Source organism: Phoenix dactylifera, chromosome 15 (assembly GCF_051530095.1).
Source record: "Phoenix dactylifera cultivar Ajwa chromosome 15, Ajwa_hap1_PhDact_Kaust_v1.1, whole genome shotgun sequence".
NCBI classification, from domain to species: domain Eukaryota; kingdom Viridiplantae; phylum Streptophyta; class Magnoliopsida; order Arecales; family Arecaceae; genus Phoenix; species Phoenix dactylifera.
The window spans coordinates 18,376,352-18,428,801 of NC_143204.1; the positions used below are offsets into that span (position 1 = coordinate 18,376,352).

A 52,450-nucleotide genomic window follows, 5' to 3' on the forward strand; every position below is an offset into this window, starting at 1 on the left:
ACCAACCAATATGTCAAATATCACATTTCGCGACCCTGAAAACAACCAGAAAAGAACCATGTCCCGCCATTCCAAATACAAGATAACAATATATAGCCGACTTGCATTAAAAATAACATCACTGAAAAGTCAAGAAATGCATGGCTAACCTCTCCTGAAGTGCTGTACTTAATAATCATTCTAGGTTTAAAAATATATGGTTCGTGGAAGTTGTGTGGTTCTTTAGCTACTCTACCAAAGAAAATTCCAGTGTATGCCATAGGCACCTCTCATAATACTTTATATTGAACAAAGAAACCTGCAGTGTATAAAACTCTTTATACAGAAAATTCTCATTTAGAAGATTTGAAGACCCAAGTATTGGAACGTCGCTTTCAGTTCTTGGAGATGCATAGGTCATGGATTCAAAAGCTTAACAAGCCAGGAAAAATGCGCCCTATAACACCATGCAAGAAAGACCTCATTGTCATGACTGGTTCCCCCTTTCGAACTAGAAAATCCTCTTTCCCCTATAACCCCCTTTCACTCAAATAATGAAATTCCAAGAACAACCTCCTTTAGAGTCCTTGGTTAAATTCTTGTATTCTTTCACTCAACCTTGGCTACGGTTCTTCAGGCCCAACTGCTCTTTTGGCTTGTTATAGTTTAACCCCGGCTCCTATGGTCTATGATTTCTCTTCTTAAGACCCGACCACTAGGTTCATTTGAGAGGCCGGGCATGGTTCCGCTTGGGGGGCTTCTGCAATAAATATGGAAACACCTGACTATTTTTTTGGGTTTTCTGACACACAAGCTACTATCTTATAAGAGGACAGCACCAACACCACCAGTGTCATAAATGCTACTATATATTGAATCCTCTAGAAGTATATATGCAGAAATTTAAAAAAAAATGTTGAGTTCAGTTATCTTTTAGGTTGAACATATATGAAACATTTTCTTGATTCAGCAATGATCATAATCTAACTCATAGTTGAGTTCACAATTTACCACAGAAACCTTTCACCAAGGGTACAAGACATCCTAACTGAATATCCATTATAAAGGAGAACATAACTGTTGTGACCTAATTCAAGTGTGTATCTAAACTGAATAGACAGCCAATACTTTCTGTTCTTATGTGCAACAAAAGGCTAGAGAACAACTTCCCATAGCATCTGTCAAAAACTGGAAAACATCATATAAAAAATAAGTTTCCAAACATTTTTTTTCTCGCAATAAAAAAAACTTTGCATAGATGAATAAACATAATACCATTCAGTTTACAGTCACAATTTCACAATGAGATCAAATCAAAAATTATTATCCTCAATATGTTTCGAGCTTTGAATCAATGCCCACCGACTTCAGAAATTACACAGACAAACTCTACCACAGTTAAAACCTGATTTGGAGGACATCTCAGTTAAAGTGAAGAAACATAAATATCAGCAGAACAACAGTTGAATTCTATAAAGAATCCAACACACAATCGGTGTAATTTAAATAAGGCACCTGTTTTATTCAATTCGGACTATCATATAATTCATATACTTGAATTTGCAAATCTCCTCAAAGAAATCATCAGCACTTTCATGGCAGTTCTTCATCTGAGAAATTCTAATAACCATGTGGCGCAGCTTTGCACTGTACATAACCAATGACTCTAGAGTGTTTAGTTTTTGCTCTGCATTCAGTGGTGATCTCACCGTGATGAGAACCTCCTCCAAGCAAGGAATCACAAATCGCGAATCCAGCTGCAATAGGAGAAGAGGGAGAAGTTTTTTTTAAAAAAAAAATCATAATTACCTCCCATCACTAACCAATTTAATTCAAAAGCAGTCCATATTGGAAATGCGCAATTGCTCACATTTCTTAGGCTGTTCTTTTGGCACAGTGCAGCAAACATTGCTCCATGGATCTCAAAGTTACGCAGCTTTGGATGGTTGTTGAAGAACTCAACCAAGTCAATCTCTGGAAAAGGTTGGAGTGTGTCGAAATCCCCACAAAATTCAATCTTCATAACAAGGTGTTTCACCTCATTTGCACACTGAAGGACAGAATGTATTGCACTCCAGCTCCATTGGACCCCTCTGAGGGACAAGTAGTCCAGGTCTGGAAGCTTTCCCACATCCACCTTGTAGACCCTACCTAAAGAAATTTCAACGCAATAATCTAAATCAATAAGTGGATGTAGCTCAACCAAAAGAAAATTCTTATTAAAAAAACCCTAGTGCAGCACCTAGTAGTTTCTAACATGATTTAAATTTTAGCGAGCATATCATAAACAGCAACCATACTAATTTATAACTAAGAATGTGTCGAGTTTTAAGAACAATCAGCTAAGAGTTTCAACCATTTCATCAGAGCAACAAATATATAAAGTTGACATACGCCATCACTTCAAACTCCACAAAGAACATTTTATTACATTGTGAAAACAATTCTACACGATCACCTGTATTTTTTGCAATGCAGAGACTTCTCAGGCGATGGTTCTGGCTGACTCGCACCCAGCTGAAACCTTGAATCTCGAGCACCTGAAGGCTCGGCGAGCTGAGCAAGAGCGAGCAATTCCCTGGACCCAAGAAATCGAGCCTGCACCTCTCCAGCCGCTCCAATTCGATCGACACCGAGGCAGCCCCATCACACCCAAGCAGCGCCAAGTCGGTGAGGTTTGGGCAAGCATGCACTGCATCCTTCAACACGCTGTCCCTCAGCGTCGCTCCAATAATCTCCAGCGTGCGGAGCCTCTGGAAGGAGCCCCAGTTGGGGGAGCTGGTCAAGGAGACACCCCAAAGCTTGAGGGCTTCCAACCCTTTTGCCACATCGATGCAGTCGAGGCGGTTGGGGCCCTCGCCGCCTCTGACCGCCTTATCTGCGGCACCATCCATCCGGAGCTCGAGAACACGGAGGGAGCGACTGCAGGAGGAGAGCCAGGAGGCGAGGCTTGAGGCCGAGAAGGGGCAGTAGATGACGAGCTCCTCGAGCCGGGAGGCCGAGGAGATCATGCGGCCGATGGTGGCATCGGCCTCAGCACGGGGGGCAGTCTCGAACGAGTTGCGGGGGAAGTAGAGGGAAGGGATGAAACGGGCGGCCTCCTTCCACCGCTTGGAGACGCATGTGCACGCCGCGATGTTGCGGGCGTTGCTCAGAAGGGAAAGGATGTGCTGGACAATCGCATCAGGCACCGAGTCCATCCTTACCAGAAGCTGAAGACGATCAACCACAATAAAAAGAAAAAATCAAAGAGATGATGGATGAGTGCTTGATAGAATGCCTAAGTGAAATTTTGCGACAGCATGGTCATTTGATTGGTTTTGTTAAAAGCTAGTTTTCTCGAGCACATTACGTTGAATTCAAATTTGCATTTTAAAGCAGATTGAGATCTAAAATTTGAATCGGACTATAAGAGAAAAAAAAACCTAAAATTTCAAACTTTGAAATCCAAGTGAACAAACCCAAAAAAAATAAAAAAATAAAGCCACTCAAAAAAAAAAGCAACAGATTTTGGGCGTTCAAGCAAGAATCCAAACAGATCAGACAGTATCTTGCAATGCCAGAACAACAATGAAACAAATAATGCTAAGACATAAACTTCATAGATTACAACACCAGTCAGAATAAGAGTTCTCAAACAGAAAAGAACAATCAACCATCCTCCTATTGTTATCCTGGTAAGTAAATAAGCAATGTGGGAAAAAAAAAACAAAGGCAAGACCTACCCAAAAAAAAAAAAAAAAAAATGAAAGGAAAAGGAGCGCAGAAGAAGCCTAGAGATGTCCGTTGAAGAGATGAGAGAACGAAAAGGGAGGAAGGGATGGCCTGGAATTGGAAATGCGTGCTCTATTTGAGCTTACCTTACAACAATAATATCAAGATTTAGAGGGGAATGGAATACAATGCTCTTCTACAGTTGTAGCGTATAAATATGGCATGGCGTCAGGGAAGAAGGGCCCGTTTTCCTTATTACCAAAACAAAAGGAAAAAAAAAAAAGCCAAGGGCGCGTTTAGATTGAGGTATGTGCGGGCCGCATGAGGCCATTTCAAATTTTAAATGGCGTGGGCTTGACCCCAAAATTTTTTTTGAGTTAGAGAGAGATGAAGGCTTGATAAGAGAGGAGAGAGGAGAGAGGAGAGAGGATCGGCCCGCTTTCCTCCGCTTTTCGAATTTTCGACCGTTCGCCGGGCACGTGGGCGTGCGCGGTCCGGACAAATCTTTCTTCCGGACGTCTGCATAAAACTTCTATGGGGAGAATGCTTTACCGGTATCCGTTGCTCGTCGAGAAAATCTCATCCGCTCGATTACGGTGTCTTATCCTGCGCATAGAGACCGGTATGCGCGACTCCGTATTGTCTGTGCAAACAGGGTTTTTGAACTTTTAACTTTGAAACCCCTGCATTATTTTATCTTGCCATCCGCCCTCGTGAATTTTAAGCCGCCTCGGTCTTGTGTCAGGGGGGAAGAACCAACATGGCTGCATCTGATTTCATCAAAGACAGGGTGATTCTGTACGGGAAAAAAAAATAGGGTGATTAAAGAGGGCTTTTGCGTTCATTGCTCCACTTGATTTTTTTTGATATGGATGTGGGAAGTAATAAAAGCGTTCAAGGTCCAAAGAAGATATCAAGAAATGTCGGATGATATGGAATGGCCAAATTATCTTTAGCATTTATGTGAGAAATTATGTAATGATATGTAAGAAACTTTTCTTCCACACAAGCAGTTTGTATATATTTTATAACTCTTTTAAGAAGAAATCTAATCTCCTCATCTCACTTCAGTCTTTTCAAACTCTAGCAACCCTTAATCATGGTTTGGTTAAGGAACACTAATGAAAAGCTTGTTATGCACTGCAGGAATTAGTATGAGAAACAAAAAATGAGAAGATTGGTATGTAACTAGAGATAATTTTAGACACTAATATGCAAAAAAAAAAACACTCATTCCAGCTCAAAGACCATGCATGAAATAGCAAGGCCTGGAGGGTAATTTTCGATGGACATTAAATGTTTTGTTCCTTTTCTAAGTTTCATGTGGCGGAATCTTGGACCGAGGAACATCATCTGCCATACTTGTCCAGGATTAGGCTCATAGTATTCCAAGTTGATTAAACTAGTATTTTAGTATGCTAAAACTATGCATCTTATTTTGTGAACACTAATGAAAAATATCATATTGTGTTTGAAAAAATCCTAGAGATTTGTTTTCGGATCCAGAAAGTCAGTTGGCTAACAGGGAAATGGTCACAGTTCCATTTGTTAACACTAATGTAGCCCCTTAAATTAGGTGGGATGATGGTGTAAAAAAGGAAGACAAAGCTTTTGCTCCAGAATTTCATGAAGAACTCATTGGAGCGGAGGAGCATCATATACATCTCCAAGAATGACATACTTGCAACAATAAATTAATTGCAGAACTTGATAAACTCGTAATGTCCATCAGGCAGCGGAGGAAAGAACCTTCTGAGCTAAGCCTAGGAAAGAAGCTCTTTGCTTCAAGTTATAATCAGTAGTGAATATAAACCCATTTTCACAAGAAAAGCAATTTGTGATATTTTTTTGAGATGTTTGCAGTTTTATACAAGTCAACTAGTCAAGGATCTCATATCAAAGCTGTGTCTTGAGCAATGTTAGGTTCATTAGATGAACTAGCCAGACTTCGGACCAACTAGTACATCAAACCGGGCCTGAAAGAAGTCGGAACAAGAAGGCTTAGGATAGTGTGGCTCAGCCACGCCCTTCACTTGTCGATATTTTGGCATATCCATAAAACCATTACTCAAAACGAAGAAGATATATCCATCAAAATTCATTGAATTAGGCACATCTCAAAATCACAATTACCAGCCCAAGATTCAATTTTTAAATCAACAAATATTTGCAACACATAGATGCGACATCTCAGTGCTGCATGACTTCGACAAAAATTCAGAAGAGACAGCACAATGATGCAGATCACCATAAGATGATGGTATAAAACTATTTCCAGATATAGCAACTATTTTTTCTGAGAAAGAAATACACACCAATTTGGGTCATTAACACTCAAGAAAAGTTCTGAAGCATTTGGAAACCAAAGCATCAATGAGCTTGGAGAACAGTAATTACTGTTAAACATTGTTATCTTTAGAAGCAACTGTTGGTTTTTTCCATATGAGCCAACTTCTCTATCAAACTGAATGTGAAATATCTGCATTTAACTTCCATGAGACTGTATGGCTTCCATCAAATTCCTGACAGCGCAGACCACCAAATGAATAATTTGGTTAGCTTCACGAAGCCACGAAGTGAGCTTGAATTGGCTCCATTCATGCACATCTTCTGTCTATCACCCTGCATACAAATAGTTGAAGCGATCTTTGATTTTTTGTATCATTCAGTTGCTATGTGTACTAATAGGTTTTAAACCTGGTAATCGAAGCATACTAGTTCAAAAAAGGGAACATAAATTCTGGAATCTGATATGCTTTGGAGTGCCCATCCCCTTTGAATTTGTTTTAAACTAAAAGAAACAGCATCCATACAATAATGTCTGATAAGAATGATCTTCTAAAGCTGCACTCATGCAATGTCTTATAATATTGATGGGATTGTGCAGTTTTCCTACCATGCATTAAGTGAAAGTTTCAACCAGATATTGCAAAGTGTGCTGATGATGTTGAACAATTCCATAAAAAGAATCATTGCCACAAGCCCCACACTCATGTCAATACTGCTTTCACATAATGTTTTGATCAGTCTAGGAAATATAGGCACCTGGTAATTTTTAAAATAACCAGGAGAACTCTTTCTAGCTAGACATAGAAACCCCTGAGACCGATCATTAAAAGCAGTGCTCAAACTCTGCCACTCGTGGCGAACTTGCTCTGGCTAGCAGTTCCATATGTCGCAAGTTTATTGGGATCCACAGAAGAGAGCTAGTCTCCCTGGCACTTTTGGCAATTAACCATATAAGCCTTGGCACAATTAGTACTTTGATTAAGGATTACTAAGCACAAAGTCCATTAATGAAATTCATGTCATGGTTGGTAAAAGAGCAATTATCTATTGTTAGGTCTAGCCTACTTTGTTCACACTAGCTCATGGACAAGGCTGTCAAAAAGCTAAAAGAACCACTGGCAATAGATCCAACACATGCCCAAGTGATCACCAGGCAAGTGCATAGCTGAAAAGAACAAATTCAAGATATATTGCACTTTGTATACTGTATATTGAACTTGTAAACAAGACATCACTTGAAGTACTCGGCTAACAGATAAACAAATCATAATTAAAGAAATTACACATATCATTGTTCTCTTAACACAAAGTGGCAGATAGTGCAAAACTTCCTTGGTTATCCAACTTACCATGGAGGCTAGAGATTACGATGTCTGACACTTGAAATCTTTCATAATATGATTTTTTTCCTCAGTGCCCCTTCATAGAACTAAATCCCATACCAGCATCCATGTGTCACTCATCAAAAAGAAAGAATCTGCTACATACTGTGTGTTCCACGCATGCATAGACACTGATGAGCACATTTAAACCATAAGAATCAAGGTTTGAAAACTTGGTTCTAGTTTCAGTTTTTACTCAGGCCAAATAGGACTTGATTTGAACAGTTTTGATATTGTCAACCATTTCGGTTCAAGTTTCAGAGTTTCAACCAAATAAAGTATAAGGAAGCCAATATGATTTCAGAAATAGTTCAAAAAAAAATCAAGAACATAAATCATACACCATTTTAGAGGATATTGTTTTGTTGGGATTCTTAGGACGCAAAAATTATAGTGGAAACCTTTAAAACATTAATATATTAGAATATAAAAAAGTATGAGAAAAACTTCCAAAAATAGAAGAGTACTTAGAAAGACGATAGAAGCAGGTAAAATAGTTAAATGTGACTTTGCACATATAGCATGTTAGCAAAAATGTTATATACTAAACATGTGTTTTCATGTCAACATCAACAAAAGCATTTTTCCAAGTTTTTAAAAGAGATTCGTGTGTACGTGTATTTAAATTTTTAATTTTCAGCTGTTTTATGATGCTTCATGAAATGCAAAAAGGTTTATAAGATTTATATCTTAACATATCAATATATCAAAATATTTTAAAAATTATGCTTTCCATTTTTTGCAACACAAAACCAATGTGTGCTCTCAAATCTACTCAAAATTTGCAACTTTCAAGTTTAACCTTGCAAGAATGCCTCTTAGAGGCTCGACTAATCATGTATGAGAAAACTCGCCATGAAAAGATCAAGAGATGACCTATAAGTTAGGTTTCCATCCATATGCTTATAAGTTTTAGCCCGAGCCATCAAAACTGATTTTGCTAATTGGTTTTGGCCAAAATTGATCCATTTAATTTAAACATTATGGTTTCATATAAAACCTCAAAGCATCTGTAAAATAGGCAACACTCTAGTGAAAAACACATCCTACACATTGCCTACATGCATAAATGAGTACCCAATTACTTAACCATTTGGCAACAGGTGTCTAGGAATTCTAGGACAGATATTCCAAGCAACTGCTTATAAGTACACTATCATAACTGGATTGTTGTTGGTCTAGACCATCATGCCAGAGTTTTTTTAGTCTACCAACACCACTAAAGGTTGTAAAAACTCACTTCTTACACCCTTTCCCCACACTTACAAAACATAGATGTCAATAATGCCTATAGAAGCTCAAGAGTGTGCATAAACAAAATGCCAAACTTAAACAAAGTTTTATTTTGTACCATTATGACTTTTGTTTACTAAAATTTATTCACTTCTTGAATTGTCCACCAAAATTTAAAAATTCTAATTGTCAATAAAAAAACATCTTGATGGTGTAACACTTCAGTTTTGCGACAAAAACAGTTTTAAAAATTACAAATATGACTTCCCTACAGCTTCCACAGCACAAAGCATTAATGAAAATCTATAAAAGCATAAAGACATCTGTAAGGACAGGTTTGCCAATAAAGTAGTTATATGAATCCATATCATACCATGTCATACAATGCTTGATTGAAGAATAGTATTTACTAGTACCTGTGGTTCATTGAGTGAAGATTTACATCGGTTCAGACTGCAGCGTATCGTAGTAATGCAATGCTATAAAAACAAATAGTGGAACATAACTGATTATATTACACATCAAGCAAGCTGCTCCTACATCAAGTCATAAACATTCTTATTTTACCACTACTAAACCTCTTCGATATCATTTTTAGTTTTCATTTTTTCAATTCTTTATTTGAGTTAAGATAATGTTAGTTCGATCAGGTTGTGTTAGGTTTTTGTAAGAGCCATAATCATCTCCAGAATGTTTTCCAGTAACCAATACACATTCCTTTAATATCGCCAAGAATGTTAAGTATGACTATATGAATCAGAAATCATTTTGACTATTCATAACTGTTGTGGGATGGGGTTCCGAACTTTAGTCCCACATCGGCTAATCAGCGGAAAGGTCTGTGCCTTAAATGGGGGGCTCAATAACCTCTTCTCACCGAGGCGCCTTTTGGGAGCAAAACCGTGAGGGGTGGAAAGGGTGGTTCCACCCGGGGCGCCACCAGAGGGTGGACCCCCGGGAGTGGTCGACGATCCCCAATCCCCAGAGCGGACAATACCTCGGTGAGGACGCAGTCGCTTTTCCTGCTCGGCTGGTGTGCGGACTGTTGCCGGGGTGAAAACCCCGCAACAGATGGCGCTAGAAGAAAGGGCCCCGGCCACGCACAGACCTTTCCGCTGGGGGGGCTGTGTTGTGGGATGGGGTTCCGAACTTTAGTCCCACATCCGCTAATCAGCGGAAAGGTCTGTGCCTTAAATGGGGGGCTCAATAACCTCTTCTCACCGAGGCGCCTTTTGGGGGCAAAACCGTGAGGGGTGGAAAGGGTGGTTCCGCCCGGGGCGCCACCAGAGGGTGGACCCCGGAAGCGGTCGACGATCCCCGATCCCCAGAGCGGACAATACCTCGGTGAGGACGCAGTCGCTTTTCCTGCTCGGCTCGTGTGCGGACTGTTGCCGGGGTGAAAACCCTACAACAGATGGCGCTAGAAGGAGGGCCCCGGCCACGCACAGACCTTCCCGCTGGGGGGGCTGTGTTGTGGAATGGGGTTCCGAACTTTAGTCCCACATAGAAACTAACATAAAGGTCGCATAGGTGCCAGAAACCTATCATATCTTAGAACCCCAAGAGGATCTATCTTGAGAATATTGTATCTCTCTCCATGCTAGTACACTTTAAGATTTAGCATTTAGGAAAATTGGATCCACCAAACTATATCACTTTCTCTTCAAGGGCTTGATACACAATACTCAGACCATCAGTATTTAACTGTTTATCACCATAGATATATGTTCCTGAATATCTCACAGTGGATAAAAGTGATATTCACACAACATTGACAGAATATGAAGCCTATTTTAAAACACTGTCCGTAGCACAGGGGTGAAAGACCTTAATATACCCAATCAGCTAATCAGCTTGCAAGCAGGCGAGAAGAACCCGCGCAGATAAATATAAACAGTTAAGTTTCTACGAGCCAAATTGTCAATCATCAGAAGAAAAAAAAATAGTTGCTAACTTGCTAGTACATTTTTCTTGAAAGTCTGGTATGGACTTTGGCACCACTAGGAACATTTTTCTTTTCTTCCCTGATACAATTAGAAATGACATTTACTCGGAATATGTGATGCTCATAATTCTCCCAAAGGAACAAATGATTTTCAGAATGGGGATGAATAAATAAAATTTTCATTGGTTTGCCAAAGTAATCATGCAAGCCTCTTGCACTTTCTCAATCAAATAAATATTCATTGTCTTCTCCAATACTATTAATATATGGTTACCAAATTAAATGCTTAATAAGTTATACTTAAATAAGTTTTCAGAATCACTGCTTATCTAATTGTTAAAGAAACAGGACAGTCATGCCTGAGTTTATGAAAAATAAATGAACCTGCAACAAGGCACGCCATTCTCCTTTTTCATAGAAACCTGAATTAGGAGGCAGCCTTTTTGCAGCCAGCAGTAAACGTTTCATGCAGTTCGGGCACTTTCTCTTTGTAGCAGAGAATGAATTTCTCAAAATAATTCTTCTCTGAGAAACACATGATCCTGAAAAGGTCATATTTCCTAGTGTGCAAACCTTTTGACTTCAAAATCTCCATGGCTCGGTATCGAGGATTCCTCAACCCCTTATCCAAGCTATACATCAGAAGCACTGGGAAGCGAGCGACATAGGAGGGCGTGCACCCAGCTTCCTTCACCAAAAATTCCATCTTTCTCTGCATCACCTTCTTGGATAGACCCAAGATGCCAGGGGCCTTAAGGAATGCCGTCAGGAGCTCTGACTCGGACCACTCAAAGCTCCTCATGAGCTCCATCTTGGCCGCGAATCTAGCTTTGCTAAATGTGTGGAGTGTTTGAAGGACCCAGACGAACATCCCCGAATGGGGTGGTATTCCCAGCCCCTCAACGCGACCGACTAAAATGCCGGAGTGAATCTGGCCTCCGGACAATGAGTGTTGGCTGCCGCTTCACAATCAAAGAGATTTTCTGGTCTGGAATACCGCAGTCCCGCAGGAGTGAGAGGTTAGGAAGGATCCTCTTCTCGATGCTGTAACTGAGAAACCGTTGCTTCCTCTTGATAAATTTCTTCAGGATCTCCATGGAGCCGAAAAGATTCCTCCAAAGCTCGATCCTAGGAAGGAGGGTGCGGTGTAACCTGAAGTTGAGGACGGGAGACTGGGAGAGGAAGAGGTTGAGGAGATCGGACTGGGAGAATCCGAGATCTCGTACAGCTCGGAACTTTGGGGCCAGGGACTTCTCGACGTCGAAGCCGAGACATCTGGGTTGACAAGATACGATCTTTTTAATGTCGGCGTCGTCAAAACCGTGGCTTTTGAAGAAACCAAGGACAGAGTCCGGCTGTTGAGGGGATTTGATGCGGCGGAGGTGCTTGGAGGCCTTGGCAGCCTCGGACGGGGAGAGGCCAGAGGACGTGATGAGGTACTCCACCATGAACTGGGGTTCGAGATATGAGTTCTTCACGGCGGCCGGGGCGGCAGCGGCGGTGGTGGCGGAGGAGGATGAGAAGTAGAGGAGGTATCCGAGGCGGCGGTGGTGGAGGAAGGAGAGGAGGGTTTTGGAGCCGCGACGGCGGAGGAGAGAGGAAGAGAGCTCAGGGAGCAGCATCGCGCCGTCTCGGGGGCAAGGAACGGTCGGACCGGCTCGCCGGGCAGCGCACTCTCGACGCAGTGGATCAAAGACCGGACCGGTCCAACAATGGACAGGCAACGTCCCCACTAATTGAAGATCGGAAGTTATTTTGCCAAATACATGGGTTTGAATCCTAACGGCAGCAGTAAAATGAATGGAGGTTAGGACGCCCTTCTTTTTTTTTTTTTTTGGTTAAAAAAAACTCGGAGCAACTTTATTCAATATCTATACTGTATATACTAATTATAATATAAAAATACATGCATATATGTATACCATTAATCATAATTTTTGTAGAAAAAGAAAGGTAGAGACTCGCCCAATATTATTAAATAGATGAAGTCGTTGAGTGATAGAAAAGGTACATATAGCATATGGATATAAAGATGAAGCAAAGATAAAGATTTACAATAAATATAAAATAAAATATACAACTTGGGCTAGTGCGATGTTACTTAAGTGGTTGTGATAAACAATCAAGATGTTTCTAAGCTCTATAGTATTAATTTTGCTTGTGATCAAGATCAATGGGACTTTATTCTATCAAATGTTATCCTTCAACTTCAAGTTATAATGTTAAATCTTTTATCATAATATAAAATTATAAGTCATGTTTCAAATGGCGAGAAGAATGGTTAAAAATTTTGTAGTAGAACTGCAGCCACTGTCAATTGCTCATATTAAATAGCATGGGAGGAGGCTTTTGGAACTATTATGACAACTATTACTTATTCTCCCAATTGATTAGGAGAATAAAAAAAATAAATTTACTAGATATCCTTTGCACCTCTACTGCTGTAATAGTAATAAAAGAATATACTTCATTTGCAAGGAAATCAACTTCAAAAATAAATAATAAATTTTCTTAATAGAGTAGAACTGTTGGAAGAGATTCTTTTTCTTTTTTTTTTTGGAGAAAGAGAGAGAATGCCATATAAAATAGAGTAGATTACAAAAGTCCTCTTGAGGTTTACGTTTATTACACTTACACCCAATAGTTTGCAAAACTTACACTTACGCCCAGTAAATTAATGGCATTAGTGAATCCATTTATCTCATATAAACAGTCAAAATTGCCTCTAAATGATGAGTAAATAATAAAAAAATGTCCGAGATTAGGAATAAATTATACTTATATCTTATAGTTTGAAAAATCTCCACTTAACTCCCTAAGGTTTATTTTTATCCAACACTTTAACCCATAACTTAACAAAATGTTAGCCAAATCATTAACTTAAATGGAACCTAAATGCCACATCAAAAAAAAATAAGAAAATAACCAAAGTAGCCTTAAGTGTTATAACATCCACCTAAGAAGGAGAACAATCATAAGGCGCCATAAATCTAAAGCTTGATCTTGATAAATCATCAGACAAGAGCTATGTGATAAAGAAAAAGCAATCTAGATCTCTCAAGTAAGTAGATGCCTCTAAAATTTTCTATTGTAGGAACTAGTATTAAGAGTTTTGTCGCTTGAGTCAGCTTGTCATGGTCTAAGCCAAACGGAAATCGCAACTCATGCACCTTTCAAAAAAATAGTTCTCACGCGCATACTGATTGGAAGATCCTTTTGATGATAGACTACCAAAGCTATCATAATTCTATATGTAAACATAGGAGTCTTCATCCACAACGGTAATATTAAAAAATATTTCTATGATATTAGACAAGTAGAACTCAAAATTAACAAATAATACAATGACATCCCCCGATTTTTGTGATGTGATGGGTGGAGAAGTAAGAACAAGACCTGCTAAGAAAGTACGCTCGTTGTCGAATGTTAGTCGGAAATTAAGAATACTCATTGCTGGATGTCGATTGGAAAGAAAGCTTGTTGTTAGTCCCTTGTTGGGAAGAAACTCTCATGGTAGTTTGGCAAAGCGAGAAAGAAACTCTAGCCACTTAATCTTGAAGAGAAGAAAACTCTTAAAAATAGAAAACTTTGAAGAGATCAAGAAGTTGAAAAGGTGAAAAAGGAGCCTTATTTTCTTATAGGAGTAATTTTGATTTTTTATAATAAATAAATACTTTTGCTAACGTTATTAATTTAACTGGATGTAACTGTAAGTTTTACACAATATTGGGTATAAGTATAATAAATATAAACCTTAGAAGAATTTTTATAAGATTATTTTAGTTATTTTAATTTTGGTTATTTTAATTTTGATTATTTTAATTTTTTTCTAATGTGGCACTTGGGCCCCTTAAAAGTTAATAATTTGACTAATGTTCTATTAAGTTATATGATAAAGTATTGGATAAAAATAAATCTCAGAAGGGCAAACGTAGGTTTTTCATTCTATTGGGTGTAAATGTAATTTATTCATAATCTAAGAAAAGTTTTTATAATTTACTTCATAAAATCAGCTAAAGGCTGAGCATCACGAGAACTGTCTAATTAATAAATAGTAGAAGAATCATATTGTGATGTGAAAAATAAAACTTTGTTAAAAAAAAGAAAAAGTTGCTAAGTAGGTTATTAGATGGGATAAAAGGGATAGAATTATTTTCTTTTTTCTTTCTTTTTGTATGTATTTGTGTATTATTTTCTTTTTGGTCGGTTCTTTTCTTTTTCCATTTGGGGTTTTTGGGGCAAGGTGTCATGGTTATAGGTGGGAGCTGCATACGTGGGTGAAGATAGAGAGTAGCCGTCAGATCCAGACTTCATAAATAATTTCTTGAAAGTTGGTATGGACTTTTGCATCACTAGGAACATTTTTCTTTTCTCTCCAGATACAATTAAAAATGACATTTCATTGGAGCATGTGATGCTCATAATTCTCCCCAAGGAACAAACAATTTTCAGAATGGGGATACATACTTAAAAATCTTCATTGGCTTACTAAAGTAATCATGCAAGCTTCTTGCACTTTCTCAATCAAATAAATATCCATTGTCTTCGACAATACTATTAATACATGGTTACCAAATTAAATGCTTAATAAGTTATACTTAAAAAAGTTTTCAGAATCACTGCTTATCTAATTGTTAAAGAAAAAGGACAGTCATGCCCGAGTTTATGAAAAATAAATGAACCTGCAACAAGGCAAGCCATTCTCGTTCTTCATAGAAACCTGAATTAGGAGGTAGCCTTTCATAGTGTGCTGAAGATGTTGGAGGCAGGAATCATTGCCACAAGTAAGACACTCACTGTCAAGAATCCATTGATGTATTGTGTTTGATAAACTACAGCACATGATAATACGGAACATGGCAGTATGATGCATAAACTAGGCTGACCCTACACAAAGTTGAACACTTTCTCTTTTCTTGAAGTGCTCCAAACCTCTTCCATCTATGTGTGTTATCATTTATTATGTTCGACTCTCATATAACGCTCTATCATGTTAGTTTTGTTAGATTTTGTATGTACAGTCAGGATCTCTAAAACCTGTTTAACAGCAATCAACATGCAAATCGTATACTTTTAAGGATGTTGCATAATTTTAGTTAGGTTTAAAATCATCGTTGCGTATCTAATACATGCTCCCTTGGTGCTAATCATCATAAAAAAATTTATGCCTATAAATCTCAAGTTGCACAGAAGTTAACTCAGACTAGTCCTTTTGATTCACAAGCTGAGGAACACACTGTAAAGAGGTCATGGAATAGGTATGCTGGAAGTAAAATAAAAAGATAAATATAAGATTAAGAGTTATGCATTTAAGTTCTTGGATCTAGATTACCAATCATAAGAATCAAATATTTGCAATTATCTTTCCCTTGATGGAAACAGCAATATATGCCACCAATTCTTCTCAAGAAAAAGAAGGATTTGATAAAACTTGAGATCATCAAGGATAGATGGATTTCAGCGGACGAGACCCAGATCTCGTTAAGTTCAGAAGCAGATCCATATAGAATTCCAAGTTTATGAGCTGCCGAGATGGTGAGACATGTAGGAAATCCCAGAACCCAGTCTTGCTTCCTTGGATATGGCGAGGGGTTTATGGTTCCTTGTTCAGTCATCCTATTAATTGGTTCCTTGTTCCACCATTAGAATTGGTACAATTCATTGGATTTATTACATGGCATACCAAAAGCAATACATTGGCATGACTAGATAACAGGGTTAACGGGTGCAAGTCTCAAAACATTATTTCATGTACCAAAAGCAATACATTGGCATCCGATAATCTTTATCATGTCTTTGTACCAGAAAAATCAATCTTTATCATGTCTATCTTTGAAAGATGAGTTTCCAGCCCTGACCACCGGTTCAATCACCATACTCCCCAAGATCAAGCCATGCAAATGGCTTCTTAATTATATTATCTAAAAGAATCTCCATATCTCTTGAAGTCTAGATAATATCTTCAAACCATGTCAAAATCTTGGCGCTCAATTCATGTACATATATACATACGTGTATATACACACACACACATATACGTATACATCTATCTATCTATCTATCTATATATTTCTTTCTATCCATTGTCATTAAAAAGTATGTGGGATTAAATGTGCTCGAGTACGTTCTAGCCTTACTAGGTGTCGTAGGTAAGCTGGCCATTGCCAAGGGAGGTATTGGAGAAGAGTGAGGCATTGAGAGGATCAGATGAGTAGTTGTGGGAAAAGGAGAGCACTTCAAGCAAAGGATGCCTTGGAGATTTTTTTTCTGCGAGGAGCCCTACACTTGCTCAACCGTAGCCTCCATAATTATGTTCCATCTAACTAAAGTGCACTTGCGTAGTATCTAAAATTATATTCTATTTAACTCCAATCTCAAGAAGTAGCGTGTAATTCTCTAGCATGTGTGAAGCCCTGTCATGTAAATTTACATCCTTTTTTACATATACTTATTACTTTCTTTCCTCCAAAATAAAAGGTTTACATAAAATTTTTACAAAATTAGAGTTCCATGCGTGGAGTCTACATGGAATTGCTAAGACAGCATCTAAAACCTCACCGATGCACTTGGATCTTTGACATGCTAGCTAAGGTTGATAATAGGTCAAGCCAAGTCTATATCGGTCAAAACTTGCCCGACCTTGGATCCAATTCATTTACAATTAAGTTGAAAAATATAAAAACCATATCTATTTATTTTTGTATGGACCCTGCCCAATTTGTGAATTCAATTAAGCTTTTTTTTGTCAATTATATGTCATAGGAAATGAACATAAAATAGGACAAAATGGGGAATCTAAAGTTGGGCATCCAAATAAAGTAAAAAAAATGAGAGAAGAAATTAGAGGAGATAAGTAAAGATAGTAAATCCTAAATATGATATCCCCTTCATTTTTCTCTTCAATATATCCTATTTTTTTAGTCATTAATTACACAATTATTAACCACTCTAATCCTTCTTTATGAAGCTATAACTCACCAAACTATACTAGTATTTTAGAGATTTCTGAGTAGATTTTAATGTTTTATTCAATCCATGATTACCTATCATCCATTTATGACCAGGATGGTCATAACTAGTCCAAACCTGAATTACTTATAAAATTTTTTGGTACTGCATTTGGAAGTGAAATAAAAAGGTGTAAAAGTTAGCTGATCTATTTATTTTATTCTTTTTCACCGCATACTTATTGGACCACATGAGTTAAACTATTTTTCAGAAGAATAAAATAAATTTATTTTGAAATAGAGAACAGTGGAAGTAAATTTATTTATTTATTTATTCAGGTTAACTTACTATGCTTCCAAAAATAGTTTTAGGTTATGATTCTTGATTATTTTAGACTAGATTACAGAACCACCACTGCATGTAAGGCTATAAGAGAAATCAGACGTGAAAGAAAAATATATAAAAAGAGAATAGAGAGTTGCTTAAGGTTGATACGCGCAGTGATTCGAAAGAGGAAGATACGCGCAGGATGCGATAAGAAGAGAGGAGGGAGGGTTGCTTAAGGTTGGACGAAATAGGGAGTTCTAGAACTTGGTTGTGATAAAAGTGGAAAGTAAGGTCGCTTACAGCTAGTTACCAAAAAAATAATCCGTGTTATAATACCCGACGCTTTTCTTCCAGAGAAGATTTTTTATTTGTTTATAGAAAAACTTGATGCGCTGTCCATTTCCCTGCATCCCATTTCCAGAAAGAGAAAAGAGAGAACCAAAAAAAAAAAAAAAAAGGCAACCTCAGTCACCGTGGAAACTGGCGGCGGTTCCTCTTCCTCTTTTCCCCACTCCATCCCCCCTCCTTCCCTCCCATCTCCTCCCCATATCTCCGACAGCGGCATTAGCAGCGCCTCCAGTTCTTACCGTCGATTGGATCCGAGAAGCAGTTCAAGGGGCGTCCGATGCGCGCTAAATGGGGAAGCCCGAGGAAGTCCAGCTCGATATCCCGGAGGACGGGGCCGGCGGCGGCGGACGTGGCGGCGGACTCGACCTCCTCTGTCCCTGCGCCCCTGCCCTTGCCACGATCGGGAAGGCCTTCACCCTGAGGTGCGCCGTCGTGTTGCTCCTCAGCGCCTGCGTGCTCCTCCCCGCCATCTTCTGGCTGCCGCCCTTCCATTCCCTCCGATCTGGCTTCGTCCCCAGCGACCCCGATAGCGCCTCAGGTAAGATTCCTTCTTGGCTCCTCCTTCCCCTCCTCCTTGATTCTCTCTTAAATTTGGTGTTCTTTGGGCTTCTTTTGGGAAAAAAATAAAATGGCAATCTGTAATCTTGGTGGGGTTTCTGTTTGGGGGATTAGGGATTTTGGGTTTCTTAATTGCATTAGCCGGAATTTCCTCGAGGTTTTTACTCTGATTTTTGTGGGTTTTCTGCCATTTTTCGTTTTGTGGTTGGAAATTTGGTTTATTGAACGGTGCGTTGGTGCAAATTCCGCGTAAATGATCACTGCATGAGTGTTAGATGAAGGTGGATGATATACTGGTGCTGAATTATCTGAATTGCTCCTGCTATTGGCAATTTTTCTAGTTAGTTGTGGACAAGCTGCTCTTACCCCGCTATATTTGGAAGAGAACATCAGGAGTGTACTGGGTTTCTCTTGTAATTGATAGGTTTGACCTGTTGGCTCCGATGCCTCCTGTTTCTTTCCGTGTGGCGAAGTACTTGTTCTGGGCATGTTTAGCGAGCTGGTCACATGGTTTCCTTCTGCATTCATTATCTTTCTTCCTTATAAAAGGGGCTAAAATAGTATATATAATGCAATGGAGAAGGATTGGAGGAAATTTTTAGCTTTTGAGCCCATGTTTTTGAAGTAATTTGCTTGTACTGCATTTGAGAATGGACTTTGTTATTTTAGATCATTAGAAAAAGCTCCTGGACAATAGTGTTGACTGTTCAGTCTAAGTTAAGATATTTTCTTTAGTACCTCCTTTTGTTTGTTGGCCGAGATAGAACACTTTAACTAGTGGTAATCAGAGATACTAGTCAACAGAATCTTTGTACTTGTAATATATGCAAAAGATGTGGTTATTTGTAGAAGGTTTGGCGATGGATTTGATATGGAAGTGCGATAAGCTTTTCCATCCACAAACTTCTTGCATGTTCAGTCAGTTTTCTGCCACTCTGACCTAAATGCTGCTTTGCTCCCTGCCTTTCCTAAGCTTGTGGTGTTGGAAAAGGGAAAGGGAGAGATGTGGAGGTGATGGTAAGATCAGTGCAGCAGGAGGCGAGGAGGCCAGTGAGGTCTAAGTCGGGGTTCATGTGGCTGTGGCCAATAAGTGAGATTGAGGGAGATAAAGAGAGACTCATGGAATTGACCAGTGCAAAACTAACTAGATGAGGAAGAGGTAAGAAGGGGAGAGATCTAGAGTGGGAGGTAGATAAATACGTCAGTCATGGAGCTGGATGGAACAAAACGAAGAAGAGAGGAAGAGTAGCTGACTGAAGTCACTGAACAAGTTGCTCTGACCTTGGCCACCCACTTAGGCAACTTGTCCTTAGGTCCTTCAACTCCGTCCTCAGCAACACAACAAAGTACCTTGTCCCAGGCCCCTGTAAATCTGGTCTGGCCAACAAATGGAGCATCTTCCCCCTACCCGATCTCTCATGCACTCTGACTCTCCAAACAGTGTGGACTCAACCGCCTCTATTCTATGCTCTCAAGCATGTTCTTGTGTACACATGGCTACCTTTAGCCTCATCATTGCTTGGTTGAGAGAGATACAAAGAGAGATAAAGAGACGGGGAGATAAGTAATGCCCCACTCCTCTCCATGCCCCACTATCCCATAGTTCTGCATTTTTGCTTTGAACTTAATAATCGATTGCATTGGTTGCTATGCCTATTACACATTTTGCCTATCCCAATTCCATAGTTGAGATTTAATGGCCTATAGCTCATTCCAGGACAATGAAGGAAATCTCCAAAGATAAACTGAAATTAAACTGAGTGTGTGAAAGTCAATTGTATGATAGATTGAGTTGAAGTTGTCATGAGACAGGATTATTGCTTTTTGCATGAAAGGCAGGTCTTACAATATGAAAGATACAACATATTGGCTACAAGATTCATAATTGTGGATTCAGTTTTAACTTTAATCTTTGATTATCTTGTTATTTATTTTTTTATTGTCTCCTATTTCTTAAGTGAAATACTTTTGTTCATGTGATCCTGTTCTATGACAATTGTTTTGATAAAGTCCATTTTATTTTGATTTACACCTGTATAAATTTGTGGAAAACTCATAGCTTATTGTTATACCCAAGGTTCGCTGTCTCGATACCAGATATTGTACTGGTGCTACATTAGCACTGTGTCGGTATGGTATGGAATTTTTTCAGCATACCAAGGGTCCACGCCATCCATACCGAGTATTAGTACTAAACCAGTACGGTACGGTATACTTCATACTATCCGATTCGGGCCGGTACAGCAAACCATGGTTATACCTTATTATCATGCCTTAAGCATTCATATTCTGTCCCATTTTCTTTCTTTACACCTATTTTGCCATAGGACCTTGCTTTATTTTAATGCAAGAAAGTGATTGATGAGAAAAGAAATTTTGGAAACACTAAAATGAATTCTTCTTATTGTGACAAAGAGGTATTGTAAGAGAAAGGGACACTTAGTAAAAGGAGAATCCGTATTTTTATTTTAGAATACTTACGCAGGTAAAACTCATTGTAAAGCTAGATTTTACTAAATCATTGTTTCTCCAAGTTGAAGGTGCATCACGTGATGAATTACATGTGAACCATAACCAAATCATAATGAAAGTTATATAAATTTGACAGATATGGCATGGATTAACATTAAAATGCAAGAAAATTTCATTATTTAAAAGCATTGAATGTTGAATGTGGAACTTGAACTAGATAGAGGAAGTGCTTTATTAGCAGAGTTTATGATGTATTTATGCATGTGATAGTCTAGTCCTTAGCAGGCTTGGTATACTGCGATGTATGTTTTGATCAAAAATTTTATTTTACAGAGCAACTTATGCACATGCATGTATTGTAATATAAGGCGTGCTAAACCTACTCGTGTAAGTAGGTCTAAAATACATACGCGCACTTAAACAAGCAAACAAATGGCATGAAATACTGTTTCAGGGTCTGCACCAATGAATTGTTTCACCCACCAGCAGTGTGCATGTCAGCTCGACTATGCTCACTGCCACCGTGCGTCCATGGCCCGTTATGACGGGCTTTCGTGGCCCGTTATGGCGGGCTTCTGTGGCTTGACCATGCTCACCATTCTGTCCATTCCCATGTCTTCTTTGACTACTGCTTTGCCTTCCACCGCCACACCTTGCACTCTAGCATCATGAATAGTTGGTGAAATACCCTCAAAAGAAGGTGAAATAGTTGGAGTTATACTCCTAGCTGCATGAAGTCAGTAGGTGGCATGGATAACCAACTGGATAAAGAGGTGTAAGGGGTGCCAATGAAAATCATCATGGTAATCGTTTTTCTCAAGCAGAGAAAAGTGGCATTAGCATTTGTCTACTTGGTGCTAAGAACTCCCTTTGTTTGATTTCCATTCACATTGCATATGGAAGGACTAGGTTTGATCATGACCAGAGAGACAAGGAGACTAACTATGGACCCCAATCATTGCCATTGTCTCTCTGTTGGACTCCTCCATGCCTCGAGCTGTTACCACCTCACCTACGGTCAACAAACATTGTCTCCTTAATCCTCTCTAGCGGGAGATAGAGATCACTTTTCTTTTCTTTTTATTTATTAATATTCGGGAACCATGGCAATACAAAAGGCATTAGTTAGAGTTGCAATAAGGCAACATAAGGGTAGGTGAGATGTGCCAAGCTATAGGCACGTGGTGGTTTGTTAGACCTATATGCATGGGTGCTTCTAGCTTGCCTCTTGTGATATTTGTATGGCTTTATGATATAAATGTCCGCCATATTAATTTGTCAAGATGTGACATTTATATTTGGTTTGTTAAATTATCTAGAGCTTGTGCACTTAGTTGTATATTATTGTAATGAGAGTCGTGGTCCATAAGAAGGATGGACTGTCTTTTTTTATTTTTTCACTAAAAGCAAAACATATAAAACCCCTATACCTTTTTGTAAATACTTATTTTAGTCTTTTATCTTAGTGAAACTTATATTTCATCATAATTTTTGTGGAAGCCACAATTATCGAAGAGAGCTATAGATGCTTGCCAACATGTTAGTGGCATGGATCGAAAGGCAAAATTTCTAAACTCAACCTGTAATGTTTTGGTTTCAGTTGGAGCCGATCTGAAAATGGGTTGGTTTTGGAATTTCAGTGGAAACTGTCTTATGAGAGTAAATTTATTTCTCTTTTGTCATGTCTTCAAATCTGCAGATTCTAAGCCATTTTTACAAAGACTAAACTCGAAATTGGCAGGTTTAGAATCAAAGGTGCTGTTATATCAGGTCAATGGGAATATAAAGAAATGATTTTTTGCGGGCAGATTTAGCCATCCTAGGCTTGAATATGTTTAGAATTTCAAGGGATATTTGGTTAGTTGACTTTACCAAAATAGACAGTTCTGATACCAATTTCTAATATTTTTTGTGAAAGCATGTATGAGATACCAAAATTTGTTTTAATTAATACTGTTTTATGAAAGCCCTAAGAAACCCTGTTTTTAAATGAAGCGGGATTATACTTGATCTGGCCACCCATTTTCTCCTTCCGCTTTGACAAATGTAGATTTGTAACATCGAATGGTTTTCAACAGCTACCAGATCTTTTAAATCTCTCTCTCTCTCTCTCTCTGTGTGTGTGTGTGTGTGTGTGTGTGTGTGTGTGTGTGTGTGTGTGTGTGTGCGCGCGTGCGTGCGTGTGCGTGTGTGTGTGTTACAAACACACACACACCCACACACATGCACACTCACTTTCAATGCCTTCCCTGCCAATTACTTTAGTGTCCTCCGCTTATACTACTTATGCTAGAGCTGACCCCTCCCATCCTCCTAAATACCCAGTTCTTGATAATATCATGCATCTACACGCTTAAACCCTCCTCGTGATTAAATAGTGAATTCTTGTAGCCTCTAGAAATTATGACAACATTTGTTAAAGCAATCAATTGAAGGTAGAAATATGTGAAAGAAATTGTTTTCATAAAATGATGAATATACATAGACAAATATGACTAATCTTGAGCATGCATACGCCACTGGTATTCTCCACATATCTTAGGGTTGTTCACTTTCTGTTTTAGATTGAAACTATATTAATTCAGGTTAGTTCTTATACTATCATTAGATAGCCGAATAATAAATAATCAGTACAAGTTTTCCTTGTATTATTTTACCTTTTCAACAGAATTTGGTTTTAGGAAAACAACCTTCACAAAGCTGGATAACTGAACAGTCCCTTATTGTGTTAGGTTGTCATCAAGTGATGAATGATATATTACACACTAGAGTGATACAAAACATGGTATCTGTCTTTTTTATTATTTTTTTAAAAATAGTTTCCAAGAAATACAACATATTTTTAAATGACATCTCATTTTTCTCCTGCTCGTTATACTTTTCTTTATTTTTCTAATATTTTTATAATTTTCAGAATTTTTTGGCTCAAAATTGCTGATGCTGGATCAGATTCTGAAACTGTCGGAACTGCTGAAATAAAAATATGTAAAGTTATAGAGGAGGTGTAGGGCCGCGTATCGGACTTATGTGGGCCGCTTGGGTCTTCCACTATGCAACTTGTCAGTGTAAAAAAGGTGACCTAGATCATATGCAGGCGGTTAGGAGCTCACATACGTTTATGAGGCTGTGTAGACCACTTCTTGAAACAGTTTCTCCATTATGTTTTCATTTTCTTATTATCTTCAGCATTCACGAGGTACCATGATCTGTTGGGTGGTTTAAGGTATTTCCGCCCTTTATTTTAGATGTCATGCCCTTGTTCTCATCTTGTTCTATTATGTATCATAAAAGCAGATGCATGGATTGCATAAGTTGTTGTTTGATGATAGGTGATTAACGACCATCTTGCCTTGTTTGTCTTTGGTGATTAAGCTGGTGGGATAGAACTTAGTTTTGGATAGCAGTTGGCTTAGTGCACTTAGTCCTTGGTTTAATATATAGAAAATATACATGGTTAGTAGGTATTTTAGGAAATTGAGGACATTTATATATTAGTGTAATTGGAGGATAGTTGATTGCTTAAATGATATTGTAAGTGATCCTTGGGGTAGTGACTCAAAGTAGCACAAATGTGATTTAGCTTTTGATATACCACATAAACTGTATGCACACCACAGGATATTTGTATTAGTCAAATGGGATACACAGAAGTGTGGTATCCAATAACTTCACCTTGAGGTTAGTAGCTAAAAAGATTATATCCAATTAGTTTCTTGATTTTCCAGTAAAGTGAAATTTCTTTTAGTTGATACTTGATAGAGATCTAATAGTGGATAGTTATCTGTGTGATGATATATTGTGGGCTTGTTCTAATCATGTTTGACTGAAGAACACAAATTTTCACATGATGCCCTAGGAAAAGAAAGTTAAAACTAAATGACTGGCTTATGCATGTCTAGTATTCTTTGCACATTACCATTTATTGTTGATGAATTGATCATGTGGCATTTTCCCCCACCCAACATTAGCACATATACACATATTCGTGTACTTTATATGTTCCTATTTAGTTATTTATTTTAATTGCTTCTGTCACTTGAACTTGGAAGAAAATATTGAATTATTTATTTAATGCAAATCTTACTCCTTTCTCTTGTCAGCTAAAATCCAGGCCAGCTTCATTTTGCAAAAGCCAATTTCACTGCTTGCTGATGAAAGTGAAAGACTGGAATATGACATTTATGAGGAAATAGGAGTACCAAATACTAAGGTGTGATGTTATGTTGTGTCCATGGTTTTCATCTATTTTTGCAAGAATGCTTAACATCATTGAATTGAATTATTGCAACAGGTTTCAATTGTTTCCATGCACTCTTTGGCTCCAGCAAACTCTACTTATGTAGTATTTGGTGTTCTTCCTGATTCAAGATATCCCTTAATTAGTTCGCCTGCCTTAAGTGTGTTGAAATCATCTTTGGTAGAGTTGGTCCTCCAACAATTGAATCTATCTTTGACACTATCACTTTTTGGGCATCCGTCTTCTTTTGAACTTTTGAAGTTTCCTGGAGGGATCACTGTGTTTCCGACGCAAACAGCTTCTATCTGGGAGAGAACCCAAGTCCTATTTAACTTCACATTAAATAATTCCATTGTGCAGATCCAGAAGAATCTTGATCAGTTGAATTATCAGCTGAAGTATGGGTTGGATCTGAGAACTGATGAGGTGCCCATCCTATAACCAATACTTATTGTATAACTTCTGCAATTTCTGTTATATATGTGCAACAAAACATTTTAACATCTTTTCATGCTCGCAGATTGTGTATGTACAGCTGACAAATGTGCATGGTTCAACTGTGGCACCACCAGTTACTGTTCAGGCTTCAGTTTTGTCGGATGTTGGGATGAGCAGTCTTTTGCCATATAGACTCAAACAACTAGCTCAGGTCATCAGTGGGCATCATGCAAAAAATCTTGGCCTCAATCACTCTGTTTTTGGCAAAGTAAAGGAAGTGCGATTGTCATCATACCTCCAGCATTCGATCTCATCTCTAGCCCCTAGTTCATCTCCATCTCCTTCCTTGGCACCTTCCCCATCTCCATCTGAGGATATTCCACATACGGCACCAATTTCTTCCAACCCCACTCTCTCTCCTTCTCATGCTCCTTCTCCGTCAACTAATCACCATCACCCGTACCCATGTTTCAATTGTGATGCTTTGTCACCATCCGAAAGTCCAATGTCATATGCACCCGCCCCTGAAAATGGCCCTCAACCACCATTTCTATCTTTGGTTTCACCTGGACCTTCAATGACAAATTCTGCTCCATCTCCTGAAAGGGAGCCATGCCGTCCGCCATCACTTCCTCCTAAAACTTTTCCAGGAAATCATGCTTATGCGCCTGTTCCTTCAGAACATTCACCTTACTCAGCCATTCCTCCACAACACAAACAACTGGGACCAGTTTCCCAGTTGGCCCCAAATCTTTCACCATCATCACCTGCAGTCGCCTATGGAACCAGTCCAGTGAAAGGCAATGGAAGTGGCATGGCTCTAACATCACCAGTTTCTATGCTTTCTCCGGTCTCTTCATCTTCAACATGTGAGTTATTCCTACTAATTAGTTGACATATTGTTAATATAATTATAGAGGAGTTTGTTTAGAGAGGCTCCACACTCCATTTGCATTAATTTCTTGGTAATTCTTTACATTGATTTTCTATGAACAATGATAGTTACATGTTTCATGTAAAGTGGTTGTCTTGATGTCCCATCTAGTGTTCACATGTGAAAGCTTGAAAATCAACATTTCAGAAATGGCATGATAACCAGTTAAACTAGTTATACATGTTTGATCCTTTTTCGCTTCACACTTATTTGAGTGTTGATGGCATAAGTCTTTTATCCGTGTTTATTTCTATCTTAAAACAAGTTTCATAGTGTTTTCTTATTGCCAACCAGAAACTTCTTAACTGCAGAATGATAAATGATTTGGTGAATTGAAGTTGTTGATCAGAAGTTTTTTGCAAAAAAAAGGGCCAGTGTTGTTATTCTTAGTTTTCTAGGTATCTTATGAAGCTCAGCCATGATTAGGTATAAATATGAGTAGGTGACTTCTTTTTAATTTTTTCTTGCACATTTGCAAGTCCTATTAAGCTTTCTTCTTTTGAAATTTATATATAATGGAAATGAGGTTAAACTCTAACATTCCATGCTAAAATGATGCGTTGGTAGTGATGCAGGGTCTCCTAAAGTGATCCCCACATATCTTCTAGATTCTGTTAAGATTGGCTCAATAGCAAGAACTGATGTAGAATGATCCTTAGATTTTACTCATTATTAAGATTTCTTCTTTTCTTTAAATCAAGAACCATGCATATATTCAATATTCATTTAATTATAGAAGGCATGCAGGCATGTTGATTGTAATTTCATTGTTTTCATGACTAGAATATTGTGCTTTTAGATGATGACAGGGTGATCCTATGTTTACTTCATGTTGTTGTCTTGTTTCCAGGGCTCTATAGCAGTGTTTTGTAAGGGTCTGCAATGGATATGTTTGAATTACTTGCCAAGCTAATTTTTCCTACTGTCACTTAATTTTGTTATCTTTAGTTGTTTATAGGATTAGAGTTTGATTTGCCCTAGGTGCTTTAAAGGTATCTTCAACTTCAGCAGCTCCACCCATGTTATAAGCCATACTATGAAGCACTGCCAATGCAAATCTTTTGCAGTCATCTTTTCAATCTGAAGAAGGATACTAAAAAAATTCTCTTGAATTGGTAACTGCAGAGCTATTGAATTTGATCAAATTCACAAATGAAAGAGTAAATGTGGAAATTTGTTAAGGCATGAATGAATGTTTGCTTTGAAAGTGGATGTGGCATTTAAAGAACAGCCATAACAGGTTCTTGATTTCAACCAAAACAAGTATAACTATAACAGGTTCCTGATATCAATTGCGACTGTCAGTGTTGATTAGATATATTTCTGAAGGCTGTTTATACTGTTCCCTAAATCAGGGAACTAATTATAAAAGCCCCCCACCTAAAAGAAAAGCATCAATTATTTCAATTGGTGGAGGCTAGTCTATTCTTTTGGCATTACCTCCTCTATAGCTATCATATTTCTTTTCTTTGCCCAGACTGGCAACTGATGATATACCTAGAGTTGGGAAGAAAACTGAGCAGGGTGAGGACTTTGCTCACTACTGCTTCAGTCTAAGAAGAGCGCTGAAAGTTGATTATATTCTCTTGAGCTAACTTTAATGAGGTCATCTCTTGATGTCAGTTTGGATCATTCAAAGAGATAAAACACATTGTGCTGATCTTTAAGGAATCTTTTCCATCATATCCTTCCTTTTGCCTGGAGGAGAGAGGCAGACTTGTCATTTTGTGGAACTGCTTTAAATTATAGAAACTTGCCAGCAACCAAAGTCTGCATCTTAAGTTATGGGGTTATAACGAGGAACAAATAATTTCATACTACTTCCAAATTTTTGGTTTGAGGGTGGGCCTTGGTGCAATGATAGGATTGCTCTATCATAACATGGGCACATGGAATAGTCTCTCCACACGCAGGGGTAAGGCTGTGTGCATTTGATCTTTCTCAAACCCGATAGACTATAGTGGTGGGAGCCTCGTGTACCGAGCATCCTTTTTTTTTTTCCTCCAAAAATATTGGTTTATTGAAGTGGAGATTATCATCGCCTGTTTGCATGATGCCTTGATATTCAGAATCCTATCTTTAACTTCTCAAACCTTGATCAGTTTTTGCAGAGCACTTTTATGGATGCATGACCATGGAAACCTATTGTCATTGCATAAGGGAGTCAACTGTTTACTCCAGATTTGGGTTTGTTACCATGTCTCAGAAAACTTGTCCTAAGTGAAATTTGAAAACTTATAATAATTATGGATTTTTTAGAATTTCTTCCTAGGCTATTAACGCCAATAAGTGATTGTTCTCTGGCCTTCTATATCCATGACTGGTACTTGAGTCAAGTTTTTGTTCTGTACAGATGTATGCCTGATGGTTCTGTTTTTCGATTTACTATGTGATTTACTTTAATCACTAAGTCTAACATTGCAATTGTTCGTTTTAAGGTCGCCCATGACCTTTATATAGTGATTCTCAGGGTGCATTTGTGAGTTACCCTCGCCCCTCCATTTTATCAATAACTATGTCACTTTTAAATATCTTTCAACTCAGTTAGCATATGTAAAACTACTGTCACATTCCAACTACCCCCAATTTTTTATTTACCTTTAAACTAATCCTACTTCATACTGCTTTACGAGTGATATTCAAATTACCTCTTAAAATGCAGAATTTGCCCCATGTTTTTTAAACACACATTACCAACCCCTCACTTCAACATTTCTGTGCCGAGCTTCTTTGTTCTTCCCTTTAATATCTTCCTATCGCCTTTTAATTTCATTCCCTGACTGAACTTGTAGGTGCTTGAATTAAGCAGATGTAATACAGATGTAGTTGGCACTTATTTAGGCTGAAATTGCCACATCTATCCCCATTATGTAGGACTTATACCATACAACCCAACCACAAGTATTAATTAACACCTTTACACTTCTCTTCTGCGAGTCCACAACACCATCTAGATCCTTTCTTACCCACCATACCATGCATCACAAGAAACACTAACAGCTTTATTCTCAGTAAAAGACTATGTTCTAAGAAGAATATTTTCTTTTTATCCTTATGTGCCGCATGGCTCACCACCCATTCAACAAAAGCATACCAATTCATGGACATGAAATGCTATTTCTCAATCTCGCCTTGATGCAATATTTAAAAACCCTTCAACCACCTAAATCTTCTCTCCACCAACACATATGCGACACTTAGCCCCTCAAAACATCATACATATAGCTCCTTGCACCCATAATTCATCAAAATCGAACTTAGAATATTCATCTATTAAAGATTCTTCCATCTAATACAACAAGTGTCTAGATTGTCTTTTCATGTGTTCGGCCCATGCAGAGCACCATTTTGGCAAAGGAAATACTCCAAAAAAAACTGTCAACTTTATGTGCTTTTCTCCAATATCCCCAAAACTGGAAATCAAATTGACCAAGTCTAGATAAAGCCATTCGTCTACACCCATCTCAATGCTCTATCTTTAAGAAATCTTAAGCCTACACTTACACCTATTCATGGATATCCTTTGCCCTTGATATCATTGATGATCCAAACCATCATTATGTACTAACATCCTAACATTCTCATCCAAACCTTCCATCACATCATAATTTTCCTATATATACTTGCCAAGGAAGAGCCTTTTTTCATATAATCCCTTGAGTAGCTTCTACACCTCTCAAAAATCTAGGGGTTCCTTCTATCGCCCATTTGGCTCATTATGAAAGGATCCCACTCTTCCAAACCTAATTTACCACCGAGGAACGCACAAAAACCTCAAAAAATCATCAATATGCTTAGGAAGTGGGCAACCATAGTTTTGCATAAGATCTCTCCACAGAGCTTCTCCCTTCCACATTGCGTGTCGGTTGCCTAAACAGCCCTTCTTGGAGACTGTTAGAGCATCAAGCTATGACACAAGGATATGGATATGCCAATATGATGAGTCTTGAAAGGGATCGGATAGGATACAAAGATATAAAAATGAATGAATATATATATTTTTTAACGTATATGCAAAAAGGAATATGTATAGTATGTTGTGTTAGCAATGCAATACAGCCCATACTTTATGCAGTAACATTGATATCTACAAAGTCCATCATTTAATCGCCATCCAAATTGATAAACCATAATCCATACTCCAAAATTAACTATTCACCATTGCAAGGTCGACAGTCATTAAAAAATAAAAAAAAGCCCTTTGCTACATCCTTACAGGTATGAGAAAGTATCTCGTGCATATTTCAGAAGTATCCGAATCTTTGTATAAATTTTGAAAAATAGGATACTTAATATGAGTAGGCGACAAGTTTTTTGGAAGTATCTGACAACTATAGGTATCCTATATGTTTGGATACAGAGTCAATGCACTTTGAAGTATTAGTGCTTCCCAAGCATCAATAGGAGCCCAAAGACTTTCTAGCAGTCTACATGCCCTAGTAGAATGTAAATGCATGAGATGTTTCCCTAAACCTGTGGTTGTTATTGATGATACGTAAAGTTTATGCACTTCTTCTCTTTCCCTCACTTTTTTTCCTTTACTACTGTAATTTTTGCTTTACGTTTGCATGCACTAGATAATAACCATCATGAACCCAAGTCTCGCTTTTGTTACATTCAAGACATGCCAACAAGGAATAGGCATGTCTAGTCTCTTTTGATTGTTTGTGTTAGATTGGACTTTAGATGCCTAATCAATAGGCAACAATGCATTGTTCCAATCAATGATTGCCAGATCGACCCGAACTGTGTGGTTCAGCTCATATTGAATGGAACCGGTGCCAATCTGAAATGGTTTAGTAGGTCGCTATAGTTCGGCCTCGTATAATCTTCCCTTCCCCCTAACCTCTCTCGAAGACGAAAAATCTTTCTGTGCCCTAGCTCGGCTGCGCTCTCTTTTGATTTCGGTCGCTGTCGAGAAGGTAGGTCCCCCTCCCCCTCTCTCTCTCGACCATATCGCGGAGCTGGCGATCGAAGGGCTCCAGGTAGAGGTGCTTCCTCTTCCTCCTCTTTGGTAGCGCTCACTTCTCTCTCTCTCTCTCTCGACCGCGTTGCGGAGTTGGCGGTCAAAGGGCTCCAGGCAATGGTGCTCCCTCTCCCCCCCTCTCCAGTAGTGTTCCCTTCTCTCCCTCTCTTTCCCCCCTCCCTCCCAGTGTCTTCCTCCCTGCCCCCCCCTTCCTCTATTCCCTTCTCCCTCTCCCCTGCTCCTTCTTGCTCTCCTTGTTCGGTACATTCTGAAATGGCACAATATGGACTCGTACTGCACCGAATCAGTCACCGGCTGGTATGAGGCCCAATACCTGTTCCATGGACCTTGCTTCAAACACCAGCAGGAGAGTCCACTTCAGAGCACCCTTACTTTCCTTTGTTGCTTATGTTATACAACACATCCACTTTTTCATCTATTTATGTGTCGAGTCCCTTCCCTCAATGCTTAATCCTTGAAGGCTTGGTTCTTGAGCATTTGAGTCCCACAAGACTAGTAAGCCAGTAGAGATTTTTGTGCCTGGGTTGGTTTAGAGTCGGACCTCCATGGCTACAACTAAAACTTATGGTTTGTCGTACCTGGCCATACCGTGCTATACTAGTACTGAATTGAGACTCGGTACAAAGGATGATTGAGTCTCGATATGCTGGATTGACCCCCATGATAGGCATACCAACACTTTATCAGCGTGGTACCGATATGGGGTCCGGTACTGAATGGCGAACCTTGACTGAAGCCTTATGTAACTTTTGGTTAAATAAGCTTTGGGAATTAAAAACCCCTCTTACTAACCCATTTCTGTAAGTAAACATGAGAGATGATTCCTAACCTTCCTAGGAAGGTTGCAAGCCTTCACATGTCCCCTTCCCAAATATATTATCTGGGGATGCAAGCTAATATAAATGCAACACTGGGGTACTTAAAGACCTTGATTTCCTGTGTCAATGCTAAGATGAACTCCATTTTACCAAAAATGTCAAGACTAAGTAATGTCTTTGGATTTGTTGCAGGCAAACTTATTATTCGTATTTATAAAAAGGTACTCTAATGAATGTGAGTTGCAAATGATATAGTTTGATAATACGAATATTGGATCGAGTGCTAAATGTGAAAATTATAAAGGAAAGCCTTGAAGCAGAAATGTGTAAAAATCAGTAGAAGAAAACCATTTTTTAAAAAAATATAGTGGACATAGAAATGAAAGCCCAGCTGAAAATGATGGCTGAGAGAGATGATGTGCAATTAGTTCATCATCTTTCATCTGTCATAAAGAAGAATAGGGAACAGACAATACCCAAGAAAACTAGTTTGGGTGGATTTAGTATTCATGTTGGCATCATAATTATAACATGCTTGATGGAGAAAGTGTATAAAACTATAATAAGGCCCTAATTTTTCTACGATTGAGATAGTCCATCAGCAAAGGGGTCCAAGTATGTAAAATGGGTGTTCTAGAACTTAGAATGCCTAGATGGATGAGGTAAAACCAGGAATTATGGGTTGAGGACATATACATAAGAGAGGGTATAAGAATTGCCGAAATTAATGGCTGTCATGAAAAACTTATTGAGATGGTTTGCACTAATGTAATGAAGATAGAGGCCTGAATAAGGAGAGGTGCTTGGCCTTGTTGCCAAGGGTTTGGAAAGTAGTGGATGACAAAAAATAAACTTTAAAAAACATGGATGGTAATTGTGAAATAGGCTTTAGAAAAGCTTGTGATGGCATCGCATGCAGACATTGATAAAATGATTGTTCAAAGAAGTCATGAAGTCATGGACATGGCTTAATCGCTTATTTGCTAATTGAGCAATCTGGTTTCAGCAGTTAAACAACTGCCACCGAAGGAGCTTTTTTCAGTTCCCTTTTTTCATGTGGGCATATGATCATGATGGTTATTTAATGTTTCGTAAATATGCATCCATGTTTATGTACTGATGGATAATCTTAAGACTTCTAAAGGACCATACACAAATATGCATCCTTGTTTATAGTCATACACAAATATGCACCTGATGGACCCAACTTGATAGGGATGAGACTTGTTGCTATAGATAGGGATGTACATGTTTGCATGTTCTTTTTCACAAGCTAGGAGCTTCTTAACTTGCCTGGTTGCCTTCACAGCCTTGAAGAAAAGTGAAATATAACTTGACAGGACTGCAAAAAACTACCTGTATTTTCCGTTTTCTAAGCAGAATTTAGTTCTAATATTACAAATAGCGGAATGATGCTGCAGATTTAGACCAACAAGTGACTATAGACTGTAAACATTGTAATATTTTACTTTAAAAAGTCTGTCTTGTATATTGTTCATGTAAAACTCTTGCTTGTGTGTCCTTGAGATTTGTCCGTATTTTATTTCTATGTTTGCTTTTGAATTATCTTTTTTATTACGTGCTCTATCTGAAAATTAATTCCATGCACTTTCAATATTAACTGATTTCCTTCTCTGTTTTGATTTCGCAGCTCATGCTGTAGCCTCTTCCCACAGAGAGATATGGCTGATTGTGTGGCTGGGACTTTTGTTCTTCCATTTGTAATGCAGCCTGTAATGATGTGTTACCGTCCTGATAAACTTGTATTGCCTGACTCAAGAGCATTGGCAGTATCTCGAGGTCAGATAGGAATGCATGGTGCTGGTGGAACTGTGGGCTAGAAAATGGAGAGGCCCCCTGCTAGGTAGGATATATATGGTTGGTTTGCGGGGGCCTGAGGAAATTTCAACTAGTGTAGATATGAATGACGGCATATTCGACAGGGTCGAAGCTGCGAAGGTGGCTTGCCTTTTTGACTTCCTCTCTCAACAGAAGTTCTCCCCGAAGGGCCGGAGCACTTCATAGGCAGTTGATGCATTTGGGAGTGCAATTTTCTCTTAACCCCCTTCTGTTGTAAAATAACCTCATGGTTCAATTGTTAAATATCTCAACCAAATATTACATATAAAATCACTGATCTTGTCTTGGAATTGCAAAATCCACCTTCCATGAGTTGCTAGCTGATGCATGCATGCATATAATATGTCCTTCAAGCGATTTGTTTTTGCAATGATATCGCTCTTATTGGATGTGTGACTGATGGCATTCATAAGCAACTATCTGAAGTGTAAAATGATACTTTACCTTTTTGTATTAATGCTCTTGGAAAAAAAATCCAACGTTCAGTTTGTATTGTAGAGCTATATTTTTACATAAAATTTTCAAGGATTTTAATGCGAAAGGTTATCAAAGTTGCCTTCAGTCGATATCCAGTGAGAGAGGCTTTTTGAGAAACATAGAATGAATTGTGCAATTAGTGATTTTCAAAAGGTATTTATACGGTAAACTCTATATGCAGGGAATGGGGCAAAAAAAAATCTTAGTTGTGCGTATCATAGTGGTGAAATTAGGAAAGTTGTGCCCAGGTAGAGATGCTAAGATCTAAGGTTTGCAGAATCAGCTCGGGATGGGCAGTTCAAAAAATATCGGGCCATACCAGCAGTGGACTGGTATGATTTCAGCAACCAAAATGAAAAACATCGATGAAGGGGGAGAAGGAGAAGGAAAGAAAGTAAAAAAGAGAGCACGGAGGAGGAAAGGAGAGAGGGAGAGAATTTACTTTATACCCTCTTGCAATCTTTTGTGAACTTTTACTATATATAATAATACGTTGGACTTAGCATCTTCAACAAGGAAAAAAAAAAAGCTCCCTGAAATCTATTTTTCATTCACAAACTTTTCTTGGGCGCAAGCGCAGTGATATACACATTACGAGGAGATGCTTATAATGCAATAATTTAGATTCACAAGTGATGGTACTTGAACAGTATATCTTAAAGACCATCGTGTATCACAGCCTCATCTAACCCATATTCTTCATAGGTGTTACATACAATAGAAGAATGTAATGGATAAGTCATACGCGATAAATATAAAATTATGGGGAATTTATATATTTCTATACTAAATAGTATGAAATCTGATGTTCATTCGACGTGTTATACAAGTGTTGTGCAAGAAAGTCCACATTAAGCAGGAAAAATATTTTATAATTTCCATGTATCTTTTAGTATTGAAATTTTTGTATATACATGCATATTTCTTTGTCAAAAAAAAAGATAGGTTATGTTTTTCAGGATAGTTTTTTTCCTCTAATATATACCGATATTCCAAAGATTGTTTTCTCTAATAAGATAGACACCACTTATGACTAATATTTTGTAGTAATTGAATAAACTATAGCTACTTATGAATTGTAAATTAATTGAATTTACTAGCAAAAAATCAAAATGCAAAATAGAAATCTATGTAATTATATAATAGTGATGTAAGGTTTATATATCAATGGGATGGCGGAGCATCTTATTATCCTAAGTATTAGGATAGGATACTATCCCAAGTATTAGGATGTAACGAGATAAGAAACAGAAGGAATGGGATGTCTACAGTGATTTTCTAAGTATGACAATGTAGGATATCCCATTTTTTTAAAAGATCAGAACTACTTGTTCCCTGTATTTAAAACCTTGGTATTGACAAAATTAATAACTTAATTCTTCAATTGACATTAAAATGATAAGACAATTTAATTTTGACTTCCTATGTCTTCCATATAGTGAGTGACATGCCCTGAATTCTTTTTTTTTTTTTTTTTAATTCTTGATGATGGCAGTTGACAACAGCGAAGAAGATTCCAGGGCATGGCCATTTGCACAAATATGAGCAGATGCCATGACTATCTGGATCTTCTTTTCCTTCATTTGAAGGTGTTGAACTTGTTAACATTTTTGGGGCGCAAAGGAATGGACCAGGTAAGTGGGGTAAGAATATTTGTAACTAGCATGGCAAGAGTCGTCGCAGCTGAACAATTCTTCTCCACCGAGGAAGCTTAGAGTTGCCAAAATCCCGAGGTTGAAGGAGGAGAGAGCAGAGGAAGAAGAGGAGAAAGAGGAGGAGGAAAAATGGCGAGAAATCAAGAAGAGAGCAAGTGAGGGATCCCCCAGCAAGGAAGAGGGAAAGGCAATTTATTCCATTCTCAAATGATATCCTGAATCTAAAAAAATATCAAAAATACAAAAAACAAGGTGCACTTTTGTTGGAAATTTCTCAAAAAAAAAAATCATTAGAAAGATATAAAATTCTTCTCAAAATGAAAACTTTGAATAATTTAATGTAACAAAAAAAAATAATATAAGACAACTATAATTTATATTTTTGAAGAAGCTCAACTTAGGGTTCAATGGTTAAAGATAGATTCTTACCCTTTCTTTTCGATGGAAGAAAAGAAAAACTGTTTCTGAGGCTTAAGAACTGTTTTCCTAGGGCGAGCTCAGCTTCTATCAGGAAGTGCAGGAGGAACAGTCATGAATCCAGGGGTGCAGAAGTGCCAACGAACTAAGCACAAATCAAATAAATCCCTGGTCGCATTATATGTCATCATAAACCCAGCAAAACCTTCTACCTAGCTCTGAACAAAAGGGAACACACTGAACATTTGTAAAGGATTCTTTGGTCAAAGAATCTTTGTGCTTCAACAAGAATCTAAATTGCAACATGACGTTCCCAAGACAATTAAGAACTAATGCACCAAAGCTCTACATTCCTAATGAAATGGCTTGACTCATGCATGTGGCAACTCGAGCAGCTACTAAGCAACTCGCCAAAGAATGGGGACTATCCAAGTATGAAAGAGAGGAGATTTCTTGAAGGCTATGTAATATCATGTAGAATCATCTTATAACAACAATAAACTTAATTTGCGCTAGAGTTTTTATATCTGGTTTTCGTTTGGCATCCGACTTTTCCCTTTAATTTTCTGTTTTCCCTGATTTCCAATTTATAACAGCTAATAACCATCAAATGACCCTTTTTACAAATCAGTACGGGTATTAGTAAGTATTATAACTTTCAGATATCAGCGACTGTCTTAATGCAACCTCTTTCTTTTGATGAAATAGAAAACAGGAGCCCTGTCTGCAAAAACCAATCTTCCATCATCAGTTTGGAATTCATATTGCCATGCCGGGCCAAGAAACCATGACACAGCCATTCCACCTAGCAAGCCACCCAGCTGAAATCATACATACAAGGGTGTTACATCTGAACGTGCAATCATATAATTGAGAACTAAATAAAAGCTAAACTTTATGGCGACTTACATGACCCCAGTTGTCGATACCCTTGGAAAGAAGTCCAAGAACCTGTGGGATGGACTTGTCATAAAAGAAGACGCAACTTATGACAGAAGCTAGTAAGTGATTACCATGTTTAATGCGATGACTTGCGCAATGTACTTTAAATCCTGCTTTCCGTCCCCAATGAGGCCTCTATGCCTCAAAACAAATACAGCAAAAGAACCAACCTGTATATATAAAGAAAATAAACATAACATTACTAAAGTATGCTTTGGTAATGGGAAAAGAAGCGGGTATTTAGCAGATATATATGCCTTCAAAACCGAACAAACAAAGATTGACTACGTAAACACATGATCGAGGCAAGGTTTGGAAAATGGACTGTACCGTGATACATAATGGTATTTTCCAGTATGTACTACATGTCATAATGCCTCACGTAAGCAAACCATGAGTAGATACAAGAGCATACCGCAGTATATATTATATTGGCACACAACTGGTATGCCACCATTCTGTGGTACCTACCGGTATGTATTGCATGCCATACCTCCCTATATTGGCAAATTATGAGCATATACGGGGTGTACAATGGTACATACCATGTTGGCATGTTACTGGTACACCCCCGTAACCATGGTAGAGGATCAGAAGATGGTAGATATGAACTTTACAATTAATATCAACAAAGTTCCAACAAAAAAAACTATAGCATAAAGAAATTATCAGAGAGTTATATCCGTATAGTAAATGCATGTATTTTAAAGCCCGATCATAATCCAAAATGAGCTCACTAATGGCAGGCAAGTAATCAAATTCACAGAGGTAATGCCTTTTATATAACCACAGATGTGAGGGATCATGTATGTAAAAGATAGGCAGTATATTAAAAACTACGACAATTGAGTGAAATGTTATGAAAAAAAAGAAAAGAATAAGTGAATAAGTAGTTCAAGTAACCAACTGTGAAAATAAATTTACATACTACAAGTTCAAGAAAAGCATTTAGAAGATCGCTAGTAATTAACAAAGAATAACCTAATGCATAATTGACAAAACTCTCAAACTATTGCTATGGCATAACATGTCTTAACAATTGTTCGATATATTAAATTTGATCTGATTAGATTATTAGCAAAGTATACCCAAGTCAAGATCTGTTGATGTCCAAAAAATCCATATCCGCTTTTAAAACAACGGCTATAAATGTGTTGAGGGACTCATGTAGCATAAAAGGCATAACTAAAAATATACTTACTAATCCAAAAATGGCTCCAGATGCACCAACAGCAGGAGATTGACAGAACCGATAACTCATCACCGAACCTAGTTTCCTTGCAAAATTTGAATCAGAACTTAAACCAAAGTAGAAGCCACAGTTGCATGAACACTAACAGTTTTATCTTCCAAAGCAGGTAAATGAGTTGTTACTTGCTATTGCTGAACTGAAGTAAATTGCAAGAAAACGTCTAGGCCCACTTAGTTTCTCCATAATGGGGCCAATGGAGTTCAAAGAAAAACAGTTGACCTGTAGAAGCATATCAATTAAACTCGTGATTTAACATATATTAAGACCAACAAGCTCCAGAAGACAAACCATGAGGTGCCCAATATTTGCATGCAGAAATGATGATGTAGCAAATCTCCATAGTTGTCCTTTATCAATCAGGCTATTGACCTATGTACACAATCACATAGTCATTCCTGAGTCAGGATAAGCTTCACATGGAGAAGTTCATCTAACATTTCTAACCTTAGCTCCCCACAAGAGCAGCTTTCCCTGGGTTGCAATCTGAGCTGCATAAACTCTGTGAAAACAGGAAAAGAATCAAGAAACTTAAAATGCTACTACTTGACATGAGTCAAGATGATATGGAGTAGCCTAGTAGGAGAGTGGCACCAGAATAACAAGACAAACAGAAAGGGGCTGAAGAATTAATTTAGCTTGACAACCATAGAAATAGATAAAATTAATTTTACTCATTTTCACCGTCATTATATTTAATAAAAAAAATGGTGGCTGCAGTTAAAAGTCGTTGCAAGAAAGAAAAGAAATGAAGATAAAAAAAGTCTCATTTAGTTCCCTTTCTCCATCCAAAGATTTTTCAACATAAACTTTGTTCACTCGTCTTACTGTTTCCTTTTAGCTGAATGATTATGTTAACCATTACGTTTAAATTCTATTATTGATGATTACATAATGTAAAAGATGAGGTCGTTGCTCTCTCTCTCTCTCTCTCTATCACAGTGTCTGTCTCTGCAACTGTGTTTCAAAGTAAGTCAATGACCTATGTCACCTGGCCCTCTCACATTGATATGACACTCTGACATATCTCAGTAAGAAGAAAGCCTTAGATGTTAAAAGGATCTGGTACACTGGCATCCGACACGAACCCGAGCCCCTGTAACATAGTTGATGACTTAAAATTTGTCCTAAAGATGAACATGGGCTCCCATTATCAAAATTTCTCATATGCTTCTTTCGTCTAAACTCATTCCAAGTCTAGGGAAACTCTCAATGTTGCTATTTGGTTGCATCAGGGTAAATAGCAACTGAAGCAGTACGTCTCCCCAGTAGCCATCTATTCTTGTGGGCCCCTCCTGCCTACAGTTGCATTAGACACAAATCTGGCACCATTTCATAGAGAAGTACCACCAGATTGACAGTCATAAAAACCTGCTTAATCCATCAATGAAGCCCTATCATTTTAGTGTCACACATCAAAGCAAATCTCATTTTGGTAAGGAAAGTTCCATGAGGCCCTATCAGTTTAGTGTTTCATATCAAACTCAATCTCATTTTGGTAGAAAAGTTTTGGATGATTTTTTTCTTTTATTTCTCTAGTAAGCATAAGGTTTGATGAAGCAGAGTTTCGAGAAAGCCACTACAACAAGCATTATTACATTGAGAGAGTACGATAATTAAAAGCTGCATCCTAGATTGACCTTATTCTTCTAGTCGTAGTCCATCGTATTCAGCTAATTTTATAAGTTCATAATGGAGCAATTGAGCATCTGATTAGGAATCTGGAACCATGGAAACCAAAGAAGAAAAACCTAAGCCTGACCTTGCTTGTGTCTGACTAAATTCTGACATGTTTAGACCCCTTATTGCAGTTTGTTATATGTGTGTTATGCATGTGTTCTACAGGTGCCCGTGTGTTTGTGTGCTATGCTTTCCTCAAGCCTCAAAAGCTTTCCTAGATAGTCAAAGTTACTAATCATTTCACACCAAAAAGAATGGCAGGCTCTGTAGAGACATATGCTTCTTCACGATTATCCTCCTTGCATATTTTTATCTGCTTATTGTTACAGTCGCTATTCTAGTAAATTTGGCATGAAATATCGAGTTTGGTGCTTGAATCAAATATTCTGTAGACAAGAATCATCGCAATTAAATTTTGGTTAGCTGATTTAAGAGAAGAAATTTATGAAAACTGAAACTTGATTGACCTACTATGAATTTGGAATTCAGAAGTTGTAATTGTCTTGTAGCAGTTACTATCAACCAACAAAACTTATAGCATCAATAATAGTAGGTAACTTACTTTTACATAAGATATGATCCAAAAAAAGTTTTAAGAATTTTTCAGCTAATGGCTCTCAACTTTACATGTAACCATTGTATCCTTGCCGAAGCTTAACTAAAGAAATTTAGGGCAAGAAAGAAACCTAAAAATATATTGTTGTAGGTTATCTAGTGGCCTTTGATCACTGGATTCAAGGATCAAAATAAAGGGAAATTGAGATTTTTGGTTGAACCCAAAACTTACGCCAAAAAATGATGTAAATCTGAAATTAACCAAAGCAGATATTGTTTGCTCAGGCTGATTTTCAGATATGTTTTCAAGTTGATACATGATGTACTCTTTCATCATCCATGAGCCCATGTCAAGAACCAACTGATTATATAACATACGGATCTTTGGTTGAGACACAATCAGACTGCAGTATTTGAAACCTTGTTCCTAAGTTTGAACTTATAAACCAAAGAGCCAAACTGAACACAAGTTCCTGGAGCAAAGTCTTAAAAAAGGGGGAAAAATATATGATAGCAAATCTAAGATCTCATCATTACTGACTGTAGTTAGGGCCATAGGCAGACTAATCAAATGAAGAAAAATAGTGATAACTGCATCCTCCAATACGTAGCCCATATATGCACTAATAAATGTACATTCCCCAGAAAGCATCATCTTGGAATTTTTTTGTAAAAAAGCAGGCATGCCTAGTCCATTTCCCTTTTCATAAACCTGACATATGTTTTGAAATAAAATTGACCAATAAATTCATGCAAAATAATGAGAATCCTTGTATGAATGTTCTACATTCCACATGCCATATATTAGAGTTTATTTTGGTTACTGAATCTGAGTATTAGAAAAAAGACAGGCTATATTAACATTACAACATCAAGTTTTAGTGTTGTAGCTTATACAGAAAGATTTTCTTAAGAAATAATCTAGTGTAGCTTTACCCATTTATTCTTGACAACTATCTATAGGTACATCATTAGCCAGATAAACAAGGACCTTTCACAGAACTCTGTATCAAGGATTTCAAAGTAAAAGTTAACAAGTAGTTGTCCCATGTTATTACTAAGTAGCTTTTGTTATTTATTGCATGTGTAGAAGAAAATTCTCTGTAAATGAGATGATCGAGTAGAAAAATGGGAAGAATACAAGTCAAAATCATGGTAAAAAGTGATTGAATTTGTTCAGTTTAAAACTTGGGACTCACAAAACATTAAGGGCGAGAAGAACATTGGTCCACAGCCTTCCATCAAAAGCATTCCCTTCAGAAGCCTTAAACTGCAACTTGCCCTTATCTATGAATCCCTTTTCAGATTCCTTCCCGCTGAAGAAGGAAATGCAAGACGAACATGATGCTGATAAACTGTCAGCTATTGTTTCAAGAAGAGAATATTTATTTAATAAATATGGTCTCCTACACCAAAAATCCTTGGTTCCAGGCAAGTTATCAGAACAATAAGCATCCTGCTGATTGCAAAAGTGACAGTGAGAATCAGAAATATGTAGGACATGCAAAAATCAATGTGTGGAGCATCCACATTCTTTAAAATATACTATTTATAACAAGCTTATGTCACAAAAACAATATGGACCAGAACTACACCTTCAGTTGAAGTGCATTAACAATGTATATCTTTATTTAACTAGATTCTGATAGTAAGAGTAGATTTTTGAATGTCGACACAGTTATGGCAATTGATCTGCCAGATATATGAACAAAAAACCTCGATGTTAATCATTGTAACTTACAGCCTCTTCAAATCCAAAAAACAATATATTTCAAGAACATAATGTAATTCTGAATTTAAACAATTATGTTAGACCTACCAGGTGCTTTAACACTTATCAGTGTCAAGTAGCTATATTTTGTCGTTGGGTAGCTTAGTAGTTATACATGATTTTTTTATAAAAAAAGAAAACATACATGACCTTGCTTAGTAGAAAGTGGACAGTCAGAGGAAGACAAAATCATATTTCATTTAAAATACTCAAATTATCAGATAATAATGACTTCAAAGACATAGTTGTGCTCATACATAACAATTAATAGGCAGATTTCTGTATCCTGAAATACAAAACAACAAAGCCATAACCAAAGTTGATAACCAGGGGCTACAACAGTATAATTATGTTGTCATCATTGAACATAACAACCAGAAGCATTGAAACTTGAAAGATAGAAGAAGGCACATCCAACTTGATAGGATGGAATGGTGCCCGCTGAGCATTTTGTAAGCATTCACAGTTTGTCAGCTTAAGAAAAACTTTTCAGAGGATCTTCCTGATGCCAATCCTAAGATACGGCTTAATCTTTGGGCTGAAGTCGACTGCTGATTTGGTTAGGTTGACCCATTGACCTGAATTTGCGTCAAGGTGGTAGCATGGAAGGCTCTGGACAAAGCATCAACACAAATAATAAATAGGTAAGAAGATAGAGGGCAACCTTGCCAAAAACCGACAGTGGATTGGAAGAAAGCCGCAGGCATGCCGTTCACCAGAATGGTGAATGACGGATCCTGAATGCATCCCATGATCCACTGAATCCACACCTCATAAAACCCCAACCTCGCCAAGGAGGATAGAAAGCTCCAGCTTATTCGGTCATAGGCCCGCTCCATATCCAGCTTGATTGCCATAAGACTCTGTCGACTCGGGGCTCTCTGAAGATCATGCATGAACTCCTGAGCAATAGGATATTGTCAGAAATGCTCCGGCCTCTCACAAAGGCCCCCTGCTCCGGCTTGATGAGTTTGGGAAGGATCTCCCTGAGTCTAACGACCATAATCCTCATAACGACCTTGTATGGAGTACAGTAAAGGCTAATGGGTCTATAATGGCCCGGCTCAGTAGCATCTTGCCTCTTAGGAATCAGAATGACGAAGGTTCTCTTCCATTCACTAGGCATCAAGGATGTGTGGAAGAACTGTTGGATGGAAGCCACCACCTCACACTAGACGATGGGCCGGTATCTTCTGAAGAAGGGAGAAAAACCATCCGGCCAGGAGCCTTGTCCTCCACTAGTGACCAAACAACCTCATGAATGTCCCTGAACGTGATTGGCCTGATGAGTCATCATTCTTGAACTCCGAGACCCTCACCTTGGGCGTAGGTTCAAATATAGGACTACCACTCTACGGCTAGGCCATCCACCTCGACCTAAAAAAGCTACAGAAGCTCCCAGTTGATACTCCATGCATCCTCTGTCATCTGGCCACCACTATTCCTGATGCTCCGAATTCTATTCTTCTGTCTTCTGATGATTATTGACTGATGAAAAAATCTGGTGTTTTGATCACCCTCTAAAATCCACTACACCTTGGACTTTTGTCGCCAAAAGTTCTCCTGTTAGTGCATAAGCGAGTGATGCAAGGCTAGCTGTGCTCGCAACTCGGTCAGGTACCCAGGTGAAAGGCCCCCATCCCTCTCCTCCTTAGCCCAAAGGCGATGGAGCCTTCAGTCTCATCCAATCTCCTAACGATGTCCCCTACCTCCTCCATGTTCCACCTTCGAATGTGGCGTTTGAGTAACTCGAGCTTGCAAGTCACTCTATACATCACATCCCCCCTAGGTCATACGCCAAACCTCCCTGACGATGTCCCAAGAGCGTGGGTACAAGAGCCAGATTTTGTCAAAGTCAAAGGGGCTATGATAAGGGATGAAGGCATCAGTACTGATGAGGATCGAGCTATGGTTCGAGCCAATGTGGGCTAGGTGATGAATATGGTAGTCCGAGAAGCGCTGGATCCACCCCACTGTGGCGAAAGCCTTATCAATCCTCTCCCAGACTCTCACTCGCCCCTACCGGTTGTTGCACCAAGTGAACCTCGGGCTAGTAAAACCCAAATCCACGAGTCCATTGGCAGTGATAAAGTTCTGAAACTCTCTAACCTCGGGCTTGCCTAAGAACACCTCCCCCCTGCTTCTCCTGCGGCCCATCAATATAGTTAAAATCACCGGCCACCAAGAAGGGAATGCCTTGCCACACTATGCATGCAAGACCCCTCACTCCACAACTCCCAATGCACCTTATAATTCGTACCGGCATACATAGCAAATAAATTCCAAGGGTTACTATTACCTTCAATAATCACCATAATGGCCAGCTAGTTACATCTATGAACAATATCGAAGGTGGCAAAGCCCAACCTCCATACTATCACAATGCCCCCAGATAAACCCTGAGACTCAATTGCAAGAAATCCCTAGGAGGAAATCGACACCTTGCTTGCTGAAGGCTTTGTCCAGACAACCTCATCTCTAGTAGGACAAACATCCGGACCATTCATAGACACTAATCTTTTAAAGGTGGCCCAGAAGGAAGGCTTACCCGCCCTGCCGCCCCTCCACAATTTCAGATCAATAGCTTCATTTTAGACAGTTGAGACTCCAACCAGACCCTTACCTTCATCCTTTTCCTTAGCCCTCATCGGGCCCACATCACCCCCGACATCGCACTCGGCCATCCCACAGACCAATCCACCGTTGGCTGAATCTAGCTTGTCCCCTACCAAGGCCAATTTCAATTTCCTCACTGCTCGCCCATGGTCGGAGTTCACCGTCCCAGAGTCTGAACCCTCTGATTCAACAGCTCTAGCAACACTGTCGTCCTCCACCGGCATCACCGGGATGCTTGGCCGGTCATCATCATATCCCGGCTGGTCCGAACTCCCGGACCCTCTGGCCTTTGTGGTCGCCTCCACTGTCGAGCCACCCTTCGGGCGAACCAACGCCCCCACTCCGGCAGTCGATGCTGAAGGCGAGGAGGCCCTCCAGTGTGAACCCATGCCCTCCCTCGGGGAAGAAGGGAGTGACACGGGCTTCAGTGGGCTCACCCCACGTTGGGCCTAAGAGAGGTCGACTTCTTTCGAGCCCAAGGTCCTCCACTAAGTGGATGGGCTTCTGGCCTACTTGAGATGGCCCGATCTAAAGAACGCCTCCAACATCGCCACATCCACACATCCAGGCCTGTTGGACCGACCCACCGCTTCGTTTTCTGGGCCCGGCCTGCCTCATCACGTGAGTCGACCTAGCCTCCAGTTCAGAATCGGGTTGACTATCTCGTCCTACTGTCTGAGCCGAGTCCGAAATGACCGCCTTCTCCAGTGACCGCTGACGAGCCACCTTAGACGGCTTCTACCAACCATCCGAGTCTAGCAACAAACTCAACGAACTCGGCCTATTCTTTGGCGAGCTCGAGCCTGATTGGGACAAGCCCGGGCTGGAGGTGGCCTCTGAGGCTGACTCGGCCGTCTTCCTCTATCGAGCCCCACTTCTGGTTGCTCTAGGTTGTCAGACCTTGGCTATTGCTAGCCACGGCCCGAACACATGACTCCTCACCAGCTCCGACCCCTCCTCTGCCGTCTCTGGATCCATCTCCACCGCCATCTCTAGATTCGTCTCCACCGCCATGGGAGCCGGCGATACCCTACCTCGCCCGTGGTCCTCCACCCCCGTCACCGGCGAAGGAAACCGACACTCCTCATCCTTATAGCCGAACCTCCCACATCGAAAGCAGAACGCCGGCACATTTTCATACACAAAGCGTTGCCAAAACACCCTAGTTCACCCTCAGATTAGGATATCATGTTTAATAGGATCTAGGGCATTGATCTCTAACTTCACCTGGGCATCTCCGAACTTTCGAACTTGCTCAGTGAAGTCGTCAAGAGCTATTGGCCAGCCCGTCGTTGCTGCAACCTCTAGAATCGACGCCTTCTCCACTACTCTAATGGGAGGCATGGTAGCCGGACCCAGACCATCGCCCTCTTGACTTTATCAACTCCAGAGATGAAATCTGGAACCCACGGTTCCATAGCCAGCAGCTGCCCAGCCACCAGCCATGGACTGTCGGCAAGGGCCGCATTTCGTCATCCCATGCCTAAACTGGAAGACGCAGTGCTCCTCCACCAACGGAAATGCCTCCACGTCGTAGTCCAACTTTCCTCAGGTCTTAAGATTCAGAGCGACCCACTCGGTAGGAAGCCTCCACCCCAAGCTACGGGCTAAGATCATCGTCATCTCCCAGGCCTACCGCGACGCTTTGACACGATCCTCTGGCGGCTCCAGAACATCTATGAAATGCCTCTAGAGGTTCTCTAATTTCTTGTTAGTGATCCAATAGCTCGTCTAGCCCGGTTGCCGGAGAGGCCCCTGAACCACATCAGATCACGTCCGGTTGCTCTCATCCTGTCCCGAGTTCATCTGATCCTCGCCGCCGGAGAATTCCTTCATCGGCTTCGCCTTGCGATCACCCATTCTCCTCGCCCAACACCTGTTTGCCGAAATTGCACAGACACCGCACAACTTTTAAAGCTTTACGACTTAGAGCGTGACTTTGATATCATGTTTTTAACTAGTTTGTTTACCTTAATTTTCATTAGCTATATTAACAAGAAGGGATCTTCGAAAAAAGCACAATAGTCTCACAAACTAGTGCATGGCATGTAAAGCTAGGTTTAGCTCATCTAATATGGATAGTATACTAGGGCACATATGATGGACCATTGATTAGATGTTTCATGCCAGATTTCAGATAATATAGTTTAAGAGCCATTACATGCAAAAAAATGAAGTGAAGCCAAACATTGCTGTCCGAGTTAATATCCAAGTGGGGAAAAAAATCAAAGGAGCATTTTTGTCATGGAACAAATGTGAGAAAGTGAAGGACATGGAAATAATTAAAGTTTTAAAGTGATTTCAATATAAAGACATGGACAACAAGTATATGAAGCTCACAAAAGCAAGCACACATTGATCTAATAGTTGGTAAGGAAGATACAGTGCATCATAAGGAAGAGAGTTGAGACAATGAATATTACCATATTATTGCATTGTAGGTTTCGACAATTCCCTAAAGATCCACACTTATCAGAAGGCAAAAAAATAAAAATCAGATAAAAGAATATTTCCACACCAATTTCGTAAATGGTCAAGATGTATGTGAATTAGCTATTCATAGCATCCAAATAGTCTATCGACAGGAGCAGTTGTACGAGATTAACATGTCAAAAGAGCTAGAAATACCGAGTGTAAACTGAAAAACAAAGTGCATCTTAACCCATACAAGATGGTATAGCCAGATGATAATACGATTGCTTCACAATACTTTTCTAAGAGCTCAACTGGAAATTGCTGTAACGATGGCAAAAAAATGAAGCCCTAGTGGCACACATTTTTCTCATGGAAATCATTGTACCAATGATTGCCTAACAATGCTATCTAAAGTTCTTTGCTGGAAACTACTGTCAGGATTCTATTAATATGATGATATATCAGCGGATATCACAGAAGAGCTATTTTTGTGATTTTGATGTATCACATATGGCAAAGGCAGGGACCAAACTAAAAAGTCATAGCAAAGACTTGAAATAGCAAATTATGAATCATGACATCAGTTATATGTAAACAACAAAGTGATCTTGTTAATCCAAAGGGTTAAAAATGGTACATTTTACCAATCCACAACCAAGTGAGATATGTCCAGGCATGGTACATAGGTTTCTACCACTGCATCATGTGTGCCAGTCCATGACCACGATGCACCAGCATGAACCTATACAGACTAGCACATACCCATATTCTTTGCCATGAGAAGTACCACATGACTAATGCAGCATGGAAGAGTAGAGTAGTACAGTTTGGTAAGGTACCAGATCATGGCCAATGTGGTTGCCATATGCAGTACTTTAAATCCCTGGTCTATTTCTAATATGCTCTTCAACTACCTTCCTTGCTTATAAAGTGCCCATTGGAATAGAAGTATTTTGGGGACATATTCAAGTTCAAAATATCAATTAAAATGCAGCGAAGAGGGACCAGAAAAGGAAAGTGCATCTTAAAGACAATCCACACATTGTAAAAGTATTTGACAAAAGCACATCAAGAAGACTGTGAGCTCTGGTGTGTCTTCTTTCATTGAAATTTGTCAAAAAACAATCTAATCGTATCTATCAATATTAGGTAATTTTTGTTTAATGACGAGTAATTTATTTTACATAGCTTATTTTATTATGAATCTTCTATAACGTAAAAATCATTGGATTTAGAGATGAGTAATGATAAGCCAATTGGTTCTTAGTGGTTGTAATTAGTTAAGATACAGATTTAGTGGTGTATGGTTATAGGTAGATATTGTAGACATGTCATTGCCCGTAATCATAATTTAGTGGGTAGTTGGTAAAAGGATAGTTGCTTTCATTGTTGTTAACTACATACCACTAACTATGAATGTGAAGAGAATAGCTTTGTTTTCAAATATTCTTCACCAAATAAAGAAACAGGAGTTTCAGATTTACTCAATTACACCAAATAGCCTGTTTCTCCTCTGGAACAACTTACTGCACATAATTTATCCTATCAAAATAAAGTACATACCATTTGGTATCAAAGCCTTGACCTGATTCATGGCTAAGACATTGGAGATCTTGGCATCAATGCACAATGATTTCAAGATAACTGAGACACCCGTAAGGGAATGGTTGGAGGGACATTGTCAATTTAGAGGGACACTGAACAAAATGGTGTCATGGTTAAGAAAATAGATTCCTTAAATGGGGAAAAATTTCAGATGTTGGTAGCAGCTATGTCATATACACACCATAACCAATGAAGCTCATGGTTATTACTCGTTCATAGAAGATGGGTCATCCAAGTGCCTGATTTTGTTAATTCATCTATCCATTTCATTCCTTGGAGTTTTCATGAAGAGATATTTTATTCTGACTGTATTCATAGTGTTCTATGAAAGAGAAGCTTGCGTGATCATAGCTCATGCACATGAAAGAGAGAATGGATAAGTTGAAACTAAAGCAATGAAGGCTTGGGATCCTGGAGGAATTGTGCATTTCTGCACTTTGACCTTGAGGATAGGGTTGCCTAACAAAGCCGGAATGCCATATCCTTGTTTTGTTAGAAAAATATAACTTAAATTGAAATCCTTTCTCCCCAAGAAACGGGATCTATCGAAAGCACATTCATTGGTGGGAAGGTTTTCTCTCCCATCCGGTCACTTTCTCCTCCCACGATTTGGATCTTGAAAAAGAGGCTACTTCTGGAATGCACTCTTCTAATTTCGAGAAGATAATCCATTTTTCCCGGACTACGAGCAAGGGGCAAGGGGGCCGATGCACCACCAGGCAAATTCAAACATAAATCCCATTTCTTGGGAGGATATATTCATAAGATACCTCTATCATTTCAAGCTCTTACGTTCCCATGTTTTCTCTTATGCCCTTATGGGGCAGCCGTACCTGAGACGGCCACACATTTTGCTTATTCGAAAAACTTAGACTCCTCACTCCCCTATTTGTTTGGTCGGTAAATTCTACTCATCAGTAGTGGCGTGCCCAACTAGTTATTTCTAATGGAACAGTATGTTTTATGCACTTCAACCTTGAGGACAAGTTCATATTGAGTGCACAAAAACATTATCTGCTTATTCTGCAAGAAAATATTAGATTTAAATTAATAGATCTAGGAAATATAACAGAATGCCCTGAGCGCATGCCTTTTCATTATATGAAGAGTTAGGAGGTTTGGTTCTCCTCAGTTGAACCAAACTGGAGGTCCAGTGCATCTCAAGTTAATAAAACTATATAATTGCATGTTTTTTTTTTATTGGAGAGGAAATCTAGCGGGATTGGACTTAGGATAACATCTATAGATGCATGAAAGGAAGGTGGCATGCCGAAATAAATTCATCCTACAAGAATTAAAGAAGACAATCTTCAATTTGGAGAGCAATTCTGCCGCAGTGGATGATAGTTGCACCGTGATGAGAGACGAGCAACACCAGGACACTTCTTTTCCTCACATTATACTCTTTTTCATCGATAGATTTATCCATACACAACTTTGATCACAATCTTGCAGAGGTCAAAAATATCAAATCCACCATCACTATTGCTACAATTCTCATTCTTAGACGATTCAATTCGATCGGAATTTCTAAAACAAAAGCAAGATTTAGTGATATATTTCAGAGAGAAGGGGGGTGGGTGGAGTTTGGGTTTCGTACCGGCGAGGGAGAGCAGAGGAAAAGAGTGAGGTGGGCGGGGAAGTGTCCGCGGACGAGATCGCCCAGCCGCAGGGCGGAGGCGACGGTGATGAGGTGCCCGGGTGTGACTCCTCCTCCTCCGGGCGAGGAGTTGGAAGCCGGCAGCCAAGGACGCGGGGGAATCGAGAACATCCTCTCCAAGGCGACTCTATTGACAGCCTGAAGCCAGCCGGAAACGCGCTGCGAGGGCCGCAGATGTACCTATACGGCTATACCCATTTGACGAGTGCCGACTTCTAGCCAAGCTTGGGTTCAATATTATATTTTTTTATTTTATTTATTTCTTTATTTATTTTCTGTTAACCACCAAATACTCGAATTGTATGGTTCGATTCCGTTGAAATCTGCCCTCATTACGATTCGGGTTAGCCCTTGAAAGAAGGGATGGTTAGGATGGAAGGTAAAAATTAGCCAAATTAACCGCTCCTAATCTCTCAAAAAAAATTATGTTTAAAAATATTTAAATATTTATTTATTTTAAATTTATATAGTAAAAGATGTTTAGATTGGAGGACACTCTCTCACCCTGTCTTGGCCTTCAACACCGATTGTTCATTATCCAAGTAAAATTATTAAAAATAATATTTTTAATCTCTCAAAAAATCATTTTGTCTCAAAAAATTTATTTTAAAAAGTATGATATATGTATATATAATATTATAAAAAATATTTTGTTGGGAGCCCTTCCACCCTTCTTGCCTTGAACACCTACTATTTATTATCAAAGTAAATTGATTAAAAAATATAACCATACCGGCGGTGATGGATGGTGATCATTTTTATTAGTTTACCGAGTGGACTTGTCACCCAGAATGGCATTGCGATAAATTTTATGAAATCTAAAGTTTTATTACATAACAGATAAAATGTATCTAGCATTCTTTCGAGAACAAAAATCTCCTGATGTGTGCACCAAAGAATATCGTATAGGATGGTCTTTCTATTTTGTCATACTTCTTC

General features: G+C 38.9%; 3 protein-coding genes and 1 pseudogene across 6 annotated transcripts; 1 reads left to right on the plus strand and 3 right to left on the minus strand.

The window, feature by feature from the left end:
• Window positions 1-481: 481 nt before the first annotated feature.
• LOC103712532 (F-box/RNI-like superfamily protein) lies at window positions 482-4,080 on the minus strand. The gene is made up of 4 exons (XM_008799083.6): window positions 3,840-4,080; window positions 2,438-3,191; window positions 1,850-2,130; window positions 482-1,736 (listed from the first exon to the last, which is right to left on the minus strand). Exons 2-4 carry the CDS (start codon window positions 3,177-3,179, stop codon window positions 1,500-1,502), a joined length of 1,260 nt encoding a protein of 419 aa, XP_008797305.2. The 5' UTR covers window positions 3,180-3,191; window positions 3,840-4,080; the 3' UTR covers window positions 482-1,499.
• Window positions 4,081-5,822: 1,742 nt separating this feature from the next.
• On the minus strand, window positions 5,823-12,383 carry LOC103712531 (uncharacterized; annotated as a pseudogene). The gene is made up of 2 exons (XR_015973607.2): window positions 11,116-12,383; window positions 5,823-6,315 (listed from the first exon to the last, which is right to left on the minus strand). The product of XR_015973607.2 is annotated as an uncharacterized LOC103712531 (transcript).
• A 5,605-nt stretch (window positions 12,384-17,988) lies between these two features.
• LOC103712530 (uncharacterized) lies at window positions 17,989-34,767 on the plus strand. Its single transcript, XM_008799080.6, has 5 exons — window positions 17,989-18,703; window positions 25,296-25,405; window positions 25,487-25,858; window positions 25,953-26,739; window positions 34,261-34,767. The coding sequence occupies exons 1-5, from the start codon at window positions 18,454-18,456 to the stop codon at window positions 34,332-34,334; spliced, it is 1,593 nt and encodes a 530-aa protein (XP_008797302.4). The 5' UTR covers window positions 17,989-18,453; the 3' UTR covers window positions 34,335-34,767.
• A 2,721-nt stretch (window positions 34,768-37,488) lies between these two features.
• Window positions 37,489-51,692, minus strand: RBL10 (RHOMBOID-like protein 10). Of its 3 annotated transcripts, XM_088711837.2 has the most exons (10): window positions 51,452-51,692; window positions 48,255-48,299; window positions 42,644-42,900; window positions 39,657-39,711; window positions 39,501-39,581; window positions 39,335-39,431; window positions 39,162-39,229; window positions 38,032-38,130; window positions 37,928-37,969; window positions 37,489-37,839 (listed from the first exon to the last, which is right to left on the minus strand). In XM_088711837.2, the coding sequence occupies exons 1-10, from the start codon at window positions 51,620-51,622 to the stop codon at window positions 37,696-37,698; spliced, it is 1,059 nt and encodes a 352-aa protein (XP_088567963.2). In that variant the 5' UTR covers window positions 51,623-51,692; the 3' UTR covers window positions 37,489-37,695. The 3 variants fall into 3 exon arrangements, with proteins under 3 accessions (XP_088567963.2, XP_008797300.3, XP_008797301.3); XM_008799078.5 differs by lacking the exon at window positions 48,255-48,299 and having other exon boundaries at window positions 42,644-42,903; window positions 51,452-51,691; XM_008799079.5 differs by lacking the exon at window positions 48,255-48,299 and having other exon boundaries at window positions 51,452-51,690.
• Between the last annotated feature and the right edge of the window lie 758 nt (window positions 51,693-52,450).

Coding starts and splice junctions, on each gene's coding strand:
- LOC103712532 (XM_008799083.6), bottom strand. CDS start 3,179: ATGGACTCGGTGCCTGATGCGATTGTCCAGCACATCCTTTCCCTTCTG. Junction 2,131..2,437: donor CTGCATTGCAAAAAATACAG/GTGATCGTGTAG, acceptor AAATTTCTTTAG/GTAGGGTCTACAAGGTGGAT. Junction 1,737..1,849: donor AAAAGAACAGCCTAAGAAAT/GTGAGCAATTGC, acceptor CTCCTATTGCAG/CTGGATTCGCGATTTGTGAT.
- LOC103712530 (XM_008799080.6), top strand. CDS start 18,454: ATGGGGAAGCCCGAGGAAGTCCAGCTCGATATCCCGGAGGACGGGGCC. Junction 25,859..25,952: donor TGGATCTGAGAACTGATGAG/GTGCCCATCCTA, acceptor TCATGCTCGCAG/ATTGTGTATGTACAGCTGAC. Junction 26,740..34,260: donor GGTCTCTTCATCTTCAACAT/GTGAGTTATTCC, acceptor TTGATTTCGCAG/CTCATGCTGTAGCCTCTTCC.
- RBL10 (XM_088711837.2), bottom strand. CDS start 51,622: ATGTTCTCGATTCCCCCGCGTCCTTGGCTGCCGGCTTCCAACTCCTCG. Junction 38,131..39,161: donor CTGGAGCCATTTTTGGATTA/GTAAGTATATTT, acceptor TTATATATACAG/GTTGGTTCTTTTGCTGTATT. Junction 37,970..38,031: donor AAGTCATCGCATTAAACATG/GTAATCACTTAC, acceptor TCCATCCCACAG/GTTCTTGGACTTCTTTCCAA.